At 34.5% G+C, this 72,089-nt stretch overlaps 1 long non-coding RNA gene across 1 annotated transcript; it reads right to left on the reverse strand.

Annotated features, from left to right (window-relative positions):
* Positions 1-2,761: 2,761 nt before the first annotated feature.
* On the reverse strand, positions 2,762-59,988 carry LOC110305467 (uncharacterized). The gene is made up of 4 exons (XR_002379162.1): positions 59,903-59,988; positions 37,191-37,350; positions 33,837-33,950; positions 2,762-2,860 (listed from the first exon to the last, which is right to left on the reverse strand). It is a non-coding gene; the product is annotated as an uncharacterized LOC110305467 (long non-coding RNA).
* Between the last annotated feature and the right edge of the window lie 12,101 nt (positions 59,989-72,089).

Below are 72,089 nucleotides of genomic sequence, written 5' to 3' on the forward strand. Positions count from 1 at the left end.
GGATGAGTTCTCATGGTACCAGAAGGTACCTTTCTTCTGCCTCAAGACCTCACAGGTGATAGATATCAGCCTATTATCTGAATAACCCCCTCCTCCACAAATTTGTTTTGGTCACAGTGCTTTGTCACAGCAACAGGAAAATAAACTAGAACAGAAATCTTGAGTCTCTGAACTCTGTTTTTCTCTTAGAACGTTTGGTTTTATAACTCTGATTTTTTAAAGCACTTGTAATACACCATTCTGTGCTTTCCTGGCTTTAAAATTTCCAGCGAATAAGCAGCTGCTATTCAGATTGCTCAGCGCTGTGGCATTTTTCATAGAACTAAAGATTACCATGAGCAGGGAGGCGATGGAATGAAGAAACAGGGACATGTGAACACAGATTATTTCTGATAAGATGGACTGTGTTAGCTCTCTAACAAAGAAGCTTCAGCAGCCCTGAAAATTCGAATGTTTGCTGTATTTGGCTGAACAACAATAGAGGATTAACTGATCTCAAAAGGAGCAGTCTATAGGGGAACATGCAGAAACCATCCCAGTGTTAGGGAGGATAGTTTAAAAAGAACTCTTCTAGCACACACTGTCAACATCCACACATAGCGTTGAGAAAGAGATTGGTCATGCCCCTGAACTTCAGTGTGTCTCTGCATGGACCCTCGAAAAATGATTGTTTCTGAGTGGGTATGGAGTTGGGCTGGCCTATTTTGATTCTTTTACTATGATGGTCATATAGAGAAAACCCCGGTGTGGTCCATACAGGTGCCTAGTTGTGAAGTGGGATGTACTTAGTCTCTTATCAGGATAGCTAGGTAAAGCAAAACATAATGATTGTGACTTAAGATGGATAGGGGGTGTTTCAGTCTTCTCAAATACTCCATGAGAGAATGGAGCAGGAAGGAGTTTGATGAGGTGATAAGAGGTAGAGCTGGGGAAATGATATTTTGGGAATTTTAATATAATTAAATAATATCTCTCTTTCTTTTCCTCCCTCCAAATCCTTCCATAGTCATTTCCCTATAGTCCTTCAACTTTATGGCTTCTATTAATTTTTTTTTTTACTGTATTACTACATTTTCCAGAATTTGTCAATTTCAGCATTGTGTTAACTGAAATATTTCAATTTTATATATTCCTCCATGTTTCCCCTTCATTTAACAATTTTCAAAACTCAAACACTAAAAAACAACTAATTTTGCCCAATGTCACAAATTAATCTAATTTCTGGACAATACTGCTAATTGTAGGATTCACGGGTTTTACTTCCAACTTGCAGATTGCTTAGTATCAAAGCTATTTATTCTTTCACAAAGTGATAGCAAATGACATTCATGATTTGATTTTTAAAAATGTTTCTCTATTCATATAATGCTGTACTTTTAAAAAGAGAAACAATATTCAACTTGCTTATAACAAACCTTAACATATTTTGATATATATATATACATATATATATATCAATAAAAACACACATCAGTAAAATAACTATTATATCTTCAAGATTGCTTCTATAGAAACTTAACACATTTTCTAAATTCCAGCCTTAAAAATACTCATAACACATGTTGAAATATCTAGAAAGTACCACATAGTAATTATTATTTGAACTCAGTGAATGTAGGATAATTTCATTGATTTCTATGACAGTCTTAAAGAGGAACATTGTAAGTGGTTGTGAAAATTTGTAATTTATATTGCCTTAACTATCACAGACACTATGTGAAGTAATAATTACCAAATTGTTTTCTTTTTCAATTTTTTAATACCAACGCTACACATTTTTCCTTTTCTTTGTTTTCATGTTCATGTCTTTAAATTCACTGTTGCTGACGTTTACTTCATTAAAGTCTTAATTGGCCTCTAAATGGACTGCAGTATATAGAAAAATATTTATTTAAGAATAATTTTCATCTTATAACTAAAATTAATATTTTAATTTTAATATAAATTTTCTTTCAATAATTTACTTTAATATTTTTATATAATACATTTTGATCATGTTCTTTACTTACTCTAGGAAGATTTCAATATATTATTGATTTTTACTGTATTATTGCATTATTTAAAATTTGTCATATGAATATTTCACCTGCATCAAAGATAAAAATATTTTTCTATGAACAGTGTACTACTTGAATGTCTCCATTGACAAATTGTTACTTATGTAAATCAATATACACATCATATACATTGTTCATTTATTTTATTTTTAGATTTAAACTAAAATATATTATAGACATTAGATTATGCTTTTTAAAATGTTTTATTAAAGTATTTCTAAGCTCAAGTTTTTTAATTGCTCTTATTTTCATGAGAATTATTCACACTGGAAAAATGCATAGAAGACTAAAAAAATAATATTGCCCTTACCATATTTTCATTTTAGTTTATATTCAATTTGTGGTCAAAACTTACAAATTGAAAGCATTGAAATAAACAAATTAGCAAAAATATTTATGTCTTACTTGGAAATTTTTAACAATGCTCAATAAAGCTATGAAAAAACCTCGAGGTTCACCAGAAATAGAGAAAATTAAATCATTGGGTGAACTAAATCAACAGTGCAGACTTCAGTGTGATAATTTTAAATATTTTTCCATGTTAACTCATAAAACCTACTTTACTGTCATTTTGCAGCAATTTCCTTCTCACGTAAAATATGTTTGGAAAGCATATTAATAGGTGGCAACACGAAAATAATTATTCACATTAAGTTACTGTACGGTAATTTTTAAAGAAAATTGTACTCTTGCTTGCCTGGTGTTGAAACTTGAATCTTCTTCTTAGTGTCCTATTGGTTCAAAGACTGCCATTTGTTTCGAATAGAGGCTGAATGTCACTGATCTTTGAATCATTTATTATTCTGCAGAGATAGAATGGATATTATTTTTCTCTGTGGTTCACACTCTGGTTGAATGCCGCCATTCATAAAACCCTAAATAGTAGGCATCTGATTGAGCTCATGTACTTTTAACAAAGATCCCAAAGTTCTAAAAGAGAGAGTAGGACAGCATTTTGTTGTTGAGCTGTGCCAATTTAAATGTGAATGATGCCCACAGTCTCCTATATGTTTGAGTGCTTGGTTCCTAGGAGTTGGAGTATGGATGAGGGGGATTAGAGGATTGTGTTGTTGTTAGAGGAGATTCAGGAGGTAGGCTTTGGATTTCAATAGACTCTAGATATTTTAAGGTAGATCCTGTTTCCTGCGTGCTGTTGAAGATGTGGGCTCTCTAGGCTGCTGCTTTACCTGTATACCTCCTGCTACTTCTACTCTACCCTCATGAAATCTAACCCTCTATAACCTGTAAACATCAAATAAATACATCCTTCTATAATTTTCATAAGTCCTGGTATCTTACCAAAGCAATAGAGAAATAATCAGGACAATATTTCTAAATGGCAAACATTACTCAGTAGTCTCTCGTTGGATGGGTGCCCATTACATACATCCTATATAGTTGGTCAAATTTTTCAATCAAATCATGTCCATCTTTGGACAGCTCTTGATCTTCACTGCTGCCATTATAAAACGACTTAGTGTTTTCTGATAGCTTTTGATTTAAATGTTCTGATTTTCTGAGTGGAACAAAGGCAACATAGAGAAAATATCAGGGTATAAAAGAGTATTGTCCTTGACAAAATTGTCAGATATACAGTTATTGTATTTGGTATTTGCCTACAGTGTCTCTGCAGTTAATCTGTGCCACATCTTCATGTGCAATGAGACCATCACAGCCAGTGTTTGACCCCTTAGCTACATGGTGACCAGCTAATGGACTAAATATGGACATCACTTCATGATTGATGTTTTGCCTTTATCAGTTTTTCTAGGCATAAACGTGAAATAATAATGCCAGAAATGTTGAATATTTTCTATTACCTCTATGTATCTGATGCATGTTAGAACCTTAATGAATATGTTAATGATAAGCAAATTATTTTGCATAGCATAGATTTAATATATATGGACTCTGATGAATTATGTGACTCAACAGTGATTATTAGCAAAAATATCCAAATTTAGTAGGAAAATATCCTGAGAACATGTATTTTAACTTATACTCTATTTTATTGTATAGATTTCATATGTACGGTGTTTCTCTTCTACTCCATACTATACATTGACAGAATTAAAATACTTAGTGTATTTAAGGTAAAACACTAGTTTTAAGAGCTTTGCAAACTGTAGTAGTGCTTTTGTTATTTTAAATTAGTAGAAATAATTGTGTATGAATCTTTTTAAATTAGAGACTTTCTAGTTAATTTCACCTTTTCAAAGGAATGGAAATAAACAAAACACTAGCAAGATTGTTTTAATACCCAATTTCCATAAGAAAGATGTAATTAAATACTTCGTAGTACATCTATTTTGACACCAAAATGATGCACCCACACAGCTACTGACTCAGACCAATTGGTATGAAGAAGTTTCTGTCATGTTTTTTTCACTTATGGTGTAACAACAGAGCTATTATTTTTCCTTCATATCAAGATTATATATACCCCTATGGAACAAAAAACAACACAAAGCCAGCACATAAACAGGTGTTGGTGTTTAATTAACAGCTTTTCAAAGTGATTACATGGTTTGTTATTTCTATACATTGAAGTTTGAAAGCTCCATTTTATTCTGTGCTGTTTGCTTCAACATTGGCATGTGGTTACTAATTGGTCAAGAAAGGGAAAAAAAAAGTCTCACACTTGACATTTAACCACATGTTCATATTGTGAAGCATCTGCAATTTTACAAACTTACATTTCAAAAAAGATTAACACACCATTCTATTTTTATTTTGTGGAACAAGTCATTTTCAGCTATTAGTCGATATTAGTTCTCAAGTATTCCATAGGTTCACAGTGAAATAAAGGTTAACCGTGTCTCCTGGATAGAATTAACATCCATCAAAAGCATCTACTAGACTCATTTCTTATTATTAAAGAACACAGCACGAGAGAGAGAGCACAAAATGTACTCTAAATATGGTACTAGTGTTTCTGGAAAAACAAGCAAAATTGAATGCAGACTTGGGGAATCAAAGAATTACATGCAGCCTTACAGGAGAGTTTATAGCATTTCACACTGATGAATTCATAAAGAAATGCATAGAAATTACTAAGATTTCTGGTCTTGATATCATAACATTATACTTTTTCCCCCAATTTACAGTATGAGATCCAAGAAAACATTTATGTGGAAAGTTCCCAAGTTATCCATGGGTATGGCTCCATGACTTCTAAATAATTTAATATCAAGACTCATGGTTTTCAAAAGGCATTTAAGTAGTTTATACTATTATATAAAATGATAAAATCCAAGAAACAATTACAAAGTATCCTGAGCTTCAGGTCACCATGAAAATTCTCAAAATATGGTTAGAGTTAAAATATACTACCATTGTTTTCTTGTTTGAACTTTTAAAATATATTTTAAAAAGGAAAACTTATAGAAGAGTTTATCTATCTTTGCCTACTTTCTAAGATAGACAACAACATAGTGAAGCAACCAGAAAGAAGGGAAAGATAGACATATAACGAGGATAAATGTGAAGAGAACTAGAAGTTGGATTGTGAAGTCAAGCAGGTTTTCATTTTCTGCTCTTGACCTATTTTATGGAATAAACAAAATATCTAAAAAAAAAAAAAAGAAAGAAAGAAAGGGAAAAAAGGGAAACTAATGAAGCTTTTCTAATAGGAAGCATAATAGTAACAAGTCAGAAATTTATAAACTGATTGAGATAGATGATTATCATCATAAAAAGGTGACAAGTCATCCTGGCTTTCAATATCAAGATTATGGTATGTTAAGAGTAAACTATACCTGCAGTGTAGATTCAGGAAATAGGCTTGATAAGAATGAACACACAAAATATTATGTAATTATAGTTGTGTAAGTGAGGAAAATACGTGATAGAATTGAAGGGAGAGAAACAGGTTTCTAGATGATTTGTTATTATATACATCCGGGGAGGGTAAGTTTATCTGGGTGAAACTACAACACAGGATGCCAGGCTGGCGTATTGATGTTCATTATTAGCATCAGGGGAGTCTGCTGGAGCTTGATAGAGGATGCACCATCTGCAACATATTGCTTTGTGACTGTGATGCACTCTTGTTTGCTGTGCCTGCAGTTCATGCTCATTTTCAGATTCATCTTAGGTACCATTTAGTCAGAACCATTTTCAGGACCCACTTCATCACTGTACATCAAAGTTTATATGCAAAAAGAGCAGGTAGAACTTCTACAGACCACTAACCTTCAATGTAATACCATTATCCACAAAAGTGGCTGTTAACTTCATAATGCTGTGGTCCTATAATATAGTTCCTCATCGACTGATGACCCCCAACCATAACATTATTTTTGCTGTTGCTACTTTGTAACTGTAATTTTGCTTCTGTTCTGGATCATAATATCACTGATATTCAGGATATCTGTTAAATGTAACTCACTATGGAGTTAAAGCTGTTTTCATCCCTTAACATTATGTATATCTCCCTGCCTCAGCCTCTTGGGTGCTGATTAAACGCATGTGAGAGCATAAACAGCTAAAGAGAAATTTCAGCATGTAAGTAGCCCACTTCAGTATGTTTTATTTATAGTTGTAAGATATATGTTTTTTCTTATAACATTAAATTACTAAAGAAATGATTTTATATGAGGGACTCAGATGATCACATCTCTTGTTATGGATTTCTTAATTATTTCCCATTGTGGTTGAGTCATTGTCTCCTATGTTGTGACCACTGCTATACAGCTGATGTGCCAGGAAATAAACCCAGCTATGTTCTTGAAAACAGCCCTATATAAAAGCAGTGGTTCACAAAAAAAAAAAAAAAAAAAAAAAAAAAAAAAAAAAAAAAGTTACAACTATAGGAAGGGTGTTGGGAAGAGAAAAGATTTAGTGGGGAGATAAATGAAGATATTAGGTTGTATAAGATTGAAATCCATTATATGCACATGTAAAAGTATCTAAAGTTATTTTTACACACACACAATTATTAGTAACATAGCATTTATATATAACCTAACATGGAATTGAGGTATATAATTATATCTTAGGAGAAAGTGTTTCTTTGCTTTGAAATATAAATAGTATATTTGCAAATATATTTGTAAGATATAGTTTAGACAATGACTTTACACTTTTTAGTTTCCTCTATATTAAGGAAGATAGATACATACATACATACATGCATACATACATACATAATTTTCTGGGCATCGGTGAAAAATTATTATGTGTTTTTCATATATGAAAGTAAATATTGACTTATAAGCTAATAACGAAGGCATTATGGAACATAGAATAATGGGTGAGGTGCTAATCCAAACTAATGACAAAACTTAATCTGAAATAGATCTTCTTTAGGTTAACAAAATCTGAGTATGTTTTAATGGATAGAAAACATTTATACATTTACATAAGTAACACAATATATTTTCCCATATTACAACACTTTACAAATAATTTAAAACACTGAAAGTGATTTGAAATACTACTGACAAAAAAAAAACTACTTGATTAGGTGGTAACAATAAAACCATCGAATATTAATTTTGCTTGTTTGTTTATGAAACCATTGTGTCCACATTGATTAACCAGCAGAACATGGTTGAGAAACTTATTAGGGCAGGCTGTTCTAGCAATCTATGGCATAAATAGTGAGGACAGCTATGAAAGGATTACAGGATGCAGCCAAAGTAATGACTAACATCAGATTCTTCCTGAGAAATAATTGTGGTTTGATTAGCGAAGTCTAAGCAGGAAATGACCACGCAAGAGCAGTCTCTGGTGCCTGCAGACAGAGGATGATTCAGAAAGTTATTCAGAATATACCTAAGTGTGTGTTTGTGCTTATTGGGTGAATGCATTTTCATTCTCTAGGCATGAATCACAAGCTTTGTTTTTGAAGCATTCAAATGAAATAGCACTTTTATAAATGCATATCTATAAGACAAACATTTAGGCAACTGACAAAACTTACAATGACCCAGAACTCCACAGGGCATACACATAGAAAAGTAAATGCTCTCAGCTGGAAATGGTGGCAGAGGGGTGTAATCCAGTGCTTGTAAGAGTCAGGCAGGAGGATGGCTGTGAGTTTGAAGGCAACCTAAATCACACTCCAAGTACCAAACTATGTAAGGATTCATGACAAAACACTTTCTTAATAAATAATGAATCGATATGTAATAACACAAGCAAACCTTAATGGTGGAGACTTGCATGATGAATGAGAAGGAACCCCAAATTTCATGAAATAAAATTTTAGGACATAATATATTTGATCTGACACTTGAAAATTATTTGGAACCTCTTAAGGCTTTAGAATTATGATATTCATGACTCAATCTATCAGCTGCTAATGATAGACATAGTTGAAATGCCCTTTGTGATTAAAATAGTGGACAATATAGAAGACGAAGACTCAGAGAGAAGGCCAGAAGAAAGACAAAAAAGAATAAGAGGGGAAGAAAGAATCAAAGACATACAGATACATATACTGACATAAACACACACACACATGCACACACACATGTGTATGTATACATGTAATACATATTTTACATACATAAAGTGAAGGTTACAAAGAATACATGAATAGATACATATATAATAATTTCATGAAGTGCAAAGTAAAATTACAAATGAAAGTAAAAATCTATTTCCATCTCCTATTTCCTATAATCATGTATGTGTGTTTGTGTGTGTGTGTGTGTGTGTGTGCATGAACTTGTGTGTATGCAAAAAAGAAATATTGACATTGAAATTAAGAATGGGATTGCAAGGCAGTAATGAAATAGCAAAAGGAATCACAGCATACAAGCAAATGGCTATGCAATGGAGAATTGAAAACAGACTACAGCAGGGCACAGGTGAGGAACAAAATCACTACTGTGGCCAATATACTTTGTGTGACAGGGACCAGCATGCCTGGTGCAGTTTGAAAGACAGTACAATGTACCTATGAATCCTTGCTTAAGATGTGGACACAGAGGTAATAGTTTCAAAGCAGGGATGACTCAATTGAATAAATTTATCTGGAATGCCTTAAGGAATGGGGAACAATAAAAATATACTCTCATTCCTAGTCATCTGTCTCAGTTAGGTTTCCATTACTGTGAAAAGACACCATAACTAAGGCAAACCAATACACCATATATATGACTATGCTACATTTATTTATTTATTTATTTATTTATTTATTTATTTATTTTTTGGTTTTTCGAGACAGGGTTTCTCTGTGTAGCCCTGGCTGTCCTGGCACTCACTTTGTAGACCAGGCTGGCCTCGAACTCAGAAATCCGCCTGCCTCTGCCTCCCGAGTGCTGGGATTAAAGGCGTGCGCCACCACGCCCGGCTTTTTTTTTTTTTTTTTTTTTTTTGGTCTATGCTACATTTAGTTAAACATGTTTAATGTTAACATACAATGTGGACAGAAGGAATACTTCAAAATATCTTAAAAGTAATCTGAAAAACATTAGGCAGGTAGGTGTGATTGGTGTTAAGTCTTAAAAAGGACAACATTTTTTGGGTCTAGCTTATAGGTTCAGAGGTTCAGTCCATTATCATCAAGGTGAGAACATGGCAGTATACAGTAAGGCACTGGAGGACCTGAAAGTTCTGCATCTTGTTATGAAAGCAAACATGATAAGCTTGACTCTTCCATATTGGGTGGAGCATAAATATTCACTTTCACAGTGACATACTCATCCTCCAAGGCAACACCTACCAACACCTCCCAGCCACTCCTTATGGGTCAAGCATATTCAAATCACTGCACCATCTAAATAGTATCAGCATAACCAAGGATAAAATGAATTTAACCTGACATAATACAAAGACATTCAGAGCTTTTAGAAAAGGATGATTGCCCAGATGCCCCTCAACAGAGGAATGAATACAGAAAAGGTGGTACATTTACACAATGGAGTACTACTCAGCTATTAAAAAGAATGAATTTATGAAATTCCTAGGCAAATGGATGGACCTGGAGGGCATCATCCTGAGTGAGGTAACCCAATCACAAAAGAACTCACATGATATGTACTCACTGAGAAGTGGATATTAGCCCAGAAATTTAGAAAACCCAAGATACAAGATACAATTTGCAAAACACATAAAACTCAAGAAGAATGAAGACAAAAGTATTGATACTTTGCTCCTTCTTAGAATTGGGTACAAAACACCCATGGAAGGAGTTACAGAGACAAAGTTGCATACACTAGCAAGATTTTGTTGAAAGGACCCTGTTATAGCTGTTTCTTCTGAGGCTATGCCAGGGCCTAGCAAACACAGAAGTGGATGCTCACAATCAGCTATTGAATGGATCACAGGGCCCCCAATGGAGGAGCTAGAGAAAGTACCCAAGGAGCTAAAGGGGTCTGCAACCCTATAGGAGGAACAACAATATGAACTAACCAGTACCCCCAGAGATTGTGTCTCTAGCTGCATATGTTTCAGAAGATGGCCTAGTCGGCCATTATTGGAAATAGAGGCCTATTGGTCTTGCAAACTTTATATGCCCCAGTACAGGGGAACACCAGGGCCAAGAAGTGGGAGTGGGGGGAAATGGAGTGGGGGGAGGGTTTGGGGGACTTTTGGGGTAGCATTGGAAATGTAAATGAAGAAACTACCTAATTAAAAAAAAAGGATGATTGCATTTAGTGGTAGATTTACATGTTTGAATAAAAGTTGGCTTAGATATTTTTAGCATATAAATATACCATGTTTTGCCACCAAGATCATATATGCTAACTTCAAAGGAAAACATAGTGTATAGTCATCATTAACAAATCATAGTTCTATAAAGTCCTTCCCCATTTTGGGTGTTGGCACATACCCATCATGCCAGATCATGAGATTCAGAGGTAGGGGAATCTCTGCAAACATGTGACTCACCTGGTAAACAAAACCAATTACAAAGGAGCTGTGGCTACGTAGCAAGGGCCTGTCTCAGAAAACACAAAGAACTCCCACTAATAGCATTTTGACATTGTCTATAGTTTGTTTAGGAGTCGGTGAATCTATTGAATACTACTATCATGCATACCATTCATATCTTTTCATACAATGCTTCAATGTAGTTTCCTGACCTTTTTGGAGGGGCTCTGTGCTTTGTCAAAACTATAGGAATACTTATTCTTTGACGATAGAAGTGTTCTTATCTTATAGATAGTTGATTTGTTTAGGAACAATACTGTGTTGAGTCATACATATTTAATGTCAAGATACAATATGGACTGAAGGAAGAAGCCTGGCGGTGGTTGTGCACGCCTTTAATCTTGGGAGGCAGAGACAGGCAGATTTCTGAGTTCGAGGCCAGACTGATCTACAAAGTGAGTTCCAGGACAGCCAGGGCTATACAGAGAAACCCTATCTTGAAAAAACAAAAACAAAAACAGAAACAGAAACAACAGAAACAGAAACAAAAACAAAACAAAAAAGTCTGCAAAAAACTAGGCAGGTAGGTGTGTTTGGTGTCAATTTGTTATAAATATATATTCTCCTACATATATCCACCACCTTGAGAGGCTTAGCAGATGCTCAGAAAAAGCAGGCTCAATCTGGAACTATCCAGAGGTCTACGTGACAACTTTTTCTTATGTTAGTTGTGTTGAGTTTTATATTATTTACTATTTGTCCCACTGCCAGTGATTCACAGATGAAAAATATCAGTAAAATTGTTCAGTGAATTGATCGAAGGTATGCCATATTGAAAAAAATAAACAAAATCTGCATCAATACAGGATCTTCAGTATATGTCCAGTGTTGTGCTGCCAAAAGTTTCATCATTGAATTTTATATATTTAATTCCTCACTAGATCATAGATATCAGAAGTTAGTCATTACCCCAAAGAAATTACTTCCCTTAATGCCACTTTCGCAGTGACCTTCACATCATTTTCTCTAACTTTTCTCCGGTGAAATCTATACAGCCAGCTAAACCTCAAACAAAGACAATTATTAAGTCATTACCACTCTCCCATCTTTAGCTTTAATAGTGAGAGATGTGGAATCACAAACCTTGATATTCTGGTTTCTAGTCTTTATTAATTAAATGACAAATATAATGAGCTATCTATATTTGACACAAAATATACAACTAGGCCTTTTAAATTATATTTAGATGTGTGAGTTTAAAATATTATAATTTAACATTTGAATGAAATTTTATATTAGGTGTTTTAATGTGTAGCTTGTGACTCATAGTACCAATGCTATCATTCTGTTAGAAAGGTATTCTTTGTAATCAACAAGAGCCATATTATTAGGATCTATGTATCTGTTGGATTTCCCACTCTGGTTAAAATTAGCCTACATATTTGTTGCTTAAGTGGTTGACTATAACAGTGTGAAACATGGCAGTTTAATAGGAGCATATATATATAATTTTTAAATAAATATGCCTATGCTACTTAAGGAAAAAACTGGAAATTTAGAATTCCTCTCGCTTTAGATGTACCTATATAGTAAATAAGCTTAGTGGCTCATCTTTTTATTGTCAATGATTCCCCTAACAGTAACTCTCTTCTGTCAAAACCATGCTAAAGTTTTATGTTGAATTGTTTTTTAAAGGAGATATAATCAACATATTTTTTCTGTGAATTACTTATTCACATGTTTTAAGCTAATAAGTATTTTGCTACTCAATGAAATATATTTCTAACAAAGCTACTTCTCTTAATTCCTCCTTGGTTATACTGCTCATGCCATTTTAGATAATTTTTTTCATTTGTAATTTAAACTACATAACTTACTGAGTAGTATTCGAGATTGGCCTTTCATTCTTATTTGAAATTATCGTAGAGCATTATCACAGCAGGGTATGTATTACACTCATTTTAATTATTCTACCTTTTGTTCTCAAACACATCTCTTTAGCCAACATAATCTTCAAGAACCAGTAAGTGTAATCATAATAGAAGCTATTTTGATTAGGGTGGACTGTAGGCCTTGATATAGCCAAATGCCCACTCTAATATGCCTTTCCAATTAAATCATCCTGAAGAGTCAAGAAATATTGGAACTGTGGAAAAAGAGCCTGGAAACTTAACAAATTATACATATTCAACACAACACTGAATTTTTTAATAAGTCTTAATATTTTCTCCTACAAGAATATTTTCCCAAGAGAAAAATTTATGTTGAGTAATTATTAAATTTGTTACCTTGTTTCAAAAGTTAAAAAAAACTCATTTGGAATAATAAACAAACAAACAAACAAAGAAGGGTAGCAAAAACTATTCTCAGCAATAAAAGAACTTCTGGGTGAATTAGCATTCCTGGTCTCAAGCTGTATTACAAAGCAATACTCATAAAAATTGCAAGGTATTGTTATAGAAAAAGGCAAGTAGATCAATGAAATAAAATTGAAGACCCAGAAACGAAACCACATACCTTTGGTCACTTGATCTTTGACAAAGGAGCTAAAACCATCCGGTGGAAAAAGACAGCATTTTCAACAAATGGTACTGGTTCAACCAGAGGTCAGCATATACAAGAATGCAAAGTGATCCATTCTTATTTCCTTGTACCAAGCTCAAGTCCAAATGAATCAAGGATCTCTACATAAAACCAGATATATGGAAACTAATAGAAGAGAAAGTGGGGAAGAGGTTTGATGACATGGGCACAGGGGGAAATTTCCTGAACAGAACATAAATTGCTTATACTGTAAGATCAACAATAGACAAATGGGACCTCATAAAATTGCAAAGCTTTTTTGTAAGGCAAAGGACACTGTCAATAGGACAGAACTGAAACCAACACTGGGAAAAAAATCTTTACCAATCTCACATCCGATAGAGGCCTAATATCCAATATATTCAAAGACCTCAAGAAGATAAAATGCAGTAGAACCAAATAACCCTATTAAGAATGGGGTATAGGCTAAACAAAGAATTCTCAACTGAGGAATACCAAATGGCCGAGAAGCACCTAAAGAAATGTTCAGCATCCTTAGTCATCAAGGAAATGTAAATCAAAGCAACCCTGACATTCCACCTCACACCACTCAGAATGGCTAAAGATCAAAACCTCTGGTGACAGCTGATGCTGGCAAGGATGTGGAGAAAGAGAAACACTCCTCCATTGCTGGTGGGATTAAAAGCTAGTAAACTAGTCTGGAAATCCGTCTGGTGGTTCCTTAGAAAATTGGACATAGTGTTACCTAAGGACCCAATAATACCACTCCTGGGTATATATCCAGAATATGCTCTAACACATAATAATTGCACATGTTCCACTATGTTCATAGAAGCCTTATTTATAATAGCCTGAAGCTGGAAAGAACTCAGATGCCCTTCAACAGAGGAATGGATACAGAAAATGCATTTACACAATGGTGTACTACTCAGGTATTAAAAATAATGACTTCATGAGATTCTTAGGCAAATGGATGGGACTTGAAAATGTCCTGAGTGAAGTAACCCCGTCACAAAAGAACACACATGGTATAAACTCACTGATAAGTGGATATTGGCCCAAATGTTCAGAATACCAAGATTCAATTCACAGACCATATGAAGCTCAAGAAGAAGGAACACCAAAGTGAATATTTCACTCCTTCTTAGAAGAGGGAACAAAATAGTCTCAGGAGGTTCAGGATGGGGACAACTTGGGAGGAGGAGAGGAGAGGGAGGAGCGAAAGGAGGTCAGGATCAGGTATGCTAGGAGACAGGAATGATCTACAGAGGGTCAGAAATTTGAACAGAGTTGTGTATCAATGTGAAATGGTGAACTGGTGGTAGCCTCCAGTAAGTCCCAGATGCCAGGAAAGTAAGAGGTTCCCAGGACCCAACATGGATGAGATTACCTGAAATGCCAAACAAAGAAGAAGAAAAACTTGCAGAGACCATACACAGAAGTTAGGCAAAGCCCCTGGTTGGGGGATGGGACCACTTACTCATCTTAAAATATTTACCCAGAATTGCTCTTGTCTAAACGAAATATGGATACAAACTGTGGAGCAGAGAATGAAGGAAAGGCCATCCAAAGACTGCCCCACCTGAGGATCCATCCCATATAATGACATCAAACCCAGACACTATTGCAGATGCCAAGAAGGGCTTGTTGACAAGAGCCCGATAAAGCTGTCTCCTGAGAGGTTCAGCCAGAGACTGACAAATACAGAGGCAGATGTTCCCAGCCAACCATTGGACTGAGCACAGGGACTCCAATGGAGGAATTAGAAAAAGAACTGAAGGAGCTGAACTGGTTTGCAACCCTAAAGGAAGATCAATAATATCACCAACCAAACCGCTTCCCCCCTCAACACCGCCCCCTGTCCCCAGAGCTCCCAGGGACTAACCACCAACCAGAGGACCTTTGGCTCCAGCTGCATATATAGTAGAAGATGGCCTCATCTGGCATCAATGAGACTGGATGCCCTTGGTCCTGCTAAGGCTTGATACCCCAGTGTAGCATATACTAGGGTGGTAAGGTGGGAGTTTGCAGGGCTGTGGGGAACCACCCTAATAGAAGTAGGGGGAGGAGGCATAGGATGGGGGATTTTTGGAGGTGACACAGAGAAAGGGAAAACTGTTGAAATGTAAAAAAATAAAATTTCCAATAAAAAAATTTAAAAAGAGAGTTAATAAACTAAGAGTATTTTCCATCTGATATGAGTTATAGAACACTGACCATTCAAGTTAGTTTTCTAAAATGCTCTCTTCATGGAGTGGTTTCTCATTCATTGCAGAGATAATACAATCATGCAACATACCCATAATTTTTGGATGTTGATATTTTTACTGATGTTAAAATTTTTCTTTTGTTGTTCACTTTTTTCTGCATCAAAAAGTAAAGTAACAAGCCTAACCGAAATGTTACTGTATAACTATTCTTTTTGTACAACGTTTTTTTTATATATTTGGGGTTTTTTATATTATTGTGTTTTTAAACATAAAGAGAATTAAACTTTTATCAGACATATTTTATGCGTGTGATTAGACCTACTCACATTTTTAGGTTTGTCAACTTAAATTGTTTTTGCTAGAAGGGCTACTGAAGCAAGTTGTGTAGCCTTTTAGCCATTCTTCTTTTGTTCAGCTGTTAAAACAAGTGGTTGTGCTTTAGTAAAGATTAATGATTATAGTATTCATATCAAAAGTCCAAGGACTTGGCAAATACTGTAATGACCATGTGTCAGGTGTGCTTATCCACATGTACTACTGTTAGACATTTCATTTGGCACTCTTGAATTTTGAAAGTAAGACATTGCCTTTTCTAGTTTGTTGGGGTAGCCAGGGTACCCTGTGGGAGGAGGAGAGGCCCTTGGTCCTGTGAAAGCTCTATGCCCCAGTGTAGGGGAATGCCAGAACCAGGAAGCAGGAGTGGGTGGGTTGGTGAACAGGGGGAGGGAGAGAAGATAGGGGGTATTCAGAGGGGAAAACAGGAAAGGTGATAACATTTGAAATGTAAATGAAGAAAATATCTCATAAAAAGACAAAAAAAAGACTTTGCCTTATATACTTCATGAAAAATCAGTACTTGTTTTTCATTTTTCAGATGAAAGAAATTATTTAAAATTTTTTAGACTTGAAAACTGAACAATGTTGGGGTTTCATCCATTTGCCTGCAAAACACAGAATGTCCTCATTCTTAAGAGCTGAGTAATATTCCATTGTGTAACTGAAACATATTTTCTGTATCCACTTTTCTGTTGTGGTACATCTGGGTTTTATCTAACTTCTGGCTATCACAAACAAAGCTGCTATGAACATAGTGGAACACGTGTCCCTATGGCATAATGGGGCATCTTTTGGGTATATTCCCAAGAGTGGTATAGCTAGGTTTTCAGGTAAATTTATTTCCAGATTTCTGAGGTGGTGGTGGTGGTAGGGTTGGAGACATCCTTAGTAGAGATGGTGGGAGAAGCTATGATGTGGAATAGAGGGTAAGCCAGAAGGATGATAAAATCTGTACTGTAAAAATAAATAAATAAATAAATAAATAAATTAGTTAGTTAATAAAACCTGGAAAAAAACTTGAATAGTGATTCACCTTATTTCTATGCTTAAATATGCCATATTGGTATACTCAAGAGAAAGAAGAGATAGAAAATATTTTGACTAAACTGGATTTTAATTGAAAATGAAAAAATCTGTGTATTAAAGAACACAGAGAGGCAAATAAATTATATATATATATATATATATATATATATATATGTATATTCTTAGTAAATACATATACATATTTCATTCTTAATATAAAATATAGGAGCTATTTTTTATTTATTTGTATTTAAAAGACATGACAATCATTCATTCTTTTGGCACATGTCCTCAATCCTAGCATCCTAGAGGCTTACTCAGGAATAGCATGAGTCTAAAAACTAGGTATTAGGATATAATAACATCTTGGCTGTCAAGGACTTGTTTAAAAAACAACTCATCAAAAAATAAAAAAAGAATATGAAAGAATCACAGAGAAAAGTCATTTTAGATAATGTTTTCATTGTATATCTTCTTCTCATTACTACTATTAGATTATTTTTATTATTGATGAAATTTAATTCTAAGGAATCTGTCTTTCTCACAAACATACAGCAAAGCATATTTTCTTCTCTATCTGTCATTTGAGATAATTTCTATTTTTATCTAGATAATATTTGAGTGTTTGGTACTGTGTTGTGCATTATAGTGGTTTTTATACACTTAAATTGTTTTTGTCTGCTAGATGTGAATACCAAATAGCCCTGAATACTTTCATATTCATCTGAGTTTAGAAATGAATTTACTTATTGCTAAATAAATATTTGTTTAATACTTATGTTGGTCTCTTCCAACATAAGTTCCTGACCCATTGGCCTTTCTCTGGTTGGCACAACTGACTGAAATATAATTCTTTTATTTTATATTTCCCGAGATTAATAAGATTCCATCCTCATTTCCGTTTTGTACTTTGGAAATTATACATTTACTCTATGTAACATGTTCAAGTAATCTAAATCTGTTAAAATATCCATATAAAACATAAAACCATATAAATTATTGTTTGGAGGTGAATAGAAACTTATTTGTATTTTTAAAAATCAGCAATTCAATTGCATAAAATCAAGGATATTTTTCATGTCTGTTTCAAACCACAGTGAACATTACATGAACTTACTTTGAGAATATATTACATTCTCAAAATGTATTACAGCAGTTAAAATGCTCCAAGTTTATCTACAGCTATCTATCTATCTATCTATCTATCTATCTATCTATCTATCTATCTATCTATCTATTTTAGAGACAGATTTCTATGTGTTTCCCTGGCTGTCCCGGAACTCATTCTGTAGACAAGGCTGGCTCTAACCTCAGAGATCTATCTGCTTTTGCCTCCAAGTATTGGGATTAAAGGCATGAGCAACCACCACCACATGGTTAACCATTATTGATTTTAGAATGTGAGAGAATCGGTAATAATGGGACTCCTCAATTCAAGTAAACTAGTTCTCAGATAGTAGAAGCTCCTATGAAGGTGAATGCTGACTCATGCTTACTTTGTTTTATTATTCTAGTTATTTAAATGCAACACTGCAGCTAAGACTCTATTTATTCCTTTGGAAACACTGTCTATAAAGAAAAATGGTGCTCATTCGTCCACTGGCAAGTGTAACTAAATTATGTGGCCCATGTAAGAGACCTTCTCTGCTTTTTAGAGTTTAAAATTTCTTTCAGTCCTATTCTCCCAGGGACTTGGGACATCTAAGAAAATGCTAAACTGAAATGGACTTGAACATCCAGGTGATATCTGCAGAAGGTTAATCTGCTTTTTGTTCCTTTATAGAGCTAAAGATAAAAGAGAATGAAAAAGATAGTAAGGTAGTGAAGAATAAAAGTCAGGTTCAGGGAGAGACTCTGAATTCAATTTGTTTTTGTGGATCACCTATGCATATTTGATTAAAATTGAACTCTAACATTTACAATGCAGAATGTGATCAATAATTAAATATGCTACCTATTGCAATACTTAATTGAGATAATGCAGTATGTTAACATTGTTAGTATATGAGTAATGGTTCTGGAAGCTGTTATTACTGATATTAAATTATAGGTGATAAGGGAAAGCTATATTGTTCACTATGAACATAAATTGCAAGCATCAGACGCTGGTTTCAATCTGAAACTCAAACCCTAAATCTAGTTGGAAAACAGATAACAAAAATTAGTTGGAAAACAGATAACAAAATACATTGGCAGATTGTTAGATACACAGAGGAACTTTTACTTCCTCTGTCTCATAGTGGCAAATGTCTTGTCAAAATTATGTAAAAAATTTGCTGCAAAATTGTGAAGGTGTGTGTGCATTGTTTTAAAAAAACATGTGTACAGTGTTAGTGATGGAGAGCAGATATTTATTTTAGTTTTCACCGATAATAGCTTTATTTCATTCCATAAATTACAGGTAGTAGTTAATTTTACCTAATTCCATGATTTGAGTTTGTATGCAAAAAGAATTTCAGCAAAGGTAGCATACCATAGGAACATAACCTTTAGTGAGCTCTTTAATATTTTAAAGCTAATTGCCCTCAGCCAGTATGAATAATCCTGCAGGGGAATTTATAGGTTCATTGCACAATCTATACTCTCACATTCTATTGTTTAAATTATCTGGTACTATGATTGAACAGAAGGTATTGGCTACAAACAACTTCACAACTACTTTTCCAAAAGATTCTTACAAGATCTCAAATATTTGAAGAGAGAGCCTTTTCGTTCTGAAGTTTTTCGAAAATGTCATGAACCTAAATCACAGTGTGGAGAAATTTTAAATATGCAAGTGACAAACGGGGTGGAAGTCTCTTTTTAGAAAAGTAATATGTTCTTTGCCTCAACTCAGTTAATTCTGTTATTTCAAATACATGGCATATATGCTGACTGGTCAACAATATAACATATAGTGATTGCAATTTGTTTTTATTGTCAAGATAAATTTGGTTAATAGAAACATCACTAGTGAACCAACGTTACGTAGTTTGCAAGCAGAAGTTGATCATAATATCAAGAGTTCCAAAGTTCATAACAGAGCACTTGTTTTCTTCATCAATTGGCAAAAGTAGAATCAGAAGTTTTGACTGTCATCCACACACATTCCATTTCAATATTATATGTGTCCACTGAGAATAATTATGGAGTCAATACACATATGTGTATGTGCATTTTAAGTATGTGTAAGGGTCAGTGTAGAAAAGAATGAGCATGACCTTGCCTAGAGATAACTTCAAGTGTCTGAAATGTTTTCTGTGTTATTCAAGAAAGATACACTTTTAATGCCTTCCCTCTGTCTCTTTAAAAACTACAAACTCAAAATTCATTTGAGCTGCTTTCTTTGCCTACGAGCTTCTCTCTTTTCTATGTGCTTAATGTTATACAGAGTGTGTAAAAGTAATGTGTAAATAAAATATATGTGATTATACACAAACTGAGGTCCAAAGACTTACCCTATCAATTTATGATCCATTTGATTAAGCAATGAATAAGATATATTAATTTTGAATTATGATGTAAGATAACTCCTTAAGACATCCATTATGAAAAATCCACTTTTTAAAGACTTGAAATGAAGTACCACAATTACTCATTGCAATTGAATAGATTAAAATATGGCAAATTAAACTTAACCACAAAATTCATCAGATGACATTTTAGTGCTTACAGCCTGAAATATTATAATATTAATATATTATTAGAGTCAGGATTACCTTGGGATAAAATAGTCTCTAGTATTTCCATATATGAGAGGAAGACAGTGGGCAAGTTAGGGTGGAATATTAATGACTATCAGTTTATGTTCAGGGCCCTAATATCATTAAAATAAAATAGCAGGTCTGAATCTTACAGTGGAATCAGGTTCACTTTATATTTGAGTATGTTTGTCCCATATTAGGTGCACTACTTTTATTAGTTTACTTTTTTGCAAAACCACTAACAGCTATGGAATGAGTACTAAATGTTCCTCAAAGACCCTCCCACTCCCCCTTTGAACATTCTGTCACCAAGTTTGGCATCAAAGAAGAAATATATGGTGATGACAAAAGGTTTTAAGATGTAGGGCTGTGTGAATGTACCTTCCTTTTTGTCTATGAGCCCTGAAAGGAGACTGAGGATCCGTAAGTTCATTTTCTGTTCTCAAGATGTGGATGCTTTGCTCTGTCATATACCACTTTCCATCCCCACAACATCCCCAAAGCTATCAAAATCCTGTCTTTCAGGACAGAAGCCATCAGAATCACAAGGAAAGCCTTTACTCTTGAACAAATTTCTTGGGTCTGGAATCTAATTATTGTACATATGGTTTACTAATATTAAAACACTCTAAGAATGTCATATTGTATTATGTGAATTGATCATCTGACATTGCTTCAAAGAATGCACTATAGACTTTTTCAAATAAACTATGTTATTTTAATCATCTATTACTACACCATTCCATTTTAAAATCATATAGAATTGGACACCTTCTTTCAATGAAAATATTTTATATGCACTATCCTAAATCCTCTTAGTCTTCTCTTGACGTTTATAACTGGTTTTCTATAAATCCCATTGACCTACGATTAGTATAGTTACTTGGTCTATTGAATTTTGTTCGGAAATGAATCTTTAGAAGTGCAGACTCAGCCATTCTTTAAGGAATATCATTGATCATATCCTTAGTGTTTTCGGTTGTTTTCTCTTTGAGTTTAATTAACTTAAACTTCATAACATCCTTTTATTTTCAATAATACACTTGCATTGTTATGCATCAATTTCCCACTTGCTGAGTCAATACTGCGGTTTGCTTTCTAACTTCAGAATCATCTGTTAAACCAGTCATTGCTTCCTGTGTATAAATTTCCTGTGGTTGATTTTCCATAAGTTATAATTATGCTGATACATACTTGTAATATAAATGGACATAATTTATTGAACTGATTATGTTTTGAAATATTTAATAGAATTTTACAATGAAGGCCATATTTAATGTGGAGTGATTTTCCATAGTCTCTAATTTACTTTACACATAGGCTATACTCTTTTGTATGTGTTGAACGGTGATAAGAAACATCCCTCTGCATTTTGATCTCTTTATTCTGCATAGTATTCCCCTGGAAACATGATTCTATTACCTACTGCACTATCCCATTACCACCACCAAGTTGATGTGATTGAACTTTAAGGGCTCAAGGGAGTGTTTTTAAAGATAAGTCTGTATGGGAATAACTAAAGCTAAATGTGACAATAAAGTTGGGAGTGTAAGCTACCAGAATCAGTGTTCTAAAGGGAGAAGAATGAAGTTAAGAGGGAAGAAAAAAAAAGAATGAGGATTTTTTTCTACCAATCATTATATACTTATGAATACATACATCACATACCACTTGGGAATACATTATACAAAAAGGAGGAGGAGGAGGTTGAGGAGGAGGAGGAGGAGGAGGAGCCATGAACATGAAAGAGAACTGGGCCAGGTATGTGAAATAAATTTGAAGGGAGAAAAGGTAAGGGAAAATATGTAATTATATTATAATCTCAAAATATTAAATTATAATTTTAAAACATAGATCCCTTCTACTTATTAATTTTGGGGAAAAACTAAGCTAATAAAACAATGAATGTTTTGAAGTTTTGAGATGGACTTTTATGTCAATTTAATTTGATGCACATTTACTTTTTGAAAAATTATGGATACTCATGATTTGAAACTCTCTCTTAGTGAAAATAATGAAAGACAGAAACAAATCATGAATGTTTACAACAAAAAGCTCCAGGGGCAACCTGGTATCCTTAGCTCAGATTTCTGGCTTTGAGATTTGTAAGAAAAGACATTTCTGAGCTTTTTGTTTTCTTGTTTGTGGTTGTTATAGCAATAAGACCTCACAAGGACATGGGTGAAATGGAAACTTCGAGTTCTTAAGGAGAGTTTGTTATGCCAAATGATGTTTTGCTGGGGCACACCAGTGAAAGGATTTCTTGCTAAAACAGCCACATGAAAGACTGTTTTCCTGAAGCAGACACAAGTGACATTTGGATAGAGTAGACAAGTGAAAGGACTCACAATGGAGTATAGAGATAACCCCACAGACATTGGGACGGGCACTGAGCTTTGGTTTGGTTTGCTCTTCCATAGTATTCTTCCCTAAAGACACTCATGTGTTGTTTCACTTAACACAGTATTGTGGAGTATAATTCATTATCAATGAATGATAATGCTACCGTTGAGATAAACTTGACCAAGAACTGCTTGTAAGGTTCCTGTGGCAGATTGCTGCTTCTGCAGCTTTGCCTCAGGTTGTTTGACAAGCCTCAAGGTTTCTTCAGGATTGAACTACAGCTCCCTGGTGTCTGCTTGGTGAAAGGACTGGGCTGTAGCTGCAGCTTCATGCCTGGGATTGGCTTGCCTAGAGGACTGGCTTACAGTTGCTAAGTTGTGTTTTGTGTTTGCTGGACTGAACTGCTGCCCAAGAAGATCGAGCTCCCCACTAAAGAGCGATTGCTGAACAGGTCCCCTTCGCCCATATCCTAATAACTCTGCTACCTCTGCTGGGTGCTGGGCTAGAGGAGAAGTTGAACTTTTATTAAAGGTAGGTTGCAAAAAATCTGTGCCTACACACAGGGACTTTTCATAAGAACATAACAAACTTGTTCTACAAATACACAAGTGTATTCCCATAGTTTCTCCTACTATCCTACTGAAATGACACGTTGGAAATCTTTACTGGGCAATGTCTACAAAACTGTCCTTTTACATATAAATATGCCCCTTTTGGAAAGAAGTGGATTTAATTTTTAATGTCCATCGATATATTTATTTAAAATATATTGGCATTGCTTTTTTCTTCCAGTTTCTTACTTGAGTTCCTCCCATAGCTCCACCCTCCAGTTCCTTTCATGTCCTCACCAACTCAGAAATTGATAGCCCTTTCTCTTCCATTTTGCACATGTGTATTTATGCTGCTGCATCTATTTTTGTTGTTTTATTCATATGGTTTCAGGGGTTACCATTTTACATTTCCTAATCATTTTGAAAGTTCTTCAAAGAAAGGCTAATTCTCTTTCTTTCTGAAATTATTAGTTGCTTAGAACTCTTTATTTAAGGATCCCCGTAAGATTTTCCCCTTTTTGCATTAATGTGTCTATTGATATTGACATGACTCAGGTCTTATTCATACAGCCATTTTTATGGTATATAAATCAGTAAAAATGTGGAATTCTTATTTCAAGTTACAATGCCTTATGCGTCTCTTATAATATCTTCTTTATTATTAGGATTGGTGACCTGTTCTTTTATCATTTCATTCTATTCTGTATTTAAATGATAAATGAAAGTATAAGTGTGGAGAAACTCTGCTAACTAATGTTGAAGTCCACCATGACAGGATGCCTCTGAGCTCCACACAAAGCTCTATACTTCCTTGTTAGCATGTTTCCTCCTTCTCTGACCTTGTTCATGAAATTCTAAGCCCCATCCTAGCCTCTACCTGAGTAAAGTCAAGTAGCATAAAACCCTGGGATTCTCCCTGTTGATGTCCTCTCTAGGTCAGCCCTGAATGTTTGGCTATTGAGCTTTACTGAACTTTACTTTCTTGGCATTCCTCCTTGCAAAGGGCATTTAATCCCTGGTTCAGCCTGAGCAAGATGTACACCTTCATATTTGTCATTAAATAAAGCAGTGTGGACGAGCAAGGGCCTCTTCATCAAGGACAAAAGTACCTAAATCTCAGTGAGAAAGAAGTCTTGTGTCTCCCAATCCACCGAATGCTCATCACTCCCCGGGTGTCAAAGGTTTTGCTACCATCCTGGGCTCCTCCTTCTCCTTGTGCATGGTGCTTGGGCACCCTGAGGTAACCACAGCAATCTTCCCAGACTTTCCCATGTAGGATAACAGGGACTGAGCATCCCCCCATTATGAACTGTTTTCTGCCTCCCCTGAGTGCTATTCCTGCTCCTGAAGTGCTCCAGGCACCCCAGCAGTGAGACAGACATGCAGCCCAGAAGATAAGCGAGGAAATATGCAGATAAATCACATTTATCCATCACTGGACTTGTCAAGGGTGATTTTGCTATATCATGGCTGTATTTAAAGGAAGGGTACATAAGGTACTGAAGCATTGGTTGTAAGCTGACTGTGGCCACACTAACTGGGTTCTTGAGTGGGAGGCCGGAGCTGTATGGGAGAGAAAGACGACGAGAGAAATAATGGAGGCCAAGACACATTTCTGTTCAAGGCCCTCAAAGTTTACTAAGAGTCTGTGCTTATAAAGGGGGGAGGCCCATCCTCCACCAATCCATTCTTGGCGCCTATTGACAGCCTGTAGGCCGTTCTGCTGAATGCTGATCTGCTGAATAGCTCAAGAGCCTCTCAGCAGGTAGCAGTGTCTTGGAGATGAGCACAACACCCCAGGTGGTCTCATTCTCAGTGGCAGCAAGGTCAAAGTCTGAATCAGCCTGCTTCAAGGCTGGGAAAGTCTACAATTGGTGAAGCTCCAGTTATCCAGGACCAGGTCTACCAGTTGACTAAGGCTTAAGAGCAGAGTATACAATGACCACCCAATTCTACCAGTACATTAACAACTGCTTGTTAAGCTGTTTTATCTAGAGTGGATACCCTATTGACTTTCAGAATAAAACAAAACAAAACAAAATGTAAGAACAAAAGAGGAAAAACCTCAACACCATGCTGATGGACAAAACAAAACACTTAGAAGACATACAGCAGGAATCTGAACCCTGGTAGATTTAGAGGGTTTCCTGGCAATATTACTTTGCATAGTCAGGTGTGCACAATTGAATTCTGAGAGTTTTAATAGGGAGAGTGTGTAGTATGATCCACCTGGTGACCAATGTAAGAAGACATGACAAAGCAGCGAGCTAACTGAAATCAAGGGCCAAGAGTAAGACAAACTTCAGCTTAAGTCAAAGAATCTTCTGGTGGTTAGCCAGTCCACCAAATCCCTTGAGAAAAGCACGTCCACATGTTCTGATAGGATAAAGAACTTCCAAAATGATGAGCAAATAGAAAACCATGAGTACAGGATAGAATTCTCAAGATCCATGGGATACCTGTAAAATGTGCCCAAATGTTCAAGGAGGGCAGAATGGGCTGCCCAAATGGAAGAATAAAAATAAGTGTTTGGAATAAAAGAGTAACGACACTGAAGAAAATTAGTTTGAAGAAGTCAGAGGAGAGAAATATGTCAGAAAGAGTCAACACAGTCAAATATCTACACTAAGGTATATACCACATTTAAATTGCAGAAAATTAAAGATACAGAATATGTCTTTTAAAGAAAACTAGGAAATAAAAAGAAATCTTACCAAGAAAAAACAAATTGAAAATTATATCACACATATCCTTGGATGCCATGCACATAAGAATAAATGCAGGGATGTATGGAACATGTATAAGAGAGAGCCCAACAATATAAGCATCTACGCTATTCAAAATTATGTTTCAAAAGACAGGGAAAATTTAAATTTTCACAAATTGCTTATTAATTTATGGTAGTCGAATTGTCCTAGAAGAAAATTTACATGGAAATTTGTGAAAGAAAGGTCATAATATAATTCTGAATGTGTAGAACTTTGAAAATAAAAAGCACAGGAGAGAGAATAGTTGAAAAAAATAAAAGCAATTTTCTTAATTGAATCTAATAGATTTATTTTTAATTCAGATAATCTAGCCAAATTAACCAACTATTGAGAGTTGACCTTTGGTCTAGAGGCCATGGCAAAAATTTTCCTGCACACACACACACACACACACACACACACACACACACACACACACAATGCATATATATTTATTTATATGCATATATATATATATATACATATATATACTTAAAGCCTGTCATAAGAAAAAATGATAACCTAATATAATATTGCCTGAAGAAAAACCAAAGATAACACACATATAGACCACAAATGAAGTAGGATTACAGAATTATAAGAACATATGAGGAATATCTCAATAAATTAAAAAATTTGAAGTATGAATGGCATGCAAATGCATCTTTATTAAAGTGTCCATGATCTACCATGCGAATCAAATCAGCATGTCATAAGTGCCACATCAACTTATACACATTACTTGGAAAAGCAATACAATCTAGCTGCTCTGGAGGCTCTATTGAGGATTTCTTGCAGTTCTAAACACACTCCTGCAAAAGGCTCCAGTGATGATTTCCTTGGTGTTAAGAACAAAATTCAATTTGGGGGTAACACCCTCTTGTAAAGTCAATCATTGAAACCTGGTAACTTAATCAAGACTACATTTTTATGTAAAAGTCAAAATGATAGAAGTTAAACATAATTCATAATCAGACATTCAGTCAGGACTACACTGCTTTATCCTGATTATGAATAAGTGCTTTGAAACCTTACCATGTGATTAAGATAAAGAACTCTCAGTTTTTGTGCATTGCTGCCATATTCTTTAAAAATAGCTAATTAATCTGGAGAATGCCACATTTCAAGATGCATATATGACTTATTTGGTATTATGTTCATAAATTAGTTTCTAAGCAAAAAATGTGTGCACACTAGTTTTTTGTGAAGAAATAATTTTTGACATTGTGGTTAATATTAATTTATATACAAGAAATACTATACATCAAAATATTAAATATTGTCAGGGAGTAACTTAATATGCCACAGTGCCAATTATAACTAATGATGTATGAAAATATTGATTTTCAGTATTTTACAGTTTTAATGTTAAACAAACAAACATTCACTTAAATATGGTATAAAGTTTATTCTTCCAAATTTTTCTTCATAAAATTTCATATAACTAATACACATATTAGTTTGTACTATACTTTGACATAATATTTACAATTACTACATATCTGTAATCAGTACTACTTGAAATGTATTGTTCTTTTTTATATTAATAAAATTGATATTTTAAAAATAATTTAGTAGAAAAATTAATGTGAAATGTACATAGTTATCTAAATCAACTATACTTAAAATTATACTCTACCTAACAATATCTTAAATAAACATCCTCTGACAGAGTCTACTTATCACAGCTATCTCTTCCAATTATTACCAACCCTGAGAACTTAAGCCTTTTCTCATAAGAAAGCCAACAATTTAAAATACTTATGACCTGTTAGGGATTTTAAGATTAGAATATTATTATCTGTGGATTACTTTCCTACTTATTAAATTGTGCACGTTGGGATAATGATGAACATAGGGATAACATATTCTCACATAAGGACAAGTGAAATTCCCGAAATGTTGCAATAAATAAATGTAAATTATTTGAAATTTCATAACCACATTTTCCATACAAACATTAAAAAAATACATCCTTTGCTTTTAGTGGTTAATTGGTGTAAAAACAAAAGTGACACTGAAAGTTTAACAAGAAATTTCCTCAAGAAAATTACATCCTTTAGGGGTCCAGGAGCTAGAAATAAGAGCCATTGCTATTGGGCTCAGATTGAGGCTTAAGAGAAACATTGGATAAATGACCTCATTTGTCCAGTAAGTATTTGAATAGATCAAAAAGAAAGTGTCTCAAGTAAAATTTAATTGCCCACCTGAAATTAAGAAACCTTTGAATTTCCTACCTGAGGTTATTTCAAGTGGTCATCCTTGTTTCCATTAGCAACATACATATCTGCTTGATATCTGTCAGCATGTGCCCTACTGATGGTGCATTCCTTTTCATAAGAGATGCAACTTTGTTGAACTGAGATTTGTTTGGACTCTTTCATTCAAATATTAGGTTGGTAAATCTTATAGTGCACATACATTCAGAGTCTTGAATATGTTCAAAACTTCTTTTCAGCATGTGCACAAGTATGTGTGTGTGAGTGTGTTCATGTGAGAGAGAGACAGAGACAGAGCGAGGGAGAGAGAGAGTTGTGTGTGCAGACACCTGCAGAGGCCATAAGTGGACAACACAGAATGAGTAACTGGAATTGCAGATTATTGTATGAGGAACCAATATTATGTGTACTGCATAAGCAAAGAGCATGTCCAGGGATCCATCCCATAATTAGCCTCCAAACGATGACACCATTGCATACACTAGCAAGCGTTTGCTGAAAGGACCCTGATATAGCTGTCTCTTGTGAGACTAGGCCGGGACCTAGCAAACACATAAGTGGATGCTCACAGTCAGCTATTGGATGGATCACAGGGCCCCCAATGGAGGAGCTAGAGAAAGTACCCAAGGAGCTATAGGGATCTGCAACCCTATATGTGGAACAACATTATGAACTAACCAGTACCCTGGAGCTCTTGACTCTAGCTGCATATGTATCAAAAGATGGCCTAGTAGGCCATCACTGGAAAGAGAGGCCCATTGGACACGCAAACTTTATATGCTCCAGTAGAGGGGAACGCCAGGGCCAAAAAGTGGGAATGGGTGGGTAGGGGAGTGGAGGGGGAGGGTATGGGACTTTTGGGATAGCATTGGAAATGTAATTGAGGAAAATATGTAATAAAAAATATTAAAAAAAAAAAGAAAAGAGCATGTGCTCTTAACTCCTGTGTCATCTCAGAACCAAGACTGCTGCCTTATGTCTACACTTTATTGCTCTCATTTTAGATTTGTTTTCACTGTTACACTAAAAAATATACTTCTTTAATTTCTTGAGACAAAAATATAATTACATAATTTTCCCCATCCTTTTCCACCATCCATATTCTCTCATATATCCACTTTCCTTCCTTGCTTTTTCAAATTTTGACATCCTTTTACACAATTGCATATATATATATATATATTCAAATGTGTGTGTTCTGTTTATTATATATATGCAATATATGTTGAAAATATATCTCTATATATTGCATATATGAAAATCTATGTATATATTGCACATATAAAATAAACAAAACAACATCTACAAGTATGAATATATATGCATGTATATCTAATTATGTACATAGGAATATATATTCTTGTGTGTGTGTGTGTGTGTATTCTTTTAAGGTTGTGTAAAATTACTTGTATTTATGATTATAGGGGTGACCATTTGCTATGAGACAACCTATGGAACACTATTTCTTCAGTTCGCAGCATCCGTTTGTTGCGTGGAGTTCATTGTATAGGGCTGAGGCCACTAGGGCTTTTCCCTGTCCATGGTAGCCTTTCCATTGTTGTTGTCCTTTTTCAGCTCAGGTTTGGACATTATGTTGCTGAAAATTCATGAGTGGAAAATCTAAAATTTTTAGGAGACACCGACTCTCCAATCCTTTAGCTTTTACAACTTTCCCATCTCCTCTTCTGCAATGATCTTTGAGACATAGATGGACACATTGTATTGCAGATAGATCCCTTCACACTGTGATGAACAAAACTGAATTTTGATTCACTGTGGTATCCTGTTAAATGAAATAGTTCCTTCCTGAGTACTGAGGAGTACAAATATGTACACATTAGGGCAAATACTTAGACTACTGTTTGAGATTTTGCTAATGATTTTAGTTTTTCATTCAAACACTGTGGCTTCACTGGTGCTATGTAGTTAGTTAGGTTTCCAGTGCCAGGTATCTCGTCTCAGTTTTTGAGAGTGACATAAGTCTAATTAGACAGATGTTGCTTAGCCAAGATTGGATTTATTGGGCCATGCTGGTCAGATACATCATAACTGCATAAGACTCCTTGCCACTTCCCTTGTTAGAATCTTGAACGATGACATTTAATACTATGGAAGATAGTCCTCGGGAAAACATTTTTAAAATCAGTCCCAGTTCAGGATATTGTGTGACTTTTGTCTTAAGTGCATTGTATTTAGTGTAGGTAATTACTTTCCCTATTCCATAGGGTAGCCAAAGGCAAAAGCAAGAGTGTGAAATATTTTAGATTTCTTGAACAATCATGATGAGCAAGTGAAAAGAATGTTTCTCATCTTTTTTTGGGTGTTATCTTAGATGGTGTTCTGCTCTTCAAGAGACCATTGTCAATACAGATGGGAAATTGTATTTAAACAGTATATGCTTATTTATACACCAAATGATGCCTATTTTGTATTATTTCCCATTCACGATAACCTCAGGTAAAATGAAATATCTAAGAATTAACATAATCAAGTTGGAGAAAAATCTTCACAGTGAGTTTAACCACTGAAGGGAAAGATGGGAAAAATATCAGAAAATACAAAGCTATCTCATAGTCATAGATTGGTAGCAGCAACGACCACTTGAATTAAAGCTATTTAGATATGCAATGCAATCACAACCCAAAGAAACACACACATGCACGCACACACACACACATACACGTACACAAAAAAATGGAAATGAAAAATTGATAAAGAAAGGTTCAAGAGAGGTTGTTTTGTTTTTTGTTTTTTTCCTAAACAAAATCAGGGCAACAAACATCCTTAAGAGAAGTATGGAGTCTCTTTTGTGTGGCTTTTTATATCTAGTTAAACAACATTAGCAAAAACTGCTTTTATTTTCTCAGCAGGAATCAGTTGCAAATAGTTTCTTTTTTAATAGTGATAACTGATGTCCATTTTCCCATATCAATGCTCAGAGATCTCATCACTCTAAAACATATACAAGATTTGTTCATGCTACTCTAGTCTCTGTGTGTTTATATCAACATCAGTCCTGTTGTGTCTGAATGACATTATTTTGTTGGTGTCATTTATCACCTTTGGTTCTTACAGTTTTTCCAAATCTTCTTCTGCATAGACAAGGTGTCATGAGGGTAGGTGTTTGATGAAGCAGTGCTTCAAAGTCTCTTATTCTTTGTACATTTTCGGTCTATGGGCCTTTGTGTTAATTTCTATTCATGGAAAGAAGGCACTTTTATTATGTAGCTTGATCAAGGCATTGATCTTTGAGTATAGCAATTTGTCATTAGCAGTCATTTTAATACAATATCATTCTTCACAGAAACAAAAAGAAAACTATTCCAAAATTCGTACAGAACCACAAAAGACCATAGATAATTTAAACAATCCAGAGTAGAACTAACAACATTGAAAGGATTGGCATTCCATTTCTCAAGGTATATAACAGTAAAAACAGTACAGTGCTGACTAAAAGTCAGACATGTTAACTAATGACATGAGAAAAGTCTTGGTCAGCTACAAATCTAAGATTAGGTTATATTCAGATAATATACAGATCACAAAAAAAAAAGGTTCTCTCAATAATGGGAACTTAAGAGATCATTCCCAAAAGAAGAAATAGAGCAATACAGAGAACAATATGCTACCAGTGACCTGATGGTGAAATGTGATGTAAGGGAATCTCCAGTAAAGGACAGCAGGGTGGAGGTGGGGGGGAAGGGAGAACACATTCAGAAGATGCTTTTCTAAGGTCTATGACATTAGTAAGCCTTGCAAACTTGCTACATAAATGTAACAGACATGAGTTTTTTCCTGTTGAATTTTGTTTAAGTCCAACTAAACATCTCTTGGTTTCCACCAACAGAACTGTTACCTGTTTTACTTGTATTTCTGGTCATTTTGGCCAAGACCCTAGTTAATAGGAATGAAGCTGAATAGAGCCATAGAATTGATTTCCTTGACCAGTTCCATAAATATTTCTGGAACCATGAAAGTTCAATTTTTTTCCTTCACTTGTAAGCATGAGTTAGTTGCTAGGGAAATTCAATGAAAATTTCAACTGTATTTGGAGAACAAAATTTATGTGTTTATATCTTATCTACATAATTACATGAAGGAAATAACTTGGGGTGTGTGTGTGTGTGTGTGTATGTGTCTGTGCCTGGTTCTGTGTTTCTGTGTGTGTCTGTGTGTGCTAAACCATGCCAGATATCAGGTTAGAACAACATTCTATATTTAGGATATTTGGGATAGTCTCATTTCTCATTATTTATGTTGTGTTCTTGTTATTTATTAATTCATAAAAGTCAAATATTTGTTTCCAGTTTACCTATTTTTGTGTTATTTTATAAAATATTTAATATAGAAACAAAAGTTTTTTTTTTTTGATAATTTATATAACATCTATCCTCACAGACAAATCTATCTCATTTGATAGTGAGGAAGTATGTGTTGGTAGGTAATTTCATCATTGCGTAACCATCCTTGAATGTGTCTATAAAAGTTAAAATGACTATAGCTTCAATAGCCAAAATTGTTTTATGAAACACCCATTATATATTTTACTCCTCATTTACTAGGATTCTATTAGACCACATGGGACTCTGTATGCATTCATTCCCATTAAACAGGGTAGCACAAGTTGTTTACAATTCTATATAATATAATATCTATGCATAAGTAGTATAAATAAAGAAACATAACTATAAGTTCTTCAGTTATTTTGACAATCTATAAAAACAATTATTTTTAGAAATCATTTGTTGGTTTTGAGATTATAATTTAATAACATTTTCCTCTTTCTCTTTTCCTTTATTTATTTATTCCTGTGTACCACTTCCTGTGTACAACTTTCTCCAAACTATTGGCCTCTAGATTTTAGTCAATTGATATTGAATGGATAGATGTATTTGTATATACATATGTAGTCATCAAGGTGACCTGCTCACTTCATATTATGTTACTTGTATGATTAGTGTCAGGGCTGGATATTTGACATTCGATAAAGGATTCTCTGTGTGTATGTGTGAGTATGTGTGTGTGTTTGTGTATGTGTGTTTGTGTGTACATTTGGGGAAGGCCACTCCTAGTTTCATTTACTCAGTGGAGTTATTTGTGTAGGATTTAGGCCTTATAGACTTTTCCTGATGCAATTTGACATATTTTTGGGATCTGCCTTGTTCAGCACACATTAGGGCAGTTGTGTTGCTGAGATTTTATAAATATATTCTAATGTTACTAAGATACAGATTCTCATAGCAAAGTCCTTGATTGTCTGGACTTTAGTGTTGCACCCATCCCCCACAGCTCACCTCTGCAATCTTTCCTGAGCCTTGCCATGTAGGATTGGGCTTGATAACTTTGCATTTTGGTTGCTTGGTATTTTCTGTAGTGGTCTTCTTCTACTGCAAAGGAAGTTTCTTTATCTGGGGACATAAGAACAAATATGTATAGATTTTTGTTAGAAATATGATTGGTTGCTGACACCACCCCCCGCACCCCTCCCTGCAATAACCATGAATTCAGTACCAGTGGGCAGGTTAATCTAGGTTTCCAGTGCCAGATATAGTAAAGTTCTTCTTAAATACATTCTAAGTCCTATTGGAAAGAACTTGATTACTGTTAAGTTATGGATGTCACTACTTTACTTTTATAGCTATCAGGCCATGATGGTCAATGGTGGGATTGGGTAGGACTCCTGGTTGCATTCCCTCTTTGGAAACTTGCATGGTCCCTTCTTTTATCATAAAGACAATCCATGAGTAAGGAGAATTCAGATAACTTCTAGCTCAGAGTCTCACAAACCATACAGCCTATTGCCTTGGTTGCCAATGCCTAGACATGGAAACTAAGCCTTATTGCGGAGGCACCATATACTTCAGAAACAGGGACAAGGAAAACTTTTATTTTTTTTTTAAATATTAGTATTTCTTTTCCAGTTTCCTATACGAGTAGCATATTGAAAATAAAAGAAAAACAAAGCTTCTAAACAGAAAAGCTCCCCTTCCTGAAAACGGTTTCAGCTCCCATTTCTAGCTACTTCAAAACAAGAGTCCATCTCTGTTTACACTGAAAGCTAATGGCTATTACATGTTGACAGTTTTAACAGATTCACTTAGAAGAACCTGCCTAGATTGTTCTGACAGTATCAGCAGGTGTTCTCACCCCCTGCTCAAGCAATCTATAAACCCAGCATGAGCGCTCCTGACAATATCCGTTGTGAGGCTCACAGAATGGGTGGAATAGGTAGTCTGTCTGCATTTTTCATGAATTTGGAGGGGCAAAGTAGCACAGCAGTTAATCACAGCATGATAGCTTTAAAATGACTTGCTGATGAGTTCCCCCCAAAAAACCCGCATCAGTAAATCATGCAGGAGTCTGAAGAAACTATTTACTACATTTAATTCAACATGTTTTCTGAAAAGGCCATTTTTAAAATATGGTGCCACTTCATTGCCATTCTTTAGAAGGTTCAGGGGGAAAAAGGTCTAGATTTTGCTTCATGTGTAAGTTTCATTTAGTTGGTAAGGAAATTGTTCAAGATTATCAACTACATAGTTTGTTTTGGAAAATAATATTTCCTTTAATCCACTAGAAAAAGAAAAACAGTATCGTGAGTGTGTGTGTGTGTGTGTGTGTGCGTGCGCGCACATTGTGTGTCTGATCACTTATGTGCATACATGTGTGCTGTGTTTATGTAATGGCAGCCTCAAACAAGGTCGGTGTTGAGGTTTGAATGACATGTTGTTGCTATAAGTATTCTTCTCTTTTATATCCGCCCTTGTTCACTCACTTTCTATGCATACTTGAAATTATTTGAATTAATAGAGTTTTCTCTAATTTTTCAGTTAGGTTTTCCAGTAACCTGTCACAAGTCACCATTGTCAAACTCAGGCAGTACAAACCAAAATTAGACAGAGTAGAATTTTTTGCTATCTCCTTAGGATGTAAAACCTTCCTATCATCTTAAAGACAAATCTGCACCATTTTATCAACAAATTTGACCACTAAAGATTAGTTTGCCAAATTTTGTCATTGATACATTAACCCAATTATTTTTGTTTTCTTTTTTTATTGACACCTTAACTTAGTAAAATTTATAGGATAAAAAAAGGAAAGTGTTTTGAATTCTCAAAATACCAAGGAGCTGTGTGTAGCATGTGGAATTTCTAAGGACTTGGGAATATTAAGCAATATTTTTATGGATTATTAAAATAAGATATTTAGCTAGATTACTCTAATATAATGATGAATCTTCATAAGGCTACATTTGTTTTGATAGCTCTTTCTAAAGAGTCTATTCATTATAACTTATCCCAAAGCCAGAAATTGATATATAACATTACTAAGACCAAGCTATTGTTTTTACCTACAAGCAAAGTAAAACAGTAATGTATAAGCTATCTAGAACTTGAATGATGCTTGAGGGATCTTCCTAGGTAAAAATCTCCCATGTATGTTGGGAGGTATTCTCTTCAGTCCTGAGTCAGTCTCTGACAACATGTTCTAAAGTCAATGGTTCCTTCTAAAGCCCTCTCTTCCTTCTACTCTATCAAGCTTGAACTATCTTACATATATATGTAACAGCACTAAGTTCTTATGATTTAAACATAATATTATCACTGAAACAGCACAAAATAAGTTCACTGTTAAATTCTAAGATAATTTAAATTTTATTACATATTCTTTAAAATACACAGTACCCTAGAATATTGGTGAAACTGAGTTTTTCTACATTAAAGACATTTAGGTCCTATATGAAAAATTTGATTAATGTTAAATGCCATGTTTAATTGACATATAATTCATAACTTTCAAATTATCCTCCTATAAAGTATTCTACAATTTAACTTTGTATTTAGTGAATGAAGTCAGGAACACCCATTAACATTCTGTCGAGTATTGAGGAATAAATTAATTTTCAAATGAGACTAGAAAGAATATTATTCAGACTCAATTTTCCCCATTGTTACAATTGGTAATGAAGTATAGAGATGATTTTCTTGGAATCAAAGGCATTGTTTGTGTTAGAAGCAGTAAAACCCATGAAGTTGCAGATATAATCTCAAGGCTCCCTCTAAACTGGGAGCTCATTATGCAAATGTTTGACAAGTTAGGCAAAATCTCCAGGCTGTCATTTTATTATCAATAAACTGGAGAAGGTGGATAAAGTCTATGTAAATCCTTCTAGCACTCATGTTGCTCATGTTGGATGATCAGAATAAAAACTGTAAGTTCTTGAGGAAGCAGTTGCACTGCATATACAAGACTCACTTGCTTAGAATTTATTCAGGCAAAATAAAACAGTATCATTTTATTAAACTCGGTGAAGCATCACTGATCGGCATCAGCTTCAAACCACCCACAGATATTATAATTGCCTTGGCAGTCTTAGCCAATTAATATCACATTTTTACAAAATTAAAGTATTTAAACTGTATTTCATGCAGAGGACTGTTAAAATCACACATTTTATTTTTAAGAGTTACCATAGGAAACTTTTAGAACTGACTATAGAAATGAGTCACTTAATTAGCATAGTATTTATTCCATCTCATTGCAGCCAAACAGATTACATGTAAGTCATATCTATTAAGTGTATTCTCTTTGGAATTTAAAATAAAACATAGTTACATTTTTCAGTAAACAGACTAGTAACTGAATACCTCATCATCTCCAGAATCTTGCTAGGAGGTTGTGTAAGAGCATGAGTGTTGTTCACAGTCCTCTTTGCTGCTCAATGTTGAGTATATCAAGTATGCTGTTTGCTGTCATTGTTTCTGCCATTCTGTGGTACTCTCCTACTAACACGTTAATGAAAACTGCCTGGAAACAGCAAAGTAAAGGACAGGTACTCATTAGCACATATAAACCCTTCCTATTTTCAGTCTTTCAATTTGATTTCATTGGGTTCTTTTCACTGTGCTATGTATGTTGTGTGGTGCTGACACATTATGATTTAATGTTTCCTCTTCATTACTTTTTCTCACGTAAATGAATGGATGTAATAGACTAAGAGAACAAAAAGGGATGTTACATTTGGAAAATTAGAAAAATTATGCATTGAAATTATTTTTCTTTTGTTTTTTATTTTGCTAGCATATGCATATTAGTGATAATGGTTTTGTTTTGTCATTCATTTACACATGTATAATATATCTTGATCATATTAAATCTCTATTCCATTCTAATATTCTCATCCATTCCTCACCCACTGACTTCTTCCCCTCTCAAATTTCACATTTCACCCGCTTGGTTTTCACTGCATATAATTAGGTTTCCCACATAGATTTGTGGGAATTGCAGCTGAGAGAAATCACAGGAGAAACCAGTTCAGTTAAACACATAGTCCTATTTTATTCAAAAGAAGAAAAATGGCCAATGTCTGGTTTCAAGGCTGGAGTGAATGTTGTCTACTAACCTGGTGATATTTGGCTATTCTGAAGAGCTGGCTTTCCTGAACTTCCCAGTATCCTGGGCACTGTCTAAGTCCTTATCCTTAAATATGCAAGGGTGATAAACCATGAGATCAGACTCTGGAAGTTTGGACTCAGTGATTGCAAAGGTATACTGACTGGAGCCTCATTCTTCACATCCAGCATATTGACATAAGGAATTTACTATGTAAAGTCCTCACATAGAGATGGGTTCTAATGAATTCTCTTCCCATATGTGCCTGAATGTTGAATGAAATATTCCATGTAGGCCTTCCACAACTACTGTGGATCTGAGTGCAACTGAAATGTTCTGCCTAAAGGCAGAACTCTTCCTATGCCTGGACGCTTTGTAATCTTTCATTCACTGATTCCCAGTGGCTTGGAAAAGGTCGCCAATAGGGCTGAGCATGCAACATTTAGTTATTCTCTTTACTGTGACCAGTCCAAATCTCAGAAAAACTATTGCCCTCAGGACAAACCAAAACCAAAACAAAACCAACCACTTCTGAACAAAAGTGAGAGCAGCACTAATCTATGTCTGCAAACATTAATATTTAAAGGGAGTTTGATAGCCATAGAATGCCAATTTAGTAAGATAACAATTATAGTTTTTCCATGATTGCCTATGAACACCCCGGCTGGTGGATTTTGACTAGGTTTTTGGAAACAAATGTATATTCTCTCCTGTGGAGCATGCTACAAATCCAATTGTAAAGCAAATGGTAACCACTATATTACTCACTCTAGTGCTGATTAGTGAAAAAAATTGCCTGAAGCTGTTATGGACAAGCAGGACTATCCACAGTTAGGTAGGGCAGGTTGTTACTATAGACCATAGGGGTCACATCTGCACGAGATTGTTGCTGTCCTTTCTACTCCAGCAGCCTATGTGGCATTGCTGGTACTGTGGAAGCTCACAAGCAAGAAGAAAGCTTCTAACTGAGTTTCAACTTAATTTCCCTATGTCCTGCAACAAAACAGTGTGGCAAATAAATGAGAGAAGCAACAATATCCTGAAATGTTCTGAGAATGTCCGGGACTCACTGACTAGTACCTAATCAATAACCTAGGTAGTTGTACAATGTGAAGATAATCCAATACATTCTAGAGTGAGTTTTCTTCATTATGAAGTAATGTTTATGATGTGATTTGGCACTTCAAAATTATAAATATATGTATTTTGGTATGCTCATAATTGAACTACAGTCATGATCCCTATTTTGACACTTAATCAGCTCTGAGGTAGTTTGAAAAATATTTTTAGCTCCATACTATTTTAAAAAACCATCTAACGTTTCATATTAATTAAAAAATGAAAAGGCAGCAATTTAAATGACATTATAAACACAGACACTTTAGAATAAAATTATTATATTATCTTAATGTATTTAAAAGATATAATTTAATACATTACCAACACTTGAGGAGAATAAAAAGGCAAGACTTAAAAATTGAATATGTCTTGGAGTCAACAATGGACTCAATTACCATACAAAGGATGTTGGCATTGCCTAAGAGAGAAAAATTGTAAAATGCACCAAAAGAAATCTACAGGGTGTATTTTACAAAAAGATTTGATCAAAGAAATTCCAAAAGGGAAAGAAAACAGTGATTAACAAAAGCTAGTCTCTTGAAGGTGACCATAATTATCCAAAATTGGTGAAGGAGTCCACTTTACCCATGTAATATTTGTATTAGAAGATGTGTACCATTATTAAGACTGTCTACATACTGGACCAAATGGGAAGTTTTAAATTAATTTAACCCCTGAATAGCATTCTCAGCTATCGACTTTTCAATATATCTCTGAAAGATTGATTGATGTTACTTGAGGGCAAAAAATTGTCAGGCTTACATAAAGAGAGCATTATTGCTCTGAGTGTTTAAAGAAATGAGTCCTAACATGAAGATAATGACTGAATCCTGGGAAGACAGACTCTGATCTCAGATGGTTTTGAGTCATCCCAACCAGCAATCATCCCAACAGGACACAGGTAATAACAACTGCAGAAAGGCCACCAGAATACTTTCTAAATAGAATGAGTGCTAAGAGGTTGTCCATTACACATGCTGAGCACATGCTAGAACACCCTGGAAGCTATGCAAACACAGGGATGTGTATGCAATCTTAATCAAGAGACCCTCAGATTAGCAAATAACTTATATGTGTATATGTCAATTGTAATACTCTTGACAATAAAGGATAATGCTTTCATATTCTTAAGAAAAACTCAAAGAAGTGAAAGAAATCTAGAAATACACAAATGTAAAACACTTAAACTTAAAAGAACACACATTCAGTGCACATTTGTATATATTTCCAAAATTGATATAACAGAAACATGATAAAAAGAATAGAATTCTTTTTCTCCATACCATTTATATAGGTTATAGTTACTGTGATACTATAAGAGAAATGAAGATTTCAAATGAGTGATATTAAAACTTATTGTTGAAAGTGTTATACAAATTTTGATATAATTTAGGACATGGACACTATAAATAAAGAAACTAAATGTAACTGTAAAGCTGAAATCTACTCTTGAGTATTAATTGACAAGATGTCATCAAACATCTTGAAATTAAATGGATTTTACATAATCCATATTCATGTTTACATAGCTCAGGAAGCACAAATTTGAATATGAGTATCAAAATGCATTAAAAATGTTTGTATCGTCAATCTAAAACTGAAAGACAGTTGAAGACAAATATATTAAAATAATCTTGTCTTATTTTTAGATAGAAACATACATCTCATAACATAATTAAACATGATATGGAAATGTGATTATATATAACTACTCAGATTTATACTACATCAGATTATGTACACAATATCTGATTTTATATAATATTTTTATACATAGTAAAATATGATATTCTAATTTGAATTTTTAAGAGTTAATTGAAATGCAGGTTTTGCTGTTTGAGACACACATATATATAAATAAAATAAACAATAAACTTGATAATAATAGAGATATAACAAAGAACATGTATGAATTTTAATATTTATAATAACGAAGAAATATATAGGCATTTTCTCAAATAGTTAATATTATAAAATAATTGCATTATTATAAAAATCAGGTAAAAGTTTAATAAATTTTAACTGTTTAATATTTCATTAATAACATTTATGAAATGTTTTCCATAAAAACCCATATCTTGCAAACAATAAATTTTCTCAAAATCCTTTTTAAAATTTTTCAATTTAAAATAGAATTTCCTCCACTCCTTCCATACTTCCGTATTCTATCCATAAACCCACTATTTCAAATTTATACTCTTTTTTCTTTCCCAGTAGAATACAATCTGGCACCTAAAATTAATTATAAAATAAAATAAAATAAACTTACACAGAGAGAGAGAGAGAGAGAGAGAGAGAGAGAGAGAGAACAAAAGTTAGTAAAACAGAACAAAACAAAACAAAACAAAACAAAAAACACGGAGAATCCACATATAGATGCAGAAACACACACTTTCACAGCCAAAGCAATCCAATAAAAAACAATTTGGGAAACCATCATATATAAGCAAAACACCAGTAAGGTTAAAAAGAAACACCCAGAACAAAAAGAAACAAACAACCAAACAACCAAAAATCATTTGTGTACTCCAGTGTTTCTGTTTGAATAATTTTACACATTCCAAGTAACGCTGCCACTAAAGGACTCTGATATATGGTAACTTTCAAAATCATCTTTAACACACATACATACACAGAAAGAGAGAGACAGAGACAGAGACAGAGCGACAGAAAATGACAGAGACAGACAGAGAGAATTAGTAACTCCTCTACAGTTTGAAAATCATAGATATTAAGAACAACAATATCAACCAACCAGACCCCTAAGAACTCCCAGGGACTAAACCACCAACCAAAGAGTACACATGGAGCGACATATGGCTCCAGCTGCATATGTAGAAGAGAATGGCCTTGTCCGGCATCAGTGGGAGGAGAGGCCCTTGGTCATGTGAAGACTCGATGCCCCAGTGTAGAGGAATGCCCCAGTGTAGGGTTGGGTGGGGGAACACACTTAAAGAAACAGGGGAAGGGGAATGAGATAGAGGGTTTCTGGGGGGAGAGACAGGAAAGGGGATAACATTTGAAATGTAAATAAAGAAAATATCCAATATAATTATAAATAAAATAAAGTAAAGAATTAAGTAAAAACTTAGGATACCCAAGATATAAGATACAATTTGCTAAACGCATGAAACTCAAGAATGAAGACCAAAGTGTGGACACTATGCCCCTTCTTAGAATTGGGAACAAAGCACCCATGGAAGGAGTTACATAGACAAAGTTTGGAGCTGTGATGAAAGGATGGACCATCTAGAGACTGCCATATCCAGGGATCCATCCCATAATCAGCTTCCAAACACTGACACCATTGCATACACTAGCAAGATTTTGCTGAAAGGACCCAGATATAGCTGTCTCTTGTGAGACTATGCCGGGGCCTAGCAAACACAGAAGTGGATGCTCACAGTCAGCTATTGGATGTATCACAGGGCTCCCAATGGAGAAGCTAGAGAAAGTACCCAAGGAGTTAAAGGGATCTGCAACCCTATAGGGGGAACAACATGATGAACTAACCAGTACCCCAGAGCTCTTGTCTCTAGCTGCATATGTATCGAAAGATGGCCTAGTCAGCCATCACTGGAAAGAGAGGCCCATTGGACTTGCAAACTTTATATGCCCCAATACAGGGGAATGCCAGGGCCAAAAGAATGGGAATGGGTGGGTAGGGAAGTGGGGGGGGGGTATGGGGGACTTTTGGGATAGCATTGGAAATGTAATTGAGGAAAATACGTAATAAAAAATATTAAAAATTAAAAATTAAAAAAAAAAGAAGACCCTGGAAAATGAGACAATTGGAAAGAATCCTGAATCTGTACTTTGCAGGACACACAATAAAGATTTCCTAAAACTTACTAAATTAAAAAAAAAAAAAAAGAATTCAGTCTGTGTTGGTACAATGTAGTCAGAATGAAAGTTTTAAGGAATATATTTACATATTCTCAGGAAAAGCATTAAAGTTGTGAATATTTAAAGAAGTAGGTAGGTGTGTTATATAGGAATATCACTAAACAAAATTATAACCACTTCACCCAGCAAGAAAATAATGACTGTAAAAGATACCTGGCATTTAGGAAGTCATAAACTTTTTTGTAGCCAAATAAAAGAAGATTAGATATATTAAATTAATCATATTTTATATATATATTTGATTTAATCTAACATAGTATATTGTCTTTATTTATTTAACTAGTGGCATAATTTACTTTATTTCTCTTCATCATTAATAATCTTGTTTTCTTCACAACTATAAGGATTGTGAATTTGAAGAAACCAGAATCAATTATCAATTCTTAGACTTGATGGTTTAATATTGTCTTCAACAGCTCAGTAATAGAGTGGAAACCTGAGTCCTCACAACTAATTACAATGTACTAGAATGGTAGGTTGGGAAAAAATGGGCAATATTTGAAGTAAGGTCTGGAAGAGATCATTAAATTGAAGAAAATTGTTTTCAATTACAATATAAATTCTTTTAATAAAATGTTTTAAATATAGTTCTCAGGTAGGATCTTTTAAGCACATAAAATTATTTATTTTAATGTAGTTAGTAGTGGAAAGTTATTGGTAATTATGATGAATGAATATATCTGAAATTACTCTATAATGTGTAAGGCCAAATAGAAAGGAATCCTATGCATGGTAAAATGCAAGAGAAGAAATAAAACCTTACATGGTGAATTTATTTTTGGATCCACCCTCAGGAATGTTATTTGGTAGTTATAAATCTATTAAAGTAAGATTGCTAGTGTGTGAAATAAATTCAGTTTATTCCATAAAGTATAATGAATTAGTTTATTTCAGAGTAAATTTAGGTGTACCAGAAAGATATTGAAAACATAAATTTTATTATTCAGCCAGAAATCATTTTTATTACTCTTGACTGATACCAACTATAACTATCAAATACTATAGTCTAAAGACTATCTTGTGTACAGCTTTGTCTGCATCAGGCTTTGCAATATGACTGCAACAGATGCAACTTGATCAGCATCTGTCTTTTATGTTTTCAAAGTAGAATATGTGCACAGAGATAGAACCAAAAGAAATTGAAAAATATGAATATGCACACATGGAAATAAAAGGGTCATAGCATGAGGTATTATTTGATACCAGTATTGATGCCAGAAACAAAGTAGAATATTTCTAACATAATTGTAGTAAATCATGAGCACTAAATTTACTGTCATTTATTCCTGCTGGCCAGGCACTGCTTTTTGCATTTAGCCTTTGTACCATTTTATGAATCAGGGGAAACGGCCATTCACCTAATAACCTTTCTGATAGAACACTGCTGAGCACAATTTTAGCTAACGCTTTCCTCAAATACTCAATAAAATTTGAGTATCACCAAGATGCCAGATGCTGAATCATGAGCCTTGATCCAATAATTAATAGAACAGAGAGGAAAGTGGAGATGGTGATTAATAAGGAAGACAGATATATAGACAATTATAGTAAACTATGACAGTTTATCAAGATTCTAGTGGAAAGACTGTTTGGTAATGCTGGCTCCCAAAATAATACTGGGTGAGTAGGAATCTTTATGCCTTATGGCAATACTCCCATAGATAATAGAGAATAAGTGTGGGACTGATGATGGAGTGAACTTGGTTGAGTGCTTACTCAGCATGCACTCGACGACTTACAGGTTCTATCACTCACAGAATTTAGGGTGGTGATGTATATTTGTAATCTCGAGACTCTAGAGGTGAAGGAAAATGATCAGATATTCAAAATTATCCTTGGTTGTGGAGCAAGTTAGAGACCATCCTGGGCTCTACAAGATACTGTGTAACAAATACAGTAACATAACTTAGAGGTTATCCAAAATCAGAAAAATCAAATCAAGATGATTGAATTGTGGCAGGGGATTGTTGAGAGAGCAGGAGGCCAGCTTGCCACATGGGTTTCTAGGGTAACCATGAAGTGTATACCAGAAGTCACTCCTTAACTGTGAGCTGGCAAATGCAACCAGAGCAAGCAAGCTGTGCAAGATGCAAATGAGGATCTGCCCCACAGCTGCAAATCTTCTGGGCCTCTTTGAATACACATTACTTCTCCTGAGCTACCCTGATGGTCAGTTTTCACAATCACTCTCCGAATGTGTTTTCCTGTCAGAAACTTAGTTTTAGTTGTGAGAGCTCTGCTTGTGGAAAGTTGTATTATTCTAGTTCCTGGACATAAGCAACATGAATATACAAACATGTCATGTTAGAAACCATTGTTTCCAGTAGAGGCTGGATGGCCCAAAGGATAAAGGGACTTCATTGGACTAGTCTGACAAAAGGAATTTTTATCTTTGAGACATATAATGGAATGACTCCCAAAAGTTTCTCTCTGGCTTTGATGTCTAAGCTGTGGCACACACACATACACACATTTAATCAATTACAAACATAATTGTTTGAGCTTCAGTTGCCTGTCTAAAATAACAGTGGTAGAATGGTAACATGTTTAAAATCATTGCTGTGTAGATGTTGGAATGTGATCTGTGAACACTAAATACTTGAAAAACTCCCATGGAAAAAGTGAAGCATATGAATCATTAACAAATTATTTTGAAGAGTGTGTTTCCCCCAGACCTGGAGGTTGGAAGCCACTGATGGAGGGATTTGCACAGTCTGATTCCGTTTAAGAGTTTTGTTCAGGTTGTGGATGACCACTGGCATGAAAATTAAAGAGCTTTAAATTCTGGAGACATTAAGAGTGGCTGAATTACCTTCTAATTACCTCCCAAAGCTCCCATCTGCTTATGTGAGCACATTACTACTGACCTTTTCACAAGAGAGATGTTTGCAAAGATGCAAATGTTCATCCCATAAAACAAGGATGTCTTGTAATTGACAAGTATTTTTCTAATATATGCAGTTATTTTTAAAAGCTTATAAACCATTTATCATATAAGTATTTCGAATAATCCAATGTCCTTCCCAAATACATCATTACATTCTCAGGTCATTTTATACAAAACTGCTGACATGTGAACCTGATGTCATTCATGTTTTAGATTCTAGAGAAAGCTGCTACCTTAATTGTATTTTATGTTTCTATACAGTTTTTAACTTTATGGGTCATAGAAGCAAACATTTTGACACATTCCCTGTCCCATGTAAGGGGATATGTGTGTGTGTGTGTGTGTGTGTGTTTATGTATGGATATCTGTATCATATATATGTGTGTACATATATACATAAGTATATATACATATATTTGTATATATTTATGTATGTGTATTTATATGTGTATATATGTATGCATACATACTTATGTACACATGTATATACATACATGCACACACATATACACATACACACACACACACACACATATATATATATGTATATATATGTATATATATATATATATATATATATATATATATATATATGCCCTACATGGGATTGTGCCATATATTTTTATATATCATATATACTACTACACTTTCATTATGAGCACTGACATGTATAAATTGCTTTCTATTACTGAATTTCTTTCATACTATAGTATAATCTTTCAGATGAACAGTTATTCAACAAAATTATAGACGTCAGCTCCTCACTTGGGGAGGATATAACTAGGGAATCAATTTTATATTTTTCTAGTGATCCTTGTCAGAATAACTTAGTAGAGATCAGGACAAAGAGATTTGGAAATGATAAATCCATCTGCTATATTTATATCATCTAAGCTCAGATGAGAGGAGAGACCACGTTGCTACTCAAAGATACTTGACAATGTATGTGAAGTTTTGGCTAAAGGAACCAGAGCTAGCGGAAATCTTTACTGTTCCTGTAAATGCCTTAGTAACTGGACTTCTAAAAACAACCTTCTTGTAGGGAGGAACAATGAAGACTCATCCTTATCTTCTGAAACAGTGGCAATTGATAGTCACTGCATAAGAAAGATTAAGTTTTTGAGAAGTTTTGGTATTGAAATTGGATAGCCATACTCCAGAAGATGATCCACATACACAAATATTCAGGCTCCATTAAATGCACTCAGTGAGAAAGAAAAACACATACACACAAACACACACACACCCTGAGAGAGAAACAGAGACAGAGAGACATGTGGGGTCCAGCCTCGACCCAGGATCAGAGTTCTCAAGTGGAAGCAGGGATATTTGGAAGGCACATAATAAGTATACAGAGACTACTTTTGGAGTACAAGTTGACAGGCAATTTTTCAAGGCATAAAGTTTCTCTCTCTTCTCTCTCATTCTCTGCTTTCTCTCTCTCTCTCACTCATTCGCTCTCGCTCGCAGCGTGAGGCTGCACACACTCTGCATTCTCCTGCACACTCTGCTTTTCTCCTGTGTGCTTACCTTTTCTTGAACTCTCACACTCAGACACACCTCTGTGCATTCCCCTTTCACTGTCACACCCACTCTTCACACACATCTCACAAACATACCACATGCACTCTTCTTTCACTCTCTCACACACTCTCCATGCACATCTCACATTCTCTCTCCACTCACTCTTCACATGCTCTTCTCATGCTCTCTCTCTCTCTCTCTCTCTCTCTCTCTCTCTCTCTCTCTCTCTCTCTCTCTCCTCTCTCTCATTCTTCATTCACTCTCCACATTCCCCTCACACACACTCCTCACTCACTCTCTACATGCTCTTACTCGCTCTTTAGCCTTCTTCTTGCCCCAGTCTTTTATTGATACTCCAAAAGTAGAAAAAAAGATGTTGTACAATCATTGCCAAATCAAATACAAAAGAGTAACCACATACCACAAAGGATCAAGAATTAGAGTTGTTCCCTAAAGTTTCAAGCTTCCCTATTCCCAGCCTATAGCCAAAATAATAATAATTGCAAACTTATCATGATTTAAACTTTAACTTATTATAATTCGGTGCTCAGAGCTCCGAGGCCAGCTGCTTGCATTTTCTTGTGACATGGACATGGATAAAAGCTGCCAGGCAGTGGCCAGAAAGAATCAACTTAAGCCTTAATTCAATAGTTCTACTAGCTTTCTGCTTCTGCACATTGCACACAATGACTCTCCTAAGAGTTCCAGTTTTTTGACTTAGTTTTACTAATATAAGATTTTACATATTCTATACTTGCTTATTCAGGAACTGCTCTCAAGTGTTATGCAAAACTTATTTCATAACTTCAATAGTTTTTTTTTTCTTTCTTGAGGTCCCAATATTGGCTCTATTTAATTTTCTAATATTTCTTCAATCTTTCTTTGCATATCATGCATTAATCTGGAACTACCATTGTGCAGTAATTACATTGTTCCCAAGATGAGAACACACAACATGCACCTGGGCCAATAGGACTGTGCTGTGCTATGCCCCAAACCTCTATTTTTTAATTGTTAAAAAATCAATACATCAAAGAACATCTAGTTTCATGGAATTCACCAGAGCAGAAGGAGACAGAAGCAAGAAAGTCAGATATAATGGAATAATTACGCACACCAAGGTCAACTGCAAAGCAGTCACACACAAATGAAATCTATACAGCCATTGTCCATGGCTAAGGTTAGTAAAAATAGGAACAAAACTTCTTTTTACAAAGAGCTGCTGCAGGCTACTAGGATGTCTCCATCCTGGCCTACTGCAGGCAGTCCCTTATTTCAGATCCAGGTCCCCTGTAGAGATGGGTCTTCTGCTTCTCCGGGGTCCCAGACACCATCCTTTTCTACAAGGAGCTGCCTCTGGCTTCTGAGACGTCTGCATCTTGGCCTACTGCAGGCAGTCCCTATCATTGTATGCTGTCCCCAGCAGAGACAGAAAGACAGAAATGAGAGAGAGAATACACACACACATGAAGTTGTAAGGTGAAAGTAGTGGAGGGTAGCCAGTTTTGTTGATAGTACATAACTATCACTCTAATATTTAACAGACAGAGAAGCATATCTCTGTGATTTTGAAGCCACCCTGGTCTAAATAGTGAGTTCTATCCTGATTCATATACTAAGTTCAAGACTAACCAGAGATATAAAGGCAGACACCGTCTTCAATCTATAAAGATTTTATAACAAAGTTTGATCTGTCATAGAAGTGAGGTAGAAGAAAATCGGAATCAATTTTTGCCCTGAGGTGTCTCCCTAATCACGAAGAGTTATATGAGTCACAAGCGTACTTCCTCTTCTAAAAGGCAAAGGGGAATAATGACTTCATCTGCAGAAGTACTCACGCAAAATAATATATATGGTGCCGAGATGTCTCTGTAAAACTGTTATCAAAATGGACCAGAGTACTGCAGTGACCAAGAGCAGGAGCTCAACGCCCTGCCAAGAGAAGACTAAGCCTAAATCCCTTGGTCTTTAGCCCAAAGCACTGACTGGTATGGCACAATTCACATATCACAACATGATAGAAATCTAGGTTAAGAAGCTCAACCACGAGTATACCAGTCAGGAATAAGAAAGAAGACTCTAATACAAGAGTCTCTTCTTTAAGGGAGAAGTAAGTGAGAAACATGTGAACTAAGGTAAGAAAGTACAACACTCAAAGACCTCAAAAAACATGAATTCAGTATTCTAAGATTTTCCTGGGGTTAAGTAAGTTCAGAGCAAAATGTTCTCTTTGGGGCACATCGTGTAGTTGTATTAGTCACTGGATTGTTGAACAACTGGAGGGAATAGTATCTGAGAACCATGGATTTATAAAACAAAGGCATATCTTGATGCTCAAAACAGAATTCAAGATGGTGTGTTCAATATGATAAAACTTTATTTATCAAATTGAACCAAATATTGCTTCAGGCTATTGTTCACTAAATGTGGTAAGTTGAATTTCAATTTGTGGAGATTGGCAATAATTTAAAATCCCCTGTCTCCAACCATTCACAGAGAACAATTTTGGAGTCTGTTCCTATGGCAGCATTATAGCCTTCTTATGGTATTATAGATGTCCAGCAATATTTTTTTAATTCTTATCAGTAATAAAACTGAAAAATAATCTAGAGTATAGACCAAATGATTGTCATAGGTATTGCTGGTACCATATGCTTCCTTATTAGCCAATTATATGGTAGCAAGTATACTTATCCTGTATTTCATTAATAAACTTCACTGTACTTTGTGACTGGTTCCTTTCACAACTTTTTAAAAATTTGTTTCTAATTGAAATATGAAATACAATTATATCACTCTCCCCTCCTCTTTTCTGCCTCTAGCCCTTCTCAGGTCTCCCTCTCTCAAGCTAAGAGGCTCTTTTCGTGTGTGTGTTTGTGTGTGTGTGTGTGTTTGTGTGTATGTATGTATTTGTGTGTATACAAAACTATAAGTACAACTTGCTAAGTCTGCTTTTTTTTTGGTATGTATATAGCATCAGGGCTAATCACTTTGAATTGGACATTGAGTAAGATGCTCATTGCTGGCAGAGACTAATTCTCATAGAGAGACTCAAATAAGGAATCAGAAATTTAAAAAATCTAAATTTGTCCTTTAATTTTGGGTAGATGTACTAGTGTATGTTTTCTTGTGAAATAATTCTGAACCAAACTTAGATGGTTTGAGTTGAATATTTAAGTAAATATTTTACTGTTGATGGGTTACAGAAAATAGGAGTGAGGCTCATATAGAATATATGGATTTGCATTCTCATGTTGTATACCAGGAGGATAATTACAGATATGAGGAATAGAACCTGGAAGGTAAAATTGTATTGTGTTTCAGGTTGGCAACTTAAAGAAAAATAACAGAAAGTAAAGGAAGAACTCAAATGAAAACTAAGTTGGAAACCTGTCGTAGGGTGCTCAGCTATGTAAGTCATTGCCAGAAAAGTTGAGAAGCCCTGACTGAGTTAGGTCATTGAAATCTGCAGTTGTGATTAGGAATGGCAGCTGATAATTTCAAAACCTTAACAACATTTGGATTTTCATATTATATTATCTAAATTAATGAAGAAAATATGTTCAGTTGATCCATTACACACTTAGAGACCTTAGCTTAAGTTTATCCAATTCAAAATGATGACAGTGGATCAGAGTGTTGAAGCTACATAATTTTTTTAGTATGTTTATAAGTATTCTCATACTACAGTACTGACATGGGTAATTCATTAGGAGACACTTGCTGTTCTGTTTTATTAGTAATAGGGAACATGAACTTTTTTTTACAACTCACAAACTGTCAAGTATACCACAAAAAATGATCTTTAATATATCCTCCATATTTTGAAACAAATAAATCTACTTATTTTGCTTCCAAATATTAAAATGAGATCTAGCATTTTTCTCATATCATTTAGAATCTAAAGTTTGAAATTTGTAAATGCTATTCTGAAAAAGTAGTATCCTGCTTGATTCACTAGACTTTATAACACGATTTGAACAGATTTCCACTGAGAATTATACATCATTCAAGTTACGTGGACAAAAATTCTGTGTCCTCTTCTGTTGGGTAAACAATTTAGCATGTGCTTAAGAGTGACTTCATGCATGAGCCCTCTGACCAGATTTCTTTTTTTCTACATAGAAATCTGTCTTTATTCTGCTTCACTTGCTAACTCAATTTCCTACTGCTATTTTGAGTGTGACTGGTTGATTTCCAGGCATATCACAGTGAAGTGGGTAAGAAGATGTCAAGCTGCTTTTCTTCTCTATCCTCCTCCTCCTAATTATGTACAGTAGATTTCCCGGGCTATTGAGAGCATTCCTGAGGACACATCAGTCAGAGTGTAAAAGGCAAGAGAACAGCAACAAACTCCATGATTCTAGTCATAACTGTTACTTTTACCACTGAGACAATCCTAATACCCTGTGTTCAAAGCATTAAAGGTTTTTATTTTTTCCCCATGTCTATGCTTCTATTATTTTCCTCCAAGACTCAAATCCTCAATAACACTGGTATTGTAGTAAATATTCAAATCCTGGCCCAGCATTTCTACTTTCCCTTTGATTATTGAATTCTGGAATAAAAAACACACACAGGCCTTATATTTACAATGAACTTTAAACAACACAAGTTCTGTTGCCTACACTCCATGCTGTTGGAATCCTACTTTCCTAACAATAATCCCGATTTTTAAATTACTACTTACTATGTTTTCTCTGGGCTGCTCTTAGCTCCAAATGGGCAGCCATCAGGGTCATGCTCTCTTGACTTTTAACCCATGGCTAGGCTACTTCTCCTCTCCTTCTCCTCTCCTGATCCTCTTCTCCATGAAACCTAAACCCCACCTATGGCTGTTCTTCTCAGTATTGGGTGTCACCGTTTATATCCACCAATCAGAATTAACTTGGAGGCAGGATCACAGGGGCTCCAAGGCTTGGGAGGTCCATACTTTACCTTACAATAGACAGTAATATCAACATGCTAGCACAGGTCCTGTGTGTTTTTTTACATATTTTCACCCAGATGAAGCTATTCTATTTCTTAATAAAATATTCTGTCTTTAAAATTATGCACAAAATCAAATATATTGTAAATACTGAGGCAATAATAATGAAAAAATATTAACAAACATATTTCTGAAAAATGTGTGGTTCAGATAATTGTTGAGTATCTAAACAATGATAGTTTCATTTAATTAAATGAATATGACAATATTTACTGAAATTTATTTAATTATATTATTAACTAACTAGCAGGAGAAATGAATACTTTATGCACATGGCTTATATAATAGTTTACTTACATCAAAAAATGTAAGAAATAATGTGGGAATAAAAATTTAAATACTCAAAGTACAATAAAATTTATTTCTCAAAAATACTGTCCAGCAGAAAAATGAGATTCAGTAAATGGGTGTTGATTCATTATATTTTTGACATAATTCATTTGAGATGACTGAGTTGATGTGAGTGTGTTGGTGCATACCTGTGATTCCAACATTCACTCTATGGAGGCCTTATGATCACGAAATCCAGTTTAATAGTCAGTTACAGAACAATTCCAAATCAAAGGGGCTAAATTAGACTCTGTCACAAAGAACCAAAGAATACTATTTTCATGGTGTTATTTAAACTGTAAGAATGGGAAGTACTAGGGAGAGAAAGCATTTTATACATGTGCAATATATCTTGCTGTTGGAAGTTGGCAAAGTGTGTTGTATGGCAGACAAGCTCTTAGGGAATATTGTGCTGGGAGACCAGAAACTTAACAGAAAGAATCTGAAGGAGAATGTTGTGTAAATACATACAAACTAGAGAATATATATGATAAAATCTAATCACCAATGACTTTCTGGGAAGTAGGGTCTGTCAGAGAACGTATTATGAGAGTGGGCCCTTATCAATGAAGACACAGAATCTAGTGGACTGCTTCCCTGTCACCATAAGGGACTATAATATGATAACATTCTGTGGACGCACAAATCAATCTTTAATATAGATGCACCTATACCTTGAATTTGGACTTCTCTTGAAAGAAGAAATAAGTTAATGCTACCTATAGGCTAGCTATGTAATTTATAATATTTTCTTGTACAAATTCAAGTTAAGAAAGAGAGATTAATTTTCAAGGCCTTCCAGAGTTTGCACAGGTAACAGCATATTACTTACTAATTGATCCGTGAGGTAAATTATCCAGCCAATCAAAGATGAGGAAACAATCGAATGTATGGGGACTTTGTCTAGTCTTGTCAGAGGTAAATGAAGACACATTTCTTCTTTCTTATACATTTTAAAACTAAAATATATTTCACCACTTTTCCACTTCTCTTTCCTCCTTCAAGTTTCTCTGTAGAACCCTCCGTTCAACTGTTTCCATGTTCCCCTTTCTTAAACTGAAAGCTTGTTTTTCTTTATTATTTTGCAAGAATAGCTGTATGTACACATATATAAACACAACCTTATGAGTCCATTTTTTGTTGTTTCCTAGAGACCATGTATACATAGACATGTATTCTCTTAAGTCTATACAAAGCATGCAAGTGAGCTGTTTTTGCTTTTGTTTTTGTTTTTGAAACAAAATGATTGGTAAGATCTCTTGATAAGAAACGTTTTACAGAGTAAGTCTTTTGTAAATTTCAGAATCCTCAGTTATATTCAATACTTTTATTTTGGCAAGAGAACAATAATTAGAATACATGAGTACATTCTCTTCTAAAAAAAGTACATTGTTTTATTTTTTATTTTTTAAAGGAACTCACAAACTGGTTTCTATGGTGTTTGCACAAGTCCACATTGCTACCAGTAGTGAATGAAGGTTTCTATTTTTCCACATCATCAGCATGTGTTGTCACCTGTATTATTGGTTACACAAATTCTGACTAAGATTAGATGGAATCTCAATCATTTTTATTTTTATTTTCCTGGCAACTAAGTATGTGGACTATTTTATCAAGTGTGTATTAGATTAATTCTTTTCAAAATGTTGGATGAGTAGAGTAACTTATTTAATGATTGAGATATTTGTCTTTTGGTATTTAAGTTCTTGCACACATATGCCTATATTCTAGATATTAGTGTTTTATACAACATTTGTCTAACTACTATTTATTTACAAATAAATGCAAATTTAATAACACAAGTGCTGGGTATATGGCTTAATATTATAGCATTTTTTTTCTGGTATTTCCAAGACTTTGGAATGCATCCCCAGCATCAATCATTTCCAAAATAAAGGTATAATTTTAAAAGTATTATTACATAGCTATCTTAATATGATTTACAGCAATGTACATTAACACATTTGCTTGAAGTACAATGTATTATTTTATGTGAAGCTCTTGTCTCAGATTTATTTAAAATAGTTAACTCTTGCATACTGTTTATGACCAACGTAAAGAGAGTCAATGTATTTTAATTACATCTCTATTGAAATATTTCTGAGAAACTCATCAGGAATCAAATTCTTCAGACAAAGAATAAATTCAAAACTGAACACATCATGTAATTTCAACTGTAAAAGAACATAATGAAAAATATAATGCCTGCTACTGCAAATAAGAGGCAGTGTCCGGAGTGGTCAGTTTAAGATTTCAGAACAAGAGACATGGAAAGAACATTTGATGCTCTCCTGGAAGTAAGGAGTTTGGTCCCTATAATTCACTTGAGAAGCTCCAACCAATCCGTTAAACCAGGTCCAGGGGACCTGAGGTCTTTTTCTGGCTTCCACAGGCACCTGCAGCGATGAACACATAAATGGATACATGCATGTTCTCTCTCTCTCTCTCTCTCTCTCTCTCTCTCTCTCTCTCTCTCTCTCTTTCTCACACACACACAAAATTTATAACAAAATAAACTTTAAAAACCTGTCCAACATTTAGAAACATGGTAGTTATTAGCTTTATGGAATCTTACAAGAGCATTTTTTTCTTTTTCTTTTTTTAATTAGATAATTTCCTTATTTACATTTCGAATGTTATCCCCTTTCCTAGCCCCACCACCACAGCCAAAATCTCCTATCCCCTCTCCCCTCCCCCTGCTCTCCAACCCATCCACTCCCATTCCTGGTCCTGGCATTCCCCTATACTGGGGCATAGAGCCTTCACAGGTCCAAGGGCCTCTCCTCCCACTCATGACTTACTAGGCCATCCTCTGCTACAAATATAGCTAGAGCTACAGTGTTCTTTGATTGGTGTAATAGTTTCATTTTGTAGAGAATGACTTACTCCAGCTTTTTGAGAAGCCAAACCTAATCCATCTTGGGACTGACCTCCATTTTAAAAGAAGTGCCAGAGAAATTGATCTGTAGCTGAATCCAAGCTGCATCCAAGTACCAGGAAGGACGCCGTGACCTCTCCTTGGCTCGTATCAGAGAGCTACTCCCTAGCTACTCCCTAGCTGCAGTCAATCAGAATCATCTCCGTGGTTGTTTCAAATGTACTTTTAGACCCTGTGTTCATGGTTTTGCTTCAGAGCACTCACCTTTCTGTTTACTATAATCATTCAATCTATGTGTGCTAAGCTAGAAACCCATCGTGTTTGATTGCGGTTTCACGGGAAACCTTTTTCTGCTCAGAGCTGGAACTTCACCCTCAGGTCCTGCTAAGTCAGTGAGGGTGGTGTGGCCTGGGCTCAGGCTTGTAAATAAAAGACCCTAGGGCGATTGTATGGAATCGGCTCTTCGGTTGTCTTTTGGGGTTTGAGAACCCTGAACGGGCAAAATTGTTTCATACAATACCAGTGGAACATCATGGGTCTGTTGATTTACACAGCTGACAGTCTAAAACTTCTGAAGCAATAGTAGATGATCACACAAAGTTAAAAGCCTATAAGTGCTACCGGCCAATAGACATAGAAATGTTTCATTGAAATACAATTGGTCCCCCCCCCCCCAGGAGAAAATCATTTTCTTCAAGTCAAATCATCAGTTGAACTGAGTCAGAATAAATGATTTACATATGTTTAGTTTTTTATTTTGTTGATTTTGAATTATACCTTTCCAGTTTAATTAATAATCACAGAAGTAATTTATAATAGAAAGTTGAAAATATATTTTGAGGAAATATTTCTTTGTTAAATATGAACACCAATCTGATCCAGTACTGTGGACTATGAGTGCAGGTTATGTTTGCCATTAACATCAAATATGGCAAAATATTAGAACTTTTATTCAATGCTAAGTCAATTCAAATAGGCAGTAATTCATTATAGTTCTTTATAAATTTATATTAACACTATAAAATGATTAATAAAATTGAATATAATTTGTATTTGTCAATTAGTTTAATTGTTAGATAACATATTGTAGGCTTTGTGATTTGATTGGATCATATATTTGTTTATATCAAATATATAGTATGTATACTGAACTTAATAGATTTTATCTATTGTAATTTTAATTCACCTAATACCTTGATACAAATTTTCAATTTGAAAATGGTTGAATTATAAATATCTACTTGATATTGTTATATGATTTAATCACTTGAATTTTCAGATAATTTTTCATACAATTTAAGACAGTAAAATAAATCTCGAGAAAATTTTCAAAAATATACATATATTTTCAAAAATACACATACGCATTTGTTGAAAACTTCAGTAATTTAAACTACTTGATGATATTCCTTTAAGAATAATTTTATTTATTTTCCATAGTCAGTTGTTTTTCCTTGTAATGCTAAAATAGTGATGTTTTATCATCATCCTAGACTTGTGATTCTGATTTTTATCAGCAATGGCATGTTTACTTTTTTCCTTCCTTCCTTCCTTTCTTTCTTTCTTTCTTTATTTCTTTCTTTCTTTCATTCTTCCTTTCTTTGTTTCTTTTCTGTTTTCATTATTTGTTTCTTGTTTTTTTTTTTTAGGAGATTTTCTGATTACTTATAATCATTAAGTTTTTTTTCTCATTATAAATTTTAAAATTGAATGTCAAGTGTTCTCTAAAATGTATACTACAGCCTATTGTATATTAAAAGATACCTTCATGTTTAGCTTGTTGTGATTGATGGTGTTCTGATCTGTTGGAATGTGTGCACTTTTGTTCTCAAAGACCAATTCTTCTTTTCTGCTGTTGAGTTCTCATTATTTTCAACTTTTCATTGTATTTGACCTCATTCTCTGATAAAAAAAAAAAAAGCATTCAATAGTTTTTCTTCTGTGTCTTTATGTCCCCTACAGGAATCCCTCCATCACTTCTCTTCTGCAGCCTGTTTCAACCACACTGGTACCTATTATCTCCAATGGGTACAGAGAAATATATCTTTGAATTTTACTCATCCCTATTATTTGCTAGAGCATCTGGAATCTTTTTTGCATTTTAAACACAGATTTTGTACTACAAGCAGAAAATTAAGCGGAACTTGAGAAGATAGTGGAAAGAAGAGAGGAGACAAGGGAGGGAGTAAAGGAGACTAGTATGGAATAGAGAAGCACACTGTAAGCAGTAAGAGTGTGTTTGTCAACAATCCCAATGACTGCCATTGATACATCCACATTCAGTACTGGTGTGGTACTTTTCTTGCTTGTGAACTTGACACACCTGGATAGAGGGAACCTCAATGATAAATTGCCTTTATCAGATTGTCCATTAAACATGCCTGTGGGTCATTGTCTTGATTGTTAATTGATGTGAGAGAGCCTCTTTCATTGTAAGTGGTAACAATCCCGAGTTTGGACTTTATAGGAAAGGTACCTGAAAGTGAGCATGGAAACAAGCCAAGATGGTCTTTCTCTGGTCTCTGCTTCAATTTCTTCCTAAAAGTTTCTTCCTTGTGTTCCTTCCTTGCATTCTTTCAATGATGGACTACAACACTTTTATTGAATTTGGTCTTTGTTTTAGCACAAGGTCATACAGTTTCAATTAATGTAAACAACAAACAAACAAAACCCCACACACTTATGGAGTAAAGGATTTATTTCAACTTATATCTCTTAGGTTATACTCCATCACTGAGGGAAGTAGGGCAAGAACCCAAGGCAGGAGCTTTAGAGGCTGAAACTGAGAATCTATGAAGGAGTATTACACTCTGACTTGTTCCCTGTGGCTTCCTCACCACCCCAAGCCCACATTCTTTTAAAATGTAGTATCACGTGCCAAGAGTTGTCACCATTCAGAGTGGTGTGGGCCCTCCCCCTTCAATCATTAATCATGATATAACTCACTGCATACTTGGCTGTGGTCAACCTGATAAGGGCATTCTATAATTAGATATTCCTCTTGCCAAATGACTCTACTGTCATGATGTTGACAAAATCTCCAACAATAACCAGGACAAAAAGCAGCAGCTGCCATCTTATTAGGCTTCATGTGCTCCCATTAGGGAACCTGTAGGTATTCACAGGAAATATAGATTATAGGTAATATAGCTGAGAAATTTGTTCCAATCTCGAGGTGACTAAGTAAATTGCTACTGGCCTGAATTTTCATCTGTGTAATAAGATCAGATGGAGTATTTACAATTTTGACCACATTTGAAATTGCCACTCATTTCTGCGTCTTGTATTTAGATTAGGAATCCTAATGATACAACTTGAAATTTGAAGTATGATGTAATTTATCCTCAAGACCAAATAGTGTGACTGAAGAGGTGACCCAGCAGTTAAGAGCACTAGCTTTGCAATCATGAAGACCAGATATTGTCTCCCTGCACCAAAAAAAATTGAAGATGATTTCTGTCTCTCACATGCCTGCATCTCCAGCATTGAAGGATGCCAAGACAGGGAGATTGCTGGCTAGGTGGATGTCAGTCTTATTAAAAACTGGTGGTCCAGGTTCAATGAGAAATACTACCTCAAAATTGAAAAGGCATATTGGAAGGCACTTATACTTTTCTGACTTCAGAATTCACCTGCAACTGTTCACTTCAACAAATGTGCAATATATTTTTTAATATAAGTTTTTCAAGACATGGTTTTATCCTGATCACAAACATTACCATTATATGTCACAATATTTCTCATACATTGACAAATATAAATTGGTATTGAGAAAAGAGTAATAGTTGAAAGATTAGAGTATTATAAATTATATGTATTATGGTATAAAATTCTTTATAAACTATCATATATGATTTGCATACTAGATATCATTTCTAAGATTGTATTTTTAAATTATAGCTCATTGGATAAAAAAGAACTGTAGTTCATTTTTAACTCACTTTGAATAAATAAATATATGTAACTGGACATAACAAAGCAGTAATAGTCAAATCTGTATGTTCAGAATAAAGTCAAATACTAATAGAATATTTATAAAATATCTCCAAGAATATATGCACATATATGTAGGAATAAGAATGGATACATTTTATATTTTTATGTTGTATTTTTATTGTGATTCTATTAATAATTTTCTGAAGTGATATGACCTAAATTTGAGATGTAGTCAAGTAGTTATCATAAAATTTTTCCTAAAATGATTTTAGAGTCAACATCCCAGAAAGTGTGAAGCATATTAATGACATCAATAAATTTCTATGAGATATTAACTGTTAATTAATTTACTAAAATAAGTATATATATTAATATATTAACACAAATGATACTTTACCTAATTCAGAAAGAGGTCAAATATTTGAATATCAATCTCTAACTTTTGAATTAACACTACTGTCTTCAGTTGGCTGGACAGTTGGCTTAGCAGTTACAACCACAGATTGTCTTAGAAGCACTGCATTCCATTACTGGTATCCATGTCAGGTGACTTATAACCACTTGTAACTCCAGTTCATAGCAGCAGAAACCTCTGATCACCATGGGTACCTGTGCACGTGTATGCTCACACACACACGTACATACACAAATTTAAAAACAAAAATAAGTCTTTAGAACCGATGTTACCATGCTACTCTGGAGCGTCCTTGCATCCTAAAAGCTCATTGTATAATCAATCAGCACAGTTAAAATCATTGTGTGTCTTAAAGTAATACTTCACCTGCATCAAGAACTTTAGAATTATTGATCAAAAAAGACACAACTTGTTGAATATTTGAAACTTTAAAAATCATCTTTCATCTCACCAATATGGCCTGGCAGAGAAGATAAAACAACATCTGAAGGTTAACACCTTGCTTCTTGTTAACTCCAGTCAAAAAATCCAGCAGCCTTGGCATCATTATAAGATTTATGAGCTAATGAGGAAAGCACAGAGTTGAGCCTAAGTAAGCTCTGAGTCTTCTTATGCTCTTTATTAGTCCACACCCACGGAGCCCTTTCATTGTAAATTGAAAAATGTGCAATGTGTAAAGGGGAATGCATGGATATGAACCTCAAGCAAAGATAAACACCCACTGTCATAGCAGCACTCAGTGAGGCTTTACAGACTCTGGGTTGTGTGTTTGCAGGAAAGCTTTCTCTGATTTCTCCTTTTGGCTTTTTTTGCCCTGAGCTTCACATCCAATGCCTGACAGAAGAGGTTTGACAGGCAGTAGTTCAGAGAGAATTGGATCAATAGATGGCTCAGGCATATTGCTAATCTTTCAGGATTTACATTTTTGTTCAAGTCAGTCTTTCTTGAGTGAATATAATTACCTTAAATTTTACAGGGACTTTTACAATATTTATTTATACAGAACATTTTACTCTATGTGGTTTCAATTTCAAATATTAGTTTCATGTCATTTTGGCAATTGACAACACAATGTCTACTTGCGCACAAAACAGTTTTAATGACATTTTAAAACAGTTTATACCTACCTGAACCCAGGGGTTTGCTGAAATTACTGATTATCAAATATTTAGCTTTCCATTTTTTTAAGTTGCAGTGGCTCTTTAGAGTGCAACACACTGTGTCAGTGCTATATATATGAGTTCTCAAAGATATTTAATGTCCAAGCATTAATTCAAGGCTCGCAACTATATTATAGAGAAGAATACAATTGTTAGTACTGAACTGATGAAAAGAAAATGCAAAGCAAATACCGAAAATGGAAGCTGTGTCTGAGTTCTCAAAGGCCTTGATGAGCAATTATTAAGTTGATATTTGCCACCATATTGTGGGTAAGAATATAGTATTGCACTGATGAAAAACCAAAGCAAAAAGCCAGTTTTGAGTTGCTTCGCAGAATTCTAGGACACACTGTGGTTTTAAAATTTCATAATTTTCCCACGGAAATTTTCCAAAAAACAATAAGACTGCTCAGACTGAGGATAGATGATTACAAGGTTGAGGACAATACTAATATTTGTTATGTTGTAAGACACAATTTCAAAGAAAAAGATATTAAAATAAAATTCTCAATTTGTATATCGGCATAGTTTCATTTGCTTGTTTTCATTATATTTTGAAATGTAAGACATTTCTCAAACGTAAATTGTATATATCCGCATGAAAGAATATGTGCATTCACGTGAAGTGATGGCAAATGCACACAAGTTATAGAGACACAGGTTAGAGATACCAGGAAAAACGGATTGAGATATGTGAGTATTAAGGCCTGAGCTACATAGGTTATATTCCTAAGGACTGAGATACATAGCTTATATTCCAAGCAAGTAGCATATTATTTCAGTTGCTGACATTCTCTAAGCCTGAGTTTATTCATCTATTCAAATTTAAACATGAGCTGCGTTCATTTTATAAGGCCAATATATCTCCCAGTTTTCTGTGTCTCCACATCTGTTCAGACCTCTGTTGAGAATAGATGAATGTCCACAAGTACATAATATATTCAAAAGCCATTTTACTCTCTGCCTAAATTCAGTATATTATTTAATAAAAATAATTTAATAATGTTTAAATAAAATGCTTACATCATAATTAATTTAATTTTAGAATAGTCATGCTGTTCTTTGCATTCTTACAGTGGTTTTATTTACTGGGATTACTAAATCACCATCGTTTAGGCTGCGGAAACAGTTTAGTAGGAAAAACAAATCCCCTGTATAAGGGCTGATCTTGATGAACACAGACCTCACCCCAACCACCTACTATTAATAAATTACTTCCTATAACTTCAATGTCACAATATATTTTTAGATTATTCTCTATAGTGAATATAATTAAATGTTCTAAATAAGATTCTAACTAAAAGTTATTGATTTACAAAATACTTCCTTTAAACACATGAAAAACAAAACACACACTAATCTATTATTTCTCTGAAATTGCTAAGCTAATGAATTCTTCCTCTATTTTACAATTTATGTAGGAATTTTAAAGATTGGCATATATTCTTAGCTTATAAGGTACCATAATTCTGTATCTGACTTAAAAGAAAAATGGAAGACATATATTCCCTGCTACTTTCCCCAGAATATTTCAGAGAAACATTGTTCCCAAAGCATGAGTTTTGAGGTCAAATAATTTTGGAAAATGTTGACTGTCATCAGGACTGCACCTGCCTTCATATTTTTGTGCTTCCAGCTGCAAAAGGGAGAAGTAATAAAGTTCCCATTTACAGAAACGGGAGCAGCATGACCCACGGTGCTCTGGTGCAGAGCATAATTTTACACTAAAAAAAAAAAAGTGATGGAATACTTAAATATGATGAAAATGATTAACTTAAGATATTTTTATTACTATCCTAGGTTTTTTGTTACTCCAGATGAATTTACAAATTGCTCTTTCTAATTCATTGAAGAATTGAGTTGGAATTTTGATGGGGATTGCATTGAATCTGTAGATTGCTTTCGGCAAGATAGCTATTTTCACTATATAGATCCTGCCAATCCATGAGCATGGGAGATCTTTCCATCTTCTGAGATCTTTGATTTCTTTCTTCAGAGACTTGACGTTTTTATCATACAGATCTTTCACTTCCTTAGAGTCACACTAAGGAATTTTATATTATTTGTGACTATTGTGAAGGGTGTCGTTTCCCTAATTTCTTTCTCAACCTGTTTATCCTTTGTGTAGAGAAAGGTCATTGATTTGTTTGAGGTAATTTTATATCCAGCTACTGCACTGAAGCTGTTTATCAGGTTTAGGAGTTCTCTGGTGAAATTTTTTAGGGTCACTTATATATACTATCATATCATCTGCAAATAGTGATATTTTGTATCCCCTTTACCTCCTTTTGTTGTCTAATTGTGATGGCTAGGACTTCAAGTACTATATTGAATAGGTAGGGAGAAAGTGGGTAGCCTTGTCTAGTCCTGATTTTAGTGTGATTTATATGCCCCAGTACCGGGGAACACCAGGGCCAAGAAGTGGGAGTGGGTAGGTAGGGGAGCAGGGGGATAGGGAGGGTATAGGGGACTTTTGAGATAGTATTTGAAATGTAAATGGAGTAAATACGTAATAAAAAATGGAAAAAGAAGATATTTTTATTATTCCAAGAAGTTTTGTTTCTTTTTATTAGATTTATTCGACCTAGTTCAACTATCCTTTACACAGTACTAACTTTGACACCTTTCAAAGAAGCCATATTTCTCTGCCCTGTGATTAGTGGCTGTTTCTGCAGTATCAAGACTAGTGTAGTTGGAACACTGTTAAAGAAAACAGAACAGTGTGAGGTCGGAGTTTTAGCAAGATGCTGGATCTTGTAGGGTCTTGTGAAACTTATTAAGGTGTGTGACTTGGAATGCTAGGAAAGGTCACAGACGGGTTTGTAACAAAATTATGACACAACTTCTTTTTATCAGATTGCTCTGGGTGCTGTTAAACAGATTTCAGAGAATGCTTTGTTGAGGTCCCTGTGACACATACATATAATTTCTGGAATAATTTTCTCTGTATCCCACTTTATTTTAAAGATTAAATGAGGGAATTATTATAAAGTACATCACAACATTAACTGGAAAAAATAAACACTAACTAAGAATATTTAGTGGCCAATTTTATCATCTTTTTTTTTTATTTGAATATATATATATATAGAAAAATTCCGTTTAATTTGTTTAAGTATACAATTATGTTGCCAAATTCTGCCATACTCTTGGAGATATACTACTAGCAAATAATGCCTCATTATTCTTATTCTCAGCCACTTTCTTTGTTGCCTCTTTAAAATGTTTGCCTTTTCCTATTATTTAAACCTACAACATATATCTTAGGGAAAAAAGGACTGTAATAATTGTCAACCCTTATTAAACACGTACTTTGCCAACAACTGTTGAAGTGCATTACATTACTCTTTCTAACAACTCTTTAAATTGGGTTCTATTCTTTGTTTGTGTTTTCTTTTTCCTACTGATAAATTAATGAGGACATTGGAACATTGAAAACCATAAGTGAATTTCTCAACTTTAGGCAGCCAGTAAGAGACAAAGCAGGGGATTTTATTCAGAATCAAAGGCAGGAAGCCCACTTGGTTATCATTTGCTTTTCTGAATTCATAGTTGCAAATCTATGAGCAGCTTTATTTTCTGCAGGGTTCCTGCTCTTAGCAACGTCCAAACCCAACCCACATTTTCATGGCCCTTGATTCCTACATTATTCATCCTCTGTTCCTTTAGCTCTCAGGCTCTGGTGGCTCATCCCATGAATATTCAAGCATGTTCTCATCTTAGCATTTCTGAATATCTTTCCCAATATAATCTAGCCAGTCTTATCCTAGAATTTATTAGCTCATAATGTCTTTTTTAAATCTCCTGAATTTTCATTTCAAATATATGTTTAATTTCTTAGCCAACAGTAAACATGTTTATATTGTATATCACATAATAGATGAAGTCCACATTCTTTTTATACCACACACCATGGTATTTGTCTTTTTATTGGGCACTACTCTTTTTACATTTGCTGTATATTCCCTGCTAGAAAGAAGTATGACCACTATAATCACACAGAAACATTGGCAAATTCTTGAAAATGGGATATCCTGTATTTATGATAATTTACATGTACCTAATTACCTGTAACTAGTATGGTTGCTGGCACACATTTTTTATATAAGATGATGAAAATCAATTCATATATATTTGCTTTTTAATTTTTTTCTCAGCTCTTAGTCATTAGTTTTCCTTCATATCAGTTTAAGAATTAAGTTGTCATTTTCAAGAAAAATCTTTGATTTTTTATTTCGAACACATTGAACTGATTACCATATTTCAAGAGCATTTAACAATCTGACAACATTATTTTCGTGTGCAGTTTGGCCCAACTTACTAGAGAGGTTTGTGTAGTTTTTGTGTCCTGTAGGGTTTATTCTATTCTCTTTTGAATGACGTTCATACTTACTTGTGGCTTTCATGATTTTACTAAGAATTTGAAGTTATAGTGCGTTTACTTTCTATTTTTATGCAGAAACCAAAAATTTTCTTCACTGTACAAGTCAAGTCAGAATTTGTAGGTATGACAAAGCATATTTGCCTAGAGTATACACGAACAACTTTATGTATATAAAATAAAAACTGTCCTAAATATTTTCAATAGTGATTTGATGATGGGATCTGTAATTCTTAAGGCTTGTGTATCAAAGATCTCGTCTTCCCCATTCATTTGGTCTTGATAGCATCTAACTTTTGAGGATATGTCCTTGTTTGTGATTATACTTTACTTTCCAAGGTCCTACAAAGAATCTCCCCTACTTCTTCCTAGTCATTATTTCACATTGCTTTCCTACTTCGCCTCTAGATATTAAATACTCTCATTTCCTGCACTTTTATCTTTAACTATGGTCTTGCACAAGGACTGTTTCTTATCATTGTTCTTACATTGAGACCCATAGTCTCAGAACCTTAAACCGTCTATCTTTAGTAACAATATCTTGCATTTAGCTTCTAAATTATGATATGTGATGCTTCTATTTATTAACTTAAATATTCCTCTGTATTCCATGCATCCCACCTGGAATGCATCATCACATTTCAATCTCTTTTTATGGTTTCCATCTTTAAATACTCTTAGCTAATTCTACATATATTACTACATATTGTCCATTGACATGTAGACTATTTTCCCTCTTCTGTGGAAGCAGATACTAGAAACCCAGAAACAACTGTGATTTGTATTTTTTGCATTAACTTGAGGATGTCATGAACAACCAGACTATTTTTAAAACATTATTCTGATAACATTAACACGTATCATCACTAAAAGTTTGATGTCCTCTGAAAAATGAATAATTTAATCTGCTTAAATGTTTTCAGAGGGCATGGAGACTAGATTTTTCCTGTTCTTGCACTTGAACTGAAAAGGCAGATTATTTATACATTATTATTATTATTCCTGCCCCTGATGAAGACAGAATAGCATTAGTTCTATAAACCTAGAGTAAGAAAACCTATTCTCCCTCTGTGTCTCCAGCTTATTTTTGGGATTTTAAGCCTCCAAAATCCCAGTGGTCTAATGCTATGACTGAAAAAGTAAGTAAATGAATATCGTATTATTCTTATTTATATGGATAACACTCATTGACACAACCATGTATCCAGACTCTTGTCATGACTCTTTGTAGATTTTATTAACCTTTAAATAGTATGTATTAATTTTACACTGATTTTAATGTGATATATTTTATGGATGTATATGTACTTAATCATAAAGAGCTCCATATTTCTTACTTTCTTTGGGAAATCCTTTCCCAATCCTTCATTTCCTTCTTCCTCCAGAATAGTTCACTTTATATCTTTAGGTTGTTTAAAATAAATATATCTCATATATTTGAGAGACAACAAAATCCTGAAAAATGTGTTTTCTAAGTGATTGTGTGACAAGAGACTTTATAAGAGGAGACCAACACACACATCTACTTATCTCAGATAAGCAGACTGATGGATGCCACCAAAGTCCAACTTAATGAACTAACAAAATTAAGTTCATTAATGAAATGTATTTGTGTTACTTAAGAATGACATGACAAAGGGGTTAATTACAGAATGACTCAGAGACAATGGAGACACCAAAGACCACTTAGGCGTGGTTGATAAATCACAAAACCTGTACAGCTGAAGTACAATGCACACACAACCTGAAGGCAGCTCAAGAGGACAGAGTATGCCCTTTTAAAGTGATTCAGTTGTCATAAACCCTCCCATGCAGCTTCTCTGGCCTCAGTCTTCTTTATGATTTGTCTTATCTGAGAGTGACCCTCAGTAGTGTTTATTGATTACTTGGAGACAGAGAGTCCTAATTAATCTGATCAGTTTCAGGGACTTCATAAAACTGTTTGTGAGTTGTTTAACTTAAAGTTTAGCTAGCTTCCCTTTAGGAAAGAAGACTAGGAGGATCTATGCTAAACAGTATAAAGCTAGCTTATTTCACTTGGTTACTTTATCTCCACTTCCAGACAGGTTCTATGCAGTGAAATGCTCTGTTCCTGAGTTTTGTTTATTGTTATTACTATTATTTTGACTTTGTGACTAAAACCACTCCCTTGTGCACATTTAACACATTTTCTTTTTGTGTAGAAAGGAACCTACCTGGATAATTTTAGTCCCTGTGAATGGGGTCATGATAAACATTACTATGTACGTATCATTATCTCTCCAGTAATCTGTCTGATTCATTTCAATATATATGGAGAACAGCAATTCCTAAGGTAGTGCTATTTTTACTTTTACAATGCATCACCATACTGCAGTGCAGAGGAGGAGGGAGTTTTCATTCTCACCAGTAACATAAATACTTAACATAAAACCTTACGGTTTGCTCTGCCTCACCCTCCTACAATAGTGGTAAGGGGGGAAATATTTTAAGTGTTCTGTCATTGGGAATATTGGCTTTAATGGATTTGGAATTAACAAGCTACTACTGGGACCTTTGATGGCATTGGTTTGGCTTTCTCTACTCAGTATATATTGTGAGTCAAGGGTGGGTGTGGGGGTTATAGAAACTTTCTCGAGTTTAGCTGGTAGTATGCAGCTACTGCTGTTTTGTTAGTCTTGGCTGAAGGTATGGGTCTCAGTTATGCATTAAGTAACTGTTCTAGTGGATTCTTGAACCTTCAAACTCAAAGTCACATGCTTTTGTCATTCTGTTTAGATAAGTGGACCAGTTCAGGGAAATCTAGAAATTGATAATTTTGCTATTCAGAGATGTTTCAATTATTCCATTTGTATGCATGTGGGCATGTGTGGTTACATATGAGTATGCTTATCGATGTGGAGGCCGGAAATCAACATTGGGTGTCTTCTTAAACTAATCACTATCTTACTTTTATAAACAAAGTTTCTCACTAAACCCTGAGATTATGAATTGCCTACACTGGATGAGCAACAAGTGTCCTACATAAAGATTTTATAACTGTGATTTTATAACACTATAAACAAAACTAGTGTGAGGAGAAACGGCTTTAATTCAGCTTAGATTTCCAGAAAACAGTTCATAATCTAAAAAAACTCAGGGCAGGAACTGAAGTGGAAGCCATTAATGAAGACAATTTACTGGTTTACTCCACATTGCTTTCCAGCACTACACAGAACACTCAGCCCAGAAGTAGCATCAAGCACAGTCAATTGCACCTTTGAATATCTATCCTTAAAAAAAAAAAGGCATGGTTTCCTACAAGTCAATCTGGTAGAAGTTCATCATGTTTTTGTGACAATTAGCATGCTATATGAGATATCACCCATGCTCTGTGGATGACCACTTCAGTCAAAATGGCCCAGGATAAAATATGAAAAGTTGGTATCATGGCCATTATTACAACCCAGAATGATAAAGCATGTGCATGATTAATTACCCTTTGGGAACAAGAATCTCAAAATGCCTAACCCTGGAAGATTATGGAAGATCAACATCTGTAAGAACTAGCCCAAGGAACAACATGTTCTTGTAAAAGCAATGTTTCCAGAGAAGTTTTTTTTTTTTTTTCTCTTATAGATCAGGACATAAATCTAATGAGAAAATGTCTTTTGACTTGAGACCTAGTCAACAGAATGTAAATCATTCCTGGTTCTTGAACCCAAGCCAGCTTCCTGGGTCTAACAATGCTAACTACACTTCAAAAAGTCCATTGCAGCAACTTTCCTAGAGTAGTGTAATCACTTCTAAATCTTATCTTTTTACCAACAACTTAGTGTAGTGATCATTCCTCATCTATGAAGTTTCTGTTTGTAACAAATATAAAGCATCATAGAAAACCACAAGAGGACATAGCACAGAGATCAATGGACCTTTGGGAACCCAGGCCCAACATATAGCTCCTACATATCATAGAAGAGGGAGATATAAGATGATAGGAGCCAGAATGACAAGGAGTCTGATGTGACAAAGGATCACCTAGAGATGAACCTTGAAGAAGATATAGATAGTATCAGTCTATATGTTAGCAAGGAAAGGGAAAGTTTTGTGGGGACCTTTCCTCTAGAAAAAGTAGTATGGTCAAGTATTTTTGGCTCTAAGTACATGTTTAAGCCCCTCCAGAAATAAGTCCCTTATTGGTTGTCCATTACAGAGTAGTTAGCCATAAAACCATATAGGCAGAAACAAACAAACAAAATATGTATATATCTGAATGCACAGATACAAACAAATGTACACACTTATGTACATAAGAAATATATTCAAAGATAATAGAGGTCATCACCCTGAGAGTTATAAGGTGTGTTGGGGGCAGGGGGAGAATGTAAAGGACTCAAGAGTGTGTAGCTAGGAGAGAATGGATATAGCAAAGGGAAGAGGATGTAGTATAATACTATTTCAATAAAAAGCATTTATAAATGTAAGATTGAAAATGCTTAGTTACTCTTAGGATATTTTTGGCACTATTTTGCAAGTTTGTAATTCAGTCATTATTGCAAGTCACAAAGTTTGTATATAATCTCTTTTCTCCTCTAGTACTGTGAAGAGCACCTTCCTGAACTATGAACTCTTGTGTATGAATTTCTTCAGCAAAAGAATATATCATATCTTCAAATTCAAGCTGATTATAAAAACCATTGGCAACAAGTTGAAATGTTTAGGCAGTCTATAGAATGTGACTAGCCAAAAATGCTGAACGAATAAACTTATTGATGTCACTAGACTTTTTGTTTGTTAGCATTTAATGTCTAGTAGTTTAAGTATTGTCCCATTATAGAAAAAATATATAAACATACTTGTGTATGTGTGTGTGTATATATATATATATACCTTTATATATCTGTTAAGAAGCTTCTAACATAATAGATGCCATTCAATTTTCAAGGGTCTTTATACTTATTTAGTTCTCCCTTTATTTCCTCAACCAACCTGCCCTCTCATCCCTACCTGAATCTAATCATTTCTACACCATTAATTCCCCAAAGTTTTTATATTACAGCTCTATATAACTATAAATATTTAACTTTCCCTGACCCATTATGGGCTCTCACTAATTTCCAGACCCATATGCTATTACAAATAAATATTCATATCAAGACTAACAGTGACTAATGAGTGAAAGCATGAGACATTTCTTTTATTGTTTCTATGTTGCCTAAATCTGAATGTTATCACCAGCTCCATTGGTTTACTTGTGAATCTCATTTTTTTCATACCAGAATAGTATTTTAATAATTAAATATACTTCATTTTCATTATCTAATTGTCAGTTGATGAATATTATGTTGATTAAGTTTTATTGAAGCTGATAACAGTGTCTTTTGATAAGAGGTAGGTAGCCTCAATTGAGAAAATCATCACATCAGACAGGCCTCAAGAGAAGACATTTGGACATAGCCTTGATTGATTATTGATGGGACAGGCTTCATTCTATTTTGATTGGTATCATTCCTCAGGAAGTAGTCTTGGGGTCTATAACAAAGGAATCTGAGCAAGATGAGAACAAAACAATACACACTTTTTTGTATGGTCTCTGCTTTGGCTCTTACCTCCAGATCCCTGTTTTCGGTTACTATCCTGACTTCTGGATGGAGTACCAACTCTAAGAAAAATGAACACTTTGATCCTCAAGTTGATTTGGGTTATTATGAGAAAGAATATGATGAAGCTATAATGCAAGGAATTCTCAAGGAAAATGTAGATGAATGAATGAATGAATAAATAAATAAATAAATAAATAAATGAATAAAAGAATCTGTGTTTTGTGGTCAGCCAGAGCTGAATAAGTAGCTACAACTTGAAAGAATAGCATCATTGAGGTAAATCATTATGGAAAGTTTTTTTTTTCTTTATTGTCTCATTTTTTATTAATTAACACATTTTTACAACCAATATTTTATTCAACACTGCTGTCCACCCTGTTTCAGTTCCACAACCCATACCTCCTTCTCATTCTTCTGTCTTCATGTGTATGTTCACATATCCCCACCCAACCTGACCTCTAAACTCCCTGGGGCCTCCCATCTCTTGAGTGTTAGGTGTATCATCTCTGAATGAACACAGACCCAGAATCCTCTATTGTATGTGTGTTGGGGGCATCATATCAGCTGGTGTATACTGCCTGTTTGGTGGTCCAGTGTTTGAGAGATCTTGAGGGTGGTTAGGAGAGTGAGGGGGGGGTATGGGGGACTTTTGGGATAGCATTGGAAATATAATTGAGGAAAACACGTAATAAAAATATTTAAAAAAAGAAAAATTTATGGAAATACTAAAAAATAAAGAATATTTAAACAGTGATAAACTTGTATTTTATTATTTTTATTAAATTGCTGCATACACACACACATATATAAACATACATATACATACATACACACACACACATACACATATATATCTATATATATATATATTAGGTTTTACATTTCTATGATTCCTTCAGTTCGTGTTGTAAGTGTTACTTTTATTTGCCAGATGTACTTGTCATCTCAGAGATTTACTGCTGAATATACTCACACTTTTGTCTCTTTCTGAACTCTAGCTGGCTGGCTCAACTCAGCTATACTGGCCTAAACTCCTCTCCAAGCTAACTGATTCAAACTGGTTTCTC

This window comes from Mus caroli, unplaced genomic scaffold (genome assembly GCF_978045245.1).
Source record: "Mus caroli unplaced genomic scaffold, Mus_caroli_1 scaffold_1, whole genome shotgun sequence".
NCBI lineage: Eukaryota > Metazoa > Chordata > Mammalia > Rodentia > Muridae > Mus > Mus caroli.